This window comes from Myripristis murdjan, chromosome 13, assembly GCF_902150065.1.
Source record: "Myripristis murdjan chromosome 13, fMyrMur1.1, whole genome shotgun sequence".
In the NCBI taxonomy this organism is placed as follows: Eukaryota; Metazoa; Chordata; class Actinopteri; order Holocentriformes; family Holocentridae; genus Myripristis; species Myripristis murdjan.
In genome coordinates, this window is record NC_043992.1 from 28886740 (window position 1) to 28942729 (window position 55990).

The following is a 55990-nucleotide window of genomic DNA, read 5'->3' on the forward strand; positions in this document are numbered from 1 at the left end:
GGAATGAATCAATCAATGAATGAGTGAAGAATGTTCTACAACCCTTGGGTTTATGAAACCTTTTAAACAATGCAACAAACTGAAAAATATACAGTCAGCAAGCTAAAAACATTTTTTCATTTTGGACTCTCTGGAGATACATCGTTTTCAACTGACACCAGAAAAATGTGCAGTTCTTGTCAAAGATGTTTTTCCTGTTTGTCACCTAAGATATACTGAATGATACTAGAACATTTGGGCCTTTTTGGTCTCGATTTTGCCTTCTCATGACCTCCAGGATTTAACCACCGCATAGAGACCGAAATGTGAAGTCAGATTAACTACTGTTTACTGTCTCTCTTTGAAAATCCAGTACTGAAGAGGCTCTGAGAAACGACCGGAAGATCTGATCACTTCCCATCTCTCCATGTACAGTGCAAAGCTCCTTTGATTTGTCATTTCACTGACCCTTTAAATTTAACAAAATTTGGAAGATATTTGCATGTTTCTTGCATTAAAATGGGGTCTTTCCACTGTCTTTAATAATTAGTCAACAGCCCAAGAAGTGTTTATTCTTGAACATCAGTCTATCAACTCCCTAATCAGGCTTCAGGAATCAACACAGCATAATAACAGCTGCCATTAAATGTCCAAAGTCAGTGGTTCCCAACTGTACTGGTTTCAAGTTCCCCCAAATTGACACACATACGGCTATGGACTTCATTTGGTCAGATGTAGTCTCAGGGATCCCCATCTGGTGAGATTTAATTATTCCATAACTGTCTATACTGTAGATTGGCAGATTAAGATCAAAGAGTGGGAAACCTATAAATAGTAATTCTTATAAATTCTCTCATTGGGCCAACTTATAGGCAATGAAAAAAAATTAAGATATTCCCCATTTTTCTAGGGATCCCCTGGAACCCTCTCAAGGACCCCTGGGGGATCCCGGACCTCAGGTTGAGAACCACTGTCCAAAGTGATAGCCATGCCATAGATGATAAGGGTTTTCTGTCCACATTCACAAATCCTTCACTATTTTGAAGCAAAGATTTCCCAGTATGGGAAATGCAACTCAAGCAGTGGGGAGTTTGTTGTAAACGTTTTTTTTTTTTTTTTTTTTACTTTTGTATTGTATTAATTTTATTAATAATCAATCAGTCAAATGTGAATCTACATCCGTATGCTAATGCAAACATACTGGTTACATTCATTGAGCATATTATAATTTCTTTGAACAGTACTGAAATTATTTCTGAGTTAACTTTGATAAATCAGCCAAAACATGTAATATTTTGAAGATCTGATGCTTAATGCTATTATGTTGGTCTTTCCAGTCCTCTTGCAGCAAATTTCCACTGTGATTTTAATTGTGTAAATCATATTTTGCCTGTCTACCACTGTTGTGCTTGTGTTGATGCTGCTCTCTCGCCTGAAAGAGACTGTCAGCCTTCTTAAAGCATTATAAAACCAAATTAAAGGTTTTACCCAATAAACAATACAAATGAAATGCAAAGTCTTTGTGTACAAAAAACAGACAGGTTTTAATTAAATACTGCAAAAATTCCAAAAAATTAGCAAACAATTTGTTTGTTCTCATTGTTTTAGTTTCTATTGCATCTGAATGACCATATTATCCACAGCATAAAGGCATTAAACTAAATTTTCAGTTATTTTTTTTCTTCTATCATTCACGCATGGCATTTCAAACAATAAAGTGCTTTTTTTTTTAATAACCTTCTCTTTTAACCAATCGAACACACACCGAGGCATCTGCAAACCCCATTCGAGACAGTGGACTTCGATACACACACGTGCACGCACACATCCACGTACATACAGAGCCACACACGAGCAGGCAGTAGCTTCACACTGCAGTTCTCATACAGCGTGCTCTCTCTGTGCTTAGTAAGTCGTCTTAACTGTACAAGTTGACTGAGGTTATGATTCAGTTCAGTTCTGTTTAGTACAATTTTTAAGTGTTTGCATTATGGAAATTGGATTTCTATGGTTTTTATTCACTTTTTTTTTTTAATTGGCTGTTCTTATCCATCCATCTTTTGTGTGTGTGTTTGGCCAACTGTGTAGTGAAAGGAGGAGACATGTCGAATGTGTACACAGGCATACGTATACACACACACACACACACACACACACACACACACACACACACACACACACACACACACACGCTGCAAATCCACCATCTTAACATGTCCTTTGGTCTTATTTTCAATCTTGTTTTGTTTTTGAAAATGAGTGAAAAAGAGGTAACCCCATTTGTTTCCAGTACTAATCAAGTTGCTTCAAAAAAATTTTCTTGATATTAATAACACAATCTCCCTTAGTTTAAATGCTTTTTTCCCCCCAGAAAAATCCCTGAAACAAGTGCACTGGAAAAAAGTGGGATTACCTCATCCCACTAGGGAGATTTTTCCACTTCTAAGAGAGACATGAGACTAAATGACTTGTTACGATAGACATTTTTCGCAGTACACACACACACACACACACACACACACACACACACAAACACAGTAAACACGCACACACCTACACAGAAAAAAAAAATACACTCCATTTCGTCAAACCCTGTTTTCACCCCTCTCCATGGACAACAGTATGAGCTGTGCATTCCTCTGAGTGCATTGCATACCAATCTATGTATAAGTGCTTTGTGTACTGTAGGAGCAGTCTTCAAAATCTGTTGCACACATTTAAAAAACAAACAAACAAACAACAACAACAAAAAAAAACTAAGAATCAAATGTCCATGCTGTCAAAGTATAGCAGGGTATAGCCTACGGACACTCGGATTACTCAGCCAAATGTCACACACTGACACTTTGAGGCAGTTGTGAAAGCACTTTCAGTCAAAAACAGTTTACACAGATTTTTTTTTTTTTTTAAAGTCTTAGCCAGCTATTACAACACACCGCTGGAATCCCTCTACACCTCGACTCTTTGTGCTATACAGTGGAAAACTACAGTGCACACCTGTCCCCAGGCATGGAGTACCTCCCTGTAAGGTTTATGGTTAGTGCTTGGAGGACTGACTGAATGTGCATGAGTGCCAAAGGGCAACGTTCCCCTACGTCATGGTGGACAGTCACTCATGACACGTCAAGGATCATTTCTCCTAAACCCCGCCGTCTTCACTCTGCACGCACACACTCTGCCGCTGAGTTAAGATTAGCCCACCCCACGTCACGAAGCAAGGGGAAGGCTGATTGATGGTATACACGCCTTCCGGTGGCGTATGCCAGAGCGGAGAAAAACAATGATTTCGGATTACATCACAACGTCATTGATAACTGAAAAGGCAAAACTGCAACAAAAGAAAATGAAACAGTCCTTTATTTATTTATTTATTTTTTTTAGTCAGTTGTCTTCATCGGTCTTCTTCAACCCCGCGACACTTCCAAACAAAGAGGAGGATTTCATCTTCATTATCTCCCTCTTTTCTGCCACATGAGTAATTCCCACGTTGCCGTCTCCATATAATCCAGTCCATTGTGCTCTATGTCTGCCACTTCCGCGGTCGGCGACCCAATGAGACGCCGAGAAAACGTTACATCGCAGCCCGTGAAGAGCGACTGACAGCGGACACTGAAAGAGCGGGGTGGAGCTGCAGTGTTTGACAGAGTCTGCCTTCATGGTCGTCATGTCCAATAGCAGTTCGGGAAGGCACATAATACTTTCAGAGTGCTCTCCAGTGATTAGATGAGCTTTATGTCTTGTTGTTTTGACTGACAGGCACTTGAACACCTTTCTGTCCTGTTGCTATGGACACAAGCAAAAGAGAGAAGAGGAGCATATCAGTCACATACTGATGCCATGTCTCACAGATGTGACAGTACCAGATGCAAAAACACATTGTACCACAACATTTCACTTGGAAAGAAGTAAACGATAAAACACAGCAGTCAACAATAATCCACCGCTGTCAGGAAGCTTACCCAATCGGTACTTCTCTTTAGCCTCTGCCCTCTCCTTGGCATCAAAGTACCAGACTGTGATGGCATAGCTGTAAGGCACAAAGAGAGAGAAATACCTTTAGGCAAGCTAAGACAAGAGCGAACGTTCTGTGGGTTTGTAATCCTGGTTAACTACTGAGAAACGAACGGGGACTAGAGGCAAAAATGTCCCTGAAAATCAATAAAAGGAAATAAAAACAATGAAATTTAAAATTAAACAAGGAATTAAACAAAACAAAAAGGAATTAAACAAATCTCAATGTTGAGCGGAGTGATGCTGATAAATTCAAATAGCACATTCACAGTATCTTTAAGTGAGTACATCGATTTCAATTTTCTGAGAGTACATGGATGGCTACTGGTGCTTTCATAAGATATTTACACACAAGACATTATTTATTTGGAAATGATGGTCGAGCAGGTAGAAGCATATAACAGAACAAGCAGAATAATCGACTTAGTCCAGAAAATTGCATCCCTCCACTGTAATGCAGCCTTTAAAATCAGGAGATGATAACACAAGTCTCAAATAATATCTAGGCTCATATCATGATATCAATATAAATATACTACTTAGCTCTATCCCAATGGTACAAACTGAGTGTTTGTAATGAAAATGTTTAATTTCGTGGATATTTTTGCCCCTGAAAAAGACAAAAATTGCCCCTAAAATGATGAGATCAGGGGCATAAAAACCTGTCCTCTGAAAAAGGTCATGTTTGTAATGCACTGGCATTGTCTCATCATCCTGGTCTTATTAAGTGAACAGCCAGATTGGCTAGGCTTGGAGATGTCTTGGTCAGCAGAGGGTTAATTCCTATGGTTTTGTGTCTCTCTTGTGGGGCTGCATTGTTTATTCCTGTCTCTCTTGTCTCTCCCTCTCCAGCACGAGTCCTGCAATTGAACCTTCCTCCCCTCTCCCTCCCACCAACCCCCCCAGGAAACACATACTTCCTGCCTCCGGCCCCACCTCACCCCCCAGCAGTCACACAGAGAAGAGGAGAGGAGAGGAAAAGGAGGAGGAGCAAACAATGACGAGAGTAGCATCGCTTGAACTTGAGGACTCTTAGGCATACCGTGAACTATTTACCAGCTAAAAAAGATTTAAAAAGCACTCGTGTCAGTGTTGACTTTCAGACTGTTTGATGTAGTAAGCTCCGATGCGCTGTGAGACTGTGGAGGCTCTGCAGAGAGGAAATGCATGGGAGTCTACCTTTTACTGACAGAGGATGAGCACAAGTGTGTATGTACATGATGTTATGTGTGCAAGTGTCCATTTACATGAGTGTGTCATGGTGCACTTACTGTGCATACAGTGTGCATCCTGTGTGCAAAGGCATACTAACCAGTGTGAAAAATCATCCTAACCCAGCCCTAATCTAAGTCCTAAACTAATTATTATGTCATTAGACAGTAATCAGTTAGTTAGGCAGGCAGGCTAAATGTTATCTAAAAGTGAAGGAATGAAAAAAATTTAACAAGGAAATTATTTTATTTCCTTGTCACTTGAACTGGTTTGTACTTAAAGGAAGTCAAACAAGCCAAAAAAGAGAAAAAATAGCTCTAGCTGATGTTAGGTTGACTTTAATATTTATAGTTGGGAGAGGAGAGGAGGAGAGAGAGGATAGGTGGAGCTTCATACCAAAGCACAAACAGATGCCTCTCTCACTATTGTGTGTGTGTGTGTGTGTGTGCATACAAGACCCCGCGTGTGTAAGTGTCACTAACCGAGTGGCATGAGCTGGCTTGACTTCGTGCGGGTTCCTGCGGTCAGACCAGAAGATGAGCAGCCGGTCAAACAGAGGTTCGATTTTGGCCACCACATTTTTGCCTTCGGGATAGATCTGCAGCAGCCCCCCTTGTTTCTAGAGCACACACACATGCAGAATGTTCAGCCGCTTGCTGGCATCACATATGCATACATGTGCTTATTAAAGAGTGTGGATTACGTGATCACATGGGTTGCACGGAGCATCATTTCATGCATCCTGGAGTCTGCATGAAACTAAGCATTTGAAGTAACTGAAGCACTTCACCAGTTTAAGAGGCAAAGAAAACAATTATCAATTTAAAAATCAAATAAAAAATAAGCAGGTGAGTACATCAGTTATACAGAAATGCCATAAGAGTAAATCTATTCCATTTCTTGTTGTGCAGATGTAAATATATGAGCCTATGTCAGTATGAAGTCTGTGTTTTTTATCCTGTTGACTCATGCATTTTGGAGCCATGTATATATATATATATTTTTTTAAAGCCCACTGAGCTAAACTGAGGAAGAATATATCTTATCAACGCACCTTGACATCCCAGTTCTTGTTGAGATAGTAGATGCACGTGATGCAGCGACCGTCACCGTTGGGGTTGTCAACGTGGCGGACATACCCTGTCCCGTTACCAGGGTAACAAGCCACCATGGCCTAAATAGAGAGACAGGAAATGGGAAGGTTAGCAGTGAGTTGAGATACATATTAGACCATAAATGAAGCAGAATAAACCACCGTTTTGCATATGACAAACATTCCTAAATCACACAGAATGTACATAATGCTGTTGTAATGCTGTTTATTCATCAGATCAAGGGAAAACAATACAATTAGCTGTTTTTCCTGTGCTTGCAGTATTGGAAACTGAACTGTGCCAGGTGATATTTGGAAAACAGAGATAGGACTGCGCGAGTGAAGAGTCCACCGGCTAAGGATGGACAGTCAGCCAGCAGTGAAATCGGACTCCTTGTTTTCAGGCCCTGCACGGACACAGTTGCCATGTTAGAACCAGCATTTCTCTCAGCCTCAATTCAGTCATCAGGAGGAGGAGCTACAGGCGACCAATCAGGGCTGAAGACCCTCTGTCAGCATGAGGCTGAGGTAACAGAAACCCTCGATGCCCGTCTGCTCAACCCCCTACCCTCCTCACCTCCATCTCCCTCATCATGTGCTGCGCGGTTAACTCCATTGCAACTGGAGCACTTTCCCCCCGAAAATTAAATTCCACGGCAGCATTCATGTTTGTATGCGTGCGAGAGATGAGAGAGAGAGAGAGAGAGAGGCTGAGCGAGCAGAGAAATGTCAGAGTTCAGCTGTTGTTCTGGGCTACGAAACTCTGCGCAGATAGAGTATCGATGTTAAAACAATAGTCTCGCGCTGGTATTTCCCCTGCTGGACTTGTCTGTGTTAAAGGCGATGGAGCAGGGCAACACCGCTCTCTCTGGGGACACAGAGGGAACTGTGACGTGTACGAGGGAGAGAGCGTGCTCCACGCAATGTGCATTCCTGACCAGGGCCAGGCTGCATCAAGGGCAAGACTGCTGGTTTCAGATATGTAGTGTGATAGCAAGAACATATGAATGTAAATATAAGCTAAAAGACACAAGTGATAATGCCAGCATTCTTACATAAATGAACTGAATTCAGGCCCGCGACAGCTTAACAGTCTGAACTGCAGAAATGCACATTTCAGGCAAGACTTACCCCAGTGCAAATAGTTTCCAAACAATCTCCACTGCCTGGACCAAGGTTGTGTTAGCCCCTGCAGACTTGGCTTCATTATAATGCTCAAATTCCTCACCTCTATGCACAGCTCTGTCTCAAGTCTCTACACAGAGCAGCAAAATTTACACAGGACTGCTCTAATGATTCACTGACTGACATCAACCTATGCTGGCAGAGACACATTTCAGGTGGTGATAGCTGACGGCATGTGGAGTAATAACTTCTAATATCTGTCCAGGATGACTGCAAGAGAAGATACTGTCACTGTCTGGAGTTTTATTGTTCTGCATGGAGAGCAGGAGCTACAATATCAGAGTTACTCCATCACATCAGCTCGGCTGTGGGGCGTTATCATTCAAGGCTAACAGGATGAGTTCAGCACTGCCGCAATATTGATTTAACTTGCCTTACACTATCATTTAAGCTGTAGTACTACACGGTGAGACAGTCTTAAGCCCGAGGAAATCAAACGGCACGCAGATAAATTCCCAAGACTATACGCCTACCCTTGTGTGTTTGGTAAAATACAAATAAGAAGTATTAGAACATTTTGTGTGGGAAGGGTTTAGTCAGCGCACAAACTGCCCTCTCCCGCTGGTGTTTCCCTCTGACATTCACAGCCAAGCGAAGAGGAGTTGTGTGGTGCCGCTGCGTGCGACTCTGGTCAGCCTGCCATGGTCAGCTCTCATTACTGAGCGACGCTCACAGTCAGAGCTCATTAACCTCCAGACCCCTCGCTCTGGGATCCAACTGACAAGCAGACCTGCTGCGTCTGGACACAACCTGAGGCGGACATACACACACACACGTGTGCACACAGGCTTGGTCACACACTCACACATGTGCATATACGCATGTGTGACCAGAGGAAGAAGCACACACACACACAAAGATCATTAGAAACATTACTGTAATCTGAAGGTGATTTAGTGTAATTAGACCTTGTCTGTGTGTGTTGTGTGTGACAAACTCACTGCATTAAAACCTGTGTTAGAAATTAATAAGAGGAGTTAAGAGGAGCAGCCTGTGTCAGTAATTCCTTTTATGTTTTTTCTGTTGAACTGTTAACAGTCACTTGGTCTCATCTCCCTGTGGCCAGTTTGTGCTGGTCAGTGTGCGTGTTCATCACACTACAGCCACAGTTTTGGATAGTTTCTGAGGGGTCTGAGTGATCCCCTGCCGAGTGAGATTTCTCAAGATTTGACGAAGTAGTGAGATATCCCCTGCTGCTCCTACTTCCTGCCATGGCATCACATGTGCGTCAGGGAAAAAAAGTGCAGACAACAGTCTGCTTTCAGTGCTTTGTTGTGAATGGGCAATGCTGCTATTTGACCTAGAGCTGATCCTCAAATTCTTCTAACAGATTTAAGCACAAGCTAGAAGTGCTGTCAGCACTCAGAGCTGTGATCGTACAAAAAGCTATTTAAGCTGGGTGGACATGTTATTTTCTAAAATGGAAGGCAGTTTTTATACTTGTTATTAAATATTACAAAAGTTGTAACACTATAAAATTACATAAAAAGAGACATCATCATTGTCCATCAAACAGCAAGCAAAAAATAATCAACATTTTTACCTACGCGAAATTTTGAAACAAAACTCATATTGTGGTGTTTTAGTCATGTCATCATTCTGGTTAGATTCTGGGATAAATTCAAACAGAAAAATATCAGAATAACTCATCTTGAACAGACACATTTGGGCTTGGCTCTGACTCAGATTAAGATGGAAATTAGTTCCCTGTTATTTACTCTGCTGTGCTGCTTAGCAATACAGTACTGGGACAGAAAAATGCAGATGAACATTCATATTGTTGACAGGGCCTTAAAAGGAGCAATTCAGCAAATTTTCGAGGCTCCAGCCAGGACGTCCTTGAGCAAACTCTGAGGTCAGTCCTCCCTGACACGCGCAGCGCCGCTTCATGTTTAATGCACAACAAAAGAAAATATTAGCACGCGATTACCTCACATTTTTTGGACAACTTCATCAACCCTAAAAGCAGCTACATGTTTGTTTGTTTATTTTGTATTTCAATATTGTTTTTAGGGAAATTCGCTGCTTGTTTGGAGGCAGAGTATCTCAAACAAAAAAAAAAAAAAAATGAATTTTGTGGATGCTGATGGTTTTTTATCAATCGGACACAAATGACATGTGACAAAATGTTACATATTGAGTTCAGGGATGTATTTTCTCATCACAGAGATATGTATACTGGACATGCACACCAGGAAGTGTGTATTCTTGGCCAGAGAACACTTTGCAAACTGGCACAGTCTTAACTACTTTAATCAACCACAATTAACATGTAGCATGCCACACCAGAGACTGCTCAGCCCTAGCCTGCAGCATAAACATTATACACACACACACACACACACACACACACACAAACACACACGCACACAGGCACGAGACAGCGACGTCATCAAAGCTCAAATGACACAGGTATGCTGTCTAAGCTTAAGAAATGGGTGGAAAATAATATCTTACATTATGTTACTGCTCTGTAAACAAATACTGGTTATAATGTGAATCTATACACATCAAAGTCTACACTGCCATCAGAGAACTCAATGGCAAAAAAAAAAAAAAAAAAAATAGATGTGAATCAACCAGACATCAACACCAACATAAACCTGTATTTCAGCCAACTTCACATACTGTACATCCATCCCAGTCCTGTCCTGTCTATAGCATAAACACACACTCACACACACACACACACACACTCAACCTCAGGAGAGTCAGTCAAACAGCGTGACACAACATGTCGCGATCCTATCTGTCATTTCTGCCTTCCCTTGTTCCGGCATCTCTGCTAAGATCTGTGCTCACACAGAGTTGCCCACAGTGTCTGTCTAATTGGCACCAACTACCAGTCTGCCAACCAACAGCATTAATGGTCTAATAGCAGCGCTGGGTAGATACCCGGGCTGCCAAGGTGATGGCCAGGCGGGCAGAACAGGCTGTTCTGAACAAGAACGAAAATAAACGCCAACGCTGCACGCAAATTGTGATAAGAGGCATGGTGGAGACAGGGGCGAGGAGGAGAGAGGGGCGAGATAAGGCTGAACAAATACAGGCCTACTGCTTGTCAAGGAGAAAGACAGAGAGTGTGTGTGTATGTGTGAGCGTGTGTGTGTGTATAAACATATATATATGCATGAGTATTTATGTATGAGTGTGCGTGAGTGTGTGTCATGGCGGGTATTTATAACTACTGTAATTGCAATTCTAATTATTTTTTGGGGATGACTCAGTAAAAACTCTACTGATTTGAACTCTATTGATTTGTATTCATGTTCTCTAGCTATGGGGCTATCTTCCAGGGGTGTGGGGCTGCCACAGCGAAACAAATGTCAAGAAAACACAGACCGGTGAGCTAATTTGGCTGTCAAGTGTGGCCCTTGAACATTGGCCTGGAATCAGTGCAGCTATCTGGTAACAACATTCAGATTCCCTGATGGAGACAAAGGCAGTGTGGGCTTTCTGCTGAGCCGAGCTCTCCCCTGCTGCGGTGCGCGGGGGCAGCGCTCCATTTTGAAAAGAACCTCAACATACCAAAATAGTCAAGATGTGCTCTACTGGGCTGGACTGAAGTGAGCTAAACTGCCCACCCTGTTTGTACAGCTGACTCAGTGAATAGCAGGGTAGACCCACTGGGCAGAGCAGAAAGTTGCTGTAATGTTGGCAAACTAGGAATTTAAAGTGATTTCACTTTATGTGAGCGGATAAGAGAATCGTGGACGAGAGAACCCCTACATGGACTGGCAGGATGAAAGAGTCAGAGTGAAAATGCAAATGCAGGCAGAAATAAAAAGGAGAAACACTGCTCACTGAGCACTAGTCATTTCAGTGTTGCATCTATGTGTTTCATCTCTCATCTGGCCCAGGTGCTTTTTGACTACGTACAGCCCAGTTTTAGACTAGACAGTAAATAAACTGTTTCATATTTCATACTGGTCATGCATGACCAGCTGTTAACATCAAGCATGCACGCCAGAGAGGTTCATATGTACAGGATAACATTTAGGCCTAATCCTTTCTGTCACATCTCAGAGGACGTACTCTAAGATACAGAGATTCACTAAATTTTTCACTTTTAAACCCCATGCACCTCAGTTTTATCCTCGACATCTAGAACTGAAAGGTTTTTTTAAACATCTGCTCAATGTAAAATGGGTGTGGAACATGTCTCAGTGTCTCTACTGATAATAATACATCGGTGTCACCTCAGTATTGTGATATGAGGCTAGATATCGTCTGAGATTTTGGTTACCGTAATTGTGATATGGTGTTAAGTAGTGTCTTTTCCTGGTTTTAAAGGATGCATTAGTAAAGAGAAGCAATTTTCTGAACTTTTTAGACCATTGTTGTTGTTATTTGCCATCATACCCACATCACTAATGACTGTCTCTAAAATCTCATGTCTAAATATGTTATCAAAGCAACAATAATCATTCCTACAATACTGTCACGCAATTAACAGAAAGGTTTTTCGTCAAAGATACCGGCATATTTGATTTTGTCCATTTTGTCCAGCCCTACATGATGGGATAGCATCCTAAGCTCCACGGGGCAGGTCTCTCCAGGGGATCTAGCTGACAGACGACATCACTAACTCGCAGGCGGCACCACCGCCCCGCTGCAGCTCTACAGCTGATAAGTGACTAGCAGGCTGGATGACACAGGATATGATATGAATCCGGGTCAGCCACTATTAATCATTTCTACCCAATTGAATTTGAGGACACTGGAGAGATAAAAAGTCTGGGTGGACGTAATTGAATTACAGTGAACTTATTTGTCACCCACAGCTTATATTTCCACTTGCCTTCCTGGTTCCCGTCACAGTCCATTATTCAGCTGGATTCACTTAACTACTTGCTGGCTTACTGGCTTTTCTATACGCTAGATAGTGGTTTAGGTGCCTTGTGGACTAGACTGTACCTTCACTTGTTTGTGTGTGTGTGTGTGTGTGTGTGTGCGTACAGACCGAAAGGGAAAGTGGGAAAATGTGCTCAGCCCTGATGAGTCAATCCTGCTATGATCCCAGTGGTACCAATTATGCATGAGTCACCATTGAACCATAAGGCTGAACAAAACTGCATGTGGGCGTGTGTGTTTGTGTGTGTGTGTGTGTTTGCACACATGCGAGAAACAATTTGTCTACTCTGCACTTTTCATAACAAGTTAGTCATTATTCCCAATTCAGTCCTTGAGATGTTCTCTAATGTAAGATATTACGTGACGCAGATGTTTGACGCACGTCTACCGGCCAAACACAACAAAGCAGAAATGAATATTAAAGCAAAGGGAACATGATGGACACTTTGAGGCGATACAAATAACATGAGCAATGCAGCAATGCAGCACAACAACATACATTAACCAAGACTCAAAAAGGGCAAAGGTTTAAAGGTGTACTATGCTGGATTTTACTACTGAAATTATTTTAAAATCTATAAAAACACTCCTTTGTTGTGCTTGGGACATTTCTGGGTGGTAACCTTTTTCTGTCATTCTGCATGGGGGCTGTGGTGCATTCAAGACTTAAGATACTTTTTTTTTTTCTTTTTTTTTTCGCTCTTACCATGAGCACTAATTATTAATAATTATTGCAAGTTAGAGGGCACATGGAGGGCGGCTCAAAGGGACTTTCATCTGTCGGGAAGTAGAAAGTTTCCCAGTCCTTTTGAATGTGGCAGAGCTCATGTCGCTGCGGCTACCTAACACTGAATTTTATTAGAAAATCTTTGCAGCTCGCTCTTCCAGACAACGGTGAATATATGGAAAAGTGACGCCAAGAGTGCTGCAGACACCTGAAGAAGGATTACAATAAAAGAAGGGGATGAAGTGTGATGGCCTTCATAGGTTCAAAAGCTCATCTATTCCTGCTGTTATCAGCCTTGTAAATGACACCTTGTTTTGTGTAATTTGTGGTTGAATTTGTTGTATTTATTGCTTTGTTTGTTATATATTTTTTTACTGCTGGCTGTGAACCAAACTGCCCCTTGGGAATAATAAAGTTACCTTGGATCTTGAACCTTTTGATTAAACTAGTAAATACCATTAATTAATAAAATTTATTATGACGTTCTCTTTAAGTTATGTTTTCTCCAAGCCCATACAACATGAGTCCCTTGTGGCTTTCTGCAGAGGTTTTTTTTTTTTTTTTTTTTTTTTTTTTTTTTTTTTTGGGAGGGTGCAGAGAATCTGCAACAATTATAATGAACACACAGGCATGAAGGGATGAAGGAGAACCCTGCATAGCGTGCTTTTAACCTCTAGCTTGCTTCTAATTCTGTGCAGATCTGGCCCTAAGTGAAAAAAATCTGAGCTCAGTGCATTATTATTAGTAGTAGTATTATTATTATTATTATCATCATCATCATCATCATTATGGCATGCGGTGTTTGGCAGAGATGTGCTGTCTGTGTGTGTGTGTGTGTGTGTGTGTTTGTGTGTGTGTGCCCTCTCGATAGGTGATGTCACCAAAACCATGCAGAGAGCAAAGCCCAAAAAGCCCTCAGAAATGAGCCAAATGCCAGGCCCACACCCTCTCTACACCAGCAGGTCACCAGGGATCAAACCAAAACGCTGAAATAAAACATTATCTGTGAAATGTCTAAGTTTCGAACAAACTACCTCGCCCACTACAGCAGTGCCAAAATTTGGCATCTATCCTAAGTCAGACAATAAGACAATAAGGACAATAAGAGGGCGTCCTGATGCCTCAGCTGGCTGGTGCGCTCACACTGTCTACAACACGACATTGTTTTTCAGCCAGGCCACTACCTCTGCAAAAACCCTTAAAATGCAACACATAAATATTTCTGCTTTCACAAACAGCATGAATTATTTGCCTTTCCCAGTCTTCCCTCTTCAAACTGTATTACCTGCTGAACCAACGGAGCTAATAAATTCCATTAAGACACCTCATTATAGCATTTTATATATAAGAAGTAATATACCACCGAATACATGTGCTTTATTTTTGTTCTGCTGAGAGCTTGTTTCATGTGTGATCTACTGAGCTGCTCATGTGACTGCACTGCACTGTCAGCTTTGAACACTCATACAAGATACTTGAAGAAGTTGCCCCTTTGGTAGGAGGTGTGCAGTTGCTCTGTGTTTGTGTGTGTGTGTGTGTTTGTGACTTTTGATTCCTACCCACATGGCAGCAATGCTGAGTTTTAGGAGGGGCATCTGAGGACACACTGCAGCAGACATTTTCATTATGCTACAGCTTCTGCTGCATCGCCCCTTCTCACTTGCTCAACACTATCCTCTCACTCCTCGCTGTGTGCCTCTGCCTCCCTCTCCCCCACCACCTAACACCAAACCTCCTCCTTCTGCACACTCACTTCCAGTCTATCCCCTCCCCCTTCACGTGTCTCGATCCCTGCAATGAGTTATTCCTCTTTCTCCCCCTATATCAAAGACTTTCTCACCACCGTCCCACACTATATCGCAGCATTCATCCTCACGTTCCCTCTGTTAACTCGATTATCCTACCTATGCCTCACAAGCAGCAAAAGCTGGATCCTGGAGGCAAAAGGAGACAGGGTGGAGAGATAAAACCCAGTGCTGCTGAGGCATTATTTTGGGCACTGCCAGTCCCTCTCTTTCGCTCTCCGTCTCTCCCATACACAATGCGGAGCTCTACTCTGTATGGGCCTGTTACCAAGGAAACGGCGGGGAAATATTTTGTCCGAGGAGCAAGCGAGGGACTGATAAGATGAAAGAGAAAGGGAGTGAAGTAAAGGGTAAGAGAGGGGAAAGTGAAATGGTCAGAAAAGAAGGACAAGGAGAAAGTGAACAAACAGAGGAATAGTTTTAAAAAAAAATGTGGCGGGGTGGAGGATAATTGTTTCTGGACTGATAGCGGAGAGGAGAAGGAGGGAGAAAGACGCAGTGACCTTCTGTCTGGCTGCACTCCTCCCTCACTCCTCCTCGGTTCCTTTCCTCTCGCTCCCTCTCTCCCATCCGCACTCCATCTCTCTATCAACTCCTACTCTGTCTCCCACACTTCAGCACACCGCTCGACAGAACACCCAGGTAGGACATTTTGTGCCCGTGCGGTGCAGCACGGACTTCCCTGTGATGTGCCAGTGGCAAAGGAAGAGAATCGGCCAGAGAATTGCTGACAATCTAACAATTACCTGGCAGTCGCTCAATTTTGCAAGTCAAAGGTGTGACAAAAAAATACAAGCAATACAGCGAATATTTAGCGACTGAGCATTAAAGCTTTGCACCACTTGCACTGACACATTACGTCACTATACATCTGTCAGACATGGGCAAAAACAGAGAAGTCTGACAAAACTGGCAACTCTTCTTATCCTCGAGGCTCTTCCTTCCCCAGATGACTTCTTAACTGCATGTACACATTTGAGATCTCACCTCCTGGAGGTTCACCATTACCAGCTTTCAAACCTCATATACCACAATTGATCATGTATGCTAGCTCATATTAACCTATGCAAAACAATGACAGGTGCACTAATTACATTTTATATTTATTACCTTTTTGCCCCAAACAATGCAGTCCTCAAATAAAAGACAGTTAATAATAATTGAAGTGATCATTATTATGGAATACTTTGTTTTCTTTTCTTTTTTTTAATTTCTGCATTATTGGATCGTGACAGCAGAGATGTACAGGGGCGAGAGGGGGCATGCAGCAGGAAAGGGATTCTACTGTAAGAGCACAAGTGATCTTTGACCTGCAAGCAACGCAGTCAGCTCTGTCCCAAGCTGCTGATGTGAGCTAGGACCTACTCTGCCCATCCTGCCTGTCTCTCTGGAACGTAACAAGCCAGAGAAGGCAAGGTGCTATGCCTGTTTTTACAGAGATGGGGTCAATGAGGCTGCAGGGCCTGTACTTTAGAAAGAGAGGGAGAAACAGATGATCAGTACAACAAATACACACGCGGACAGACACCGAGACACAACCTTTCACCCATAAACATCCGTGCATCCTCTGAGCCATGCACTCACGAGCACACACACACACACATACACATACACACAGACCAAACCTTGTGTCTGAAGAGTTTTATTCTTTTGTAATGATCACCTGAGAAAGGGTCTGCGCTCTCTGTACCCATCACACGCCCCTCCCTGACCAACTATGTAGCCTGAATCTACCCTGACAGCTCGTGCACTTTGCACTGAGCCACAAAACTGTCCTAAATATCTGACCATGGAGGAAGACTAAAGACAAAATCTGACATGCATTTCCCATCATTCACTGATATATTCCCCATGGGAATCATTAAAATTCTCTCTAATTTCAATCTATTTACATATATATGACAAGAAAATTCCACAAAGGTAATTCAATATGTGCAAGATGATCCTCCTGGACCTCTTCTTCCACATCGGTGAAACCAACCTTTCCGGAAAGCCAGAAAGCTGAAGTTTGACCCGTAATTGTTTGTTCTGGTAGAGCAACAAGATCAAGCCAGCATTAAATGTTCAATACTAATCAAAATTAATCATCTATCAATCCAGAGTCGTGGCGATTTTTGCAAGGACATTAGAAGCTACTAAAAAGTGATACTGACAAAATGTTTCAACCAGTATCAGCATGTACGGTCTGGATCTTTTAGATTTTGAATCTTGAGTCTACGCCGCAGCTGCTGGAACACTGAGATGTGTTTAGTAAAAAGTCTAGACAGTCCTGTAATGGTTAACTCGCTGCTGATACAAAAACAGGCCGTGATACCAGACCCTAAACACACCATCATAGTCACTAAATACAGAGCAGCTGATGGGGGGAGGGAGAGAGTGACAGGCAACTCACTCGAGCCTAGTGTTTTTCACTTTCTTCTGTTTTTCCATGTTACGGGGAAAAATACTCAGGAAGATGGAAGCACAGAGAGGGTGTGTAGAAATAGATTGAGGGTGGAGAACGAGCAAGACCTCAAAGAGAGCAGGCCAGTGACATAACCTGGGTCAGATAACACAGGCCTGCGTCACTAGCAGGGGTCACTTTACCAGCACCACAATTTCTCTGCCCTGCATGCTGTCTCACTTGAGTGTGTGTGCACTAACCGACTACACATTAAAGCTCTGCATGCCAAGCGAACTGTGGTCTATGACTGCCTGTGGCGTGTTGCATTAACTGTATGCGCCATAATCATGGAAAAGAGAAACAAAGCCATGTACTACAGTCGCACCAAATGCATGGCTGTCATGGGCAAACAGGTATGAGAAAAGCGAACAAACACACCATTCCCAAACACTAGCCAAGGAGTGATAAAGTCTCCTACCTAACTAACTCCAAGAATGCCTTGTTTGGGTATGGGTGAAAGATCGAGATTGAAAAAGTTGTCTTCAAAGCCAGAGAGACACTGATGGAGGAGGAAGATACAGCCGCAGAGGGTTTTTTCTCTCTGTGTGCCAGTGGTATGGGGGCAGGGACAGGGGCAGACCTAGGCAGGCCTGGAGAGCTGGCAGGAGGACTGAGCCCACAGCCCCCCCCCCATTCAGCTTCTGATGCAAGCTCATCCTACCTGACGCTCAACTCCCTCTCGCACTCTCATTATCGTGTGTGTGTGTGTGTGTGTCGGCCTACTTGTGTGTCAGCATTAGAGAAGCAAGGAGAGAACGGAGCAGACATGACACAACAGATTTCTTGCTCAACAATTCATGATGTCATCAGACTGAGGCACACTGACACTCCAATATCAGCTTGCAAGGTAATATACCTGCCAGATGCCCTCTAACAATGCCTCACAGCCCTCACCCCTTGCACCCATCATCTCATACGCCCCACCCACAACCACCACCACCTGTCTCCACGGTGCCCCCCTCACCTTAGTGCGTCCGTTGATGACACAGTCCCCCAGCTGTCCATTGGCAGCACTGTACATGACGGCCTCATCAATGTGAGCCATCAGCGCCCCGATGCTCTCGCACCCCGGCTCCCGCCCCTCCACCCAGGCGATCTGGTCGCCCCGGATGCTCCGAGAGGGAATATTCTTCTGGCTGACCAGCTGGCCTCCCCGAAACTTTCCACTGTGGTTCAGAGCCTCCACTTCCTCCAGGACCCTATCACCCAGCTGAGGGCCCAGGAAGTTATTCTTCACACAGATGCCGTAGTACTTCATACAGGGGACGATGTAATGCTGGGCGATGCGCTCCGCCGACCAGCCAGCCCCTGCAGGCATCGGCAAGGCTGGGATACCATTGGCCTCCACTGGGGAGGTCTGGCCCGGTGCAGCCGGTGGGACCAAGGATGCTACCTTGTGCCCCTTGTGCTGGAGGCTGGCGTGGGAGGCGGGAGGGGAGAGAGGAGGCTGCGGAGCGGCACAGTGCATGTGATTGCTGTGGTTCATTTGGTTGCTATGGACACCGTTGCTGCCATTGACTGCGACCGTAAGCGGAGCAACCACCCGGGTCGCTCGGGAGGCCTCTGAGGATTTGTGAACAATATTTCCCTCTTGCAACCTCCTCCTTTTGAAATCCGGCGTAACCGAGTCAGCCGGCGCAAACAGCGGGTCCGCAGAGCTTCCTGACCCTTGCCCTGGAGGGCCCATAGGACCACTGACACCCACCGACCCCATGTCCCGGTTCTCCCCACCCCTCCGTTTCTGCTGCTGCACCTGTCTGGCCCGAAAGTCACCGTTGACTCTCTTCATCGCCAGAGGGCATTTCTCGTGAGCCGCCCTGTCCCCCATCTCCACCAGGCAGGCTCTGCTGGACAGGGGGTATGTCGGGCCAGCCTGTACCTCCACCAGCCCCTTCATTTGTGGAGGGTAACCATTTGGGGTCTGTGCCAAAACACCACTGTGGCTCCCCTCGACTGTGGCGGATGGAGAGACCACCCCGCCGTTATAGAGCGGCACTCCGGTTTTAGACTGCTTCTTTAGGGTTGTGATCCCAGGGGAGACAGTTTGAGAAGCCAAACCCGCCAACAGCTCCGCGGCCGTCGGGCTCTCGGCCGGCGCCGCGCAGAAGCCGTTGAGCCCCATGTCGGCTCGGTAAGGATGGTGAAGCTCAGCCGGTGCAAAGACGAGCTGCTGGCCTGTTGTCCTTCTCTCCTGCGAGGATGAAACACTGACGGATCCGTGGGAAGAGCTTGGATTTAAAAGGTCCGTGTGTCCCAAGCTCTCCATTTAATCTCGGCTGCTGCTGGATGCGCACGTAGCTCACGTCCTCGCTTCATTTTTTACCCGAGCCTCTGCTTTCTCTGACGGAGGGGAGCTGTGCTGCAGCCGCGGGAAGTTTCATGTCCAAGTCGACTTCCTTTTGTTTTTATTTCGTCCATTATTCTGAAATATTATTCTGAATCTGTGTGTTTGTTTGCGTCTGCCTCGCAATCATTTGGAGCCTATGAAATATCTGTAGAGGGGTACAAAAAAAAAAAAAAAAAAAAAACGATAGACATTAGGCCTATTAATAGCACAGGGCAGCGGTACTTCTCACACTGTTATGAGTTGCACAAATAAATCTATTTTGCGTTTGATGCAAAAGCGTCAAATTAGCTGTTTTCTAATGGAAAATAAAGTAGGGCAGAGAACATCGCCATGTACAGACAGACCACTTGTAGTGAGAGGATTTAACTACACTGTCACTAATTACCAAAATCCTGCATACATTGCCAAAATATAATATTTATCACAGCTTTATATTCAACCGAGAGGAAAGATAATCGTAAATAAAATACTAGAGGTCCGCTGGACAAGATGAGTTAATTACACTCAAATTCAGTGCGCAATACAAATACAGCCGATTTAATTTTTTTCTATTTTAAATTATGTTATAAGTCATAATGTAGGAATATAGCCATAAAACGCTCATTTAGATGACTTAGCTGGACTTAACTATTGATTAACAACTTAGTAGGTTAGTAGTTAAAGTCCTGGTCCCTCCAAAACAATGAAACATGACACAGGCATAAAAATTCAGCTCAGTCTAAATAAACCTACCAGTATATATGAAAAAAGCATAATAAAAGTACCAATACGTCCGAAGACAAGTAGAAAATTGACTGGGATCAGAGCCCACTGCTTACCTACGGCAGGCTACAGCAATGCAAAGCCTCAGTGAGCGTACGTGACCGGCTGAGAGTACGCATGTTATTTCCGGGATTGTCTTGCCTCCGCGCGTCCCATCCAATTTATGCTCCCTCGGTTATAAATAATATCCAGGACTGGCGGTAACCATCGCCGTCTGGCACATTAGACCCAGTGGAGGTGCAGGGGGGGTCCAGATCTGCTCGGAGCCGCGGAGGGTCCCCTCAGTCACCAGAAAGTCCTCTCCGTTGTGTCGGTGACTCCCCCTCAGTCTCTGTCTGTCTACCCTTCCTTCTCCTCCTCCTCCTCCTCTCTCTCTCAGTCACTCCACTCCCTCCTCTGTCACTTACATGCTCACAGGCCATGTGACAGCTGGCTGCTAAGCGAGATCACCGAAAATAATAAACAAATATCATGAATTTAAAGATATGATATGCTAAACCCGCCCTCTAAAACATAAGTTTCTTCAATCCGCCTTAATATAAACGTAGCCTTGATAGTGCTTCTTGTTATGCTTAGTGGTGAGTTGACAGTGATCTTATTTTACTTTGTGTTATTTTTAATGTCCTTTCGTATTATCACGATGGTCTTGTGATAGGCCTATGCTTAGTGGGATTTTTAAAATATATTAATTAATTAACTGCTTCTTTTAACTTAACTTGTTTATTTTATTTTATTTATTTTAATAATTATTTAAATAATTTCTTTCTTTCTTTCTTTCTTTCTTTCTTTCTTCATATTTTTAATTTTGTATTTATTTTTTATCTTTCGTGTCATATGTGCATAGCATCCTTCTAACGTTTACTATAGCATTACTATTATTTATTCTGAGTGAATTCACTTTGATACAGACGTTTACACTACTTAGAAGAAAGGGAATATCTGTCAGATTACATTTTTAAGCATTATAAGCTTAAAAGATTATAGCTGCACAATTTATGAGATATATCAACAATTAACATTGCATTTTTTATTTTATTTTATTTTATTTTGTTTATTTGTGCAGTCGGCTTACTGGTTATTATATCAAAATGTGCTGAGCATTTGGATGACATTGACAGTAACCATAGTTACTTGCCTTTTTACAGCAACTTTGCGCATGAGTGTTGACCTGTCAGTTCCAATCTACTGGCAGTTCATTGTAAAGCCCATATCCAGACATAGTCAGGCCTCAACACATGACCCTATAGTCATGTCTCCCTCTACTTACATTCTACACAGTGTCCACCTATATATTTGTTTAGCTGGAGGAAGTGAGGTAATGTGCTGTGATAAAGCCAGAGCTGGGGTTAGGATGGTGGATTAGTGCCCCACCCTGGGGGATTAGAGACAGGGGGAGGTGTTTTGACACAACATTGGCACACCACACTCATCCGTCCCCTCCAGTTCTGCCCCATCTCAGCCTAGACAGATGAGAGTGGACAGCAGCCATGTGGAGTGACTGCATCAGCAGGGGCCTCTTGCACCTCAGCAGGCACACATACATGTAGTACTGCCCATGTGGATGCTGACACACACATACACATACACATGCACATACACATACACATGCACATGCACATGCACATACACACAACGGCACATTAATTGACATCTATCTCATTAGATCTTCTCATTAGAAATGTCATTAATTGTCATTTGTCAGGTTATGAAAGTAGAGAAATACAACTGTAGTCCCCACTCAGGGCCCCAACACACACACACACACACACACACGCACACACACGCACACACACACACACACACACACACACACACACACACACACACACACACACACATAAAGATGCACATACATACACAACCATGAAAAGTTGTGATCCAATATAAACAGCAACCAACAAGGAGGCTTTTAGAGTGCTTAATGCACTATAAACATGCAGGGAGGCCATTCTTGGCTGACCAAGGCATACTTCCAGAGGGATTTACATAAATTTACTAAAATGTTAATATATATATATATAAATATATATTCAGCACTAATCATTACTGATCTGGGGAATGAAAAGTAGAATAAGAACTGATGAGAGGCAGCAAAGCTGACGACAAGTTGAGCAATAGGTAGAAGACATAAATATGTTGAGGTTCAGCACATGCCCACAAATTAGGCTCAAGACTCATTGTGATATGTTTGTATGGTAGTTGAGCCATGTAAATATACTGATTAACTGGCAATAGGAGATTAAAAAATTAATTAATTAATTAATTAAATTAATTAAAAAAAAAAAAAAAAACTTGCTCAAGATGTTAATATAGAGTAAAGGGTTTCACCTCAAGGTGACAGGATCAGCCTTTTGGTCCAAATATTGGTAATAAATGTAGCCCATGATATGATATTAATTGCTTTTTCATTTAACCCTGCATGCACAGCTCTGAAAAGCAGCAACATACAACTGCATGATTAGGTTCATGCATTCATTGATTCACTCATTAGTACCCTGTGTCCAATGTATTATCAACATGGCAAGAGATGAAAGTAAGTAAAGCAGTAAGTGAGTAAAGTAAGTGACCAAATGGAAACTCTATGTCCACCATCCAAGAGGCTCAATCACAGAGAGAAACTCAAATGACTCATCAGTTGGGAAAGTGACCTGCAGGCTGGCAGATTGCGTAAATAGTTGACAGAGCTCTGCTGTGTACTTTGGTTTGTGGCCTGTGGGTGAGTGAGAGAAAAAGGAAGAACAGATATTTGAGGATCAACATGAACAGTGACACGTAGCTTCAGGGAACAGGGAACATGTTCAGGAAATATATCGTCTTTGGTTAGTAGATCATGTTCCTGTAAATGATGTCAGCATGACAGGCACCCTGGAAAACAACAGGCTACTTTAATAAAGTTTGCACCTTATTTTACTAATTAAATGTAATGGTTGCTGTCTGAGTAAGGAGCTGATCTGAGAACAGCCTGTCAAGAAGGTAGAGCTTTTGATTTATTGTCCAAGCATACAGTATATCATTAAGCATAGAGTATATTACTTAACATGCCTCAGTGTTTGCTTTGCCTACTTGATTCATTCCAAATAAGACTATGAATTAATCTTGTATGCAGCCACCGCCCACATGAGATTGACAAGTCAGCCCTTGTTTTTGTCATTGTCACGCACCATAGAAATCAGATGTAACTTTAAGAATGATGACATTGTTTTCATAGCAGTGAGCAATGAATAATTCGTTATTTCTTAGCAGAACAGAACTGGCACCAACAGAGTCCTTATTGCACTACACAGTCAAGAATACTGTTTGAACTACCCACACAATAAGAAAAGCCTGGCATCAAGGTTCAAGTTGATTACAGCAGACGTCAGTAGTGATATAACACACCCAGGCGGACATATGCACAAGCCATTAGCACATTGGTTCCCATGACGTCACTGACGTGTGAGTTGTGGATAAAATAAACAAATCACCTCAAAATAAAATCAGGGCTCTCATGTTTGAAGAGATCAAAAGGAAAGCCCGGCCATAATTAAAGGAAAAAACAAGCTTGGAAAATCACACATTCACACACCTGCAGCATTAAATAACCCTCCCCGACAGCTTCCCATCCTGTATCCTGTAGAGTGGCACACCATGGTGTGTTCAGTCCACAATAACCTACAATACTGTACACACAATGAAATCTGGCAGCATAACATAAATTAACATCACCCTAAAAACACAAGTACAGTGGCCATTCAAGTTAGAATGCACAATGGAGGCCTTTTAGGCCTCTACTGTGATTTGTTTTTGTATATCTCCTCAATACATACATCTCACTACTTGATGTCTTATTAATAATTTACTTTTAGATGAAAAAATAGGTTTTGGTATTTCTACCCCAAGTTTCTATAATGGGGTCCTAAAAAGCCCCCCATTAAATTTCTACGAGAATTCCACTGGAATCATCGTTTTTTCTGCCATTGTCAGAAACACATTTACTTTGAAACAAAAACCAACACAAACCCTACACTCTAAATTTATATCTTGAGCACCCCAGCCAGACAGACCAATGGTGAACACAGAAGACAATTTTCAAACGACAGTGAGTGTGGATTGCATTTGCAGAAAGGCCGTAAGAATGAGGAGAGTCTAAAGATCCACCAGGATCCACACACAAGGCCAAGCCTGGAGCATTTGCGTTTCCACTATTGTGCACATCCAGGCAAGTGAATGGGAAGTAGGAAGTGACTGGTAAAGTCTGCACACCTGGCACCAACTAACTACTACAGAACTACGTACCATGGGATTTTTTCCTTTTGGATGCCACTTTGTGTGCTATGTGCTTTTACTGCCTTGTACTGAGACCTCAGGTTTTTCAGATTTCCACGGACCTGTGCCATTGTGTGTCAGATCCCCACTGCTGCCAGCTGTCTCACTGTATTTTGCAAAACGTCCTCATTTCAGCAAACACCCTTGATTTGACGTTGGACATTATCCTCTACCCAGACAGTCAGCAGAGGCCTAATGTCCTCAATTGGCCAGTACTGCCGGTTGTTCTCCATTTTTTTCCTATATTATTTTTCTGCTACAAAGGCGAGCTGCTGCACTGAAATCTGTACTTATCAGCTGCACCCGTCTCCCCATATATGACCTTTAAATCCGCCTCAGACCTCAGTTAGCCCTGTCTGGCTCAGGGGCATTTGGTGGGTCATTAGCACCTAGAAACTGGCCTGGAAATCAAAGACCAGAAGTGCCAAGACACACTGAGTAACCAATTATCTCACATTTTCTCTACAAACACATTCAGATATTAACAATTTTACTGTTAAGCATCCTAACACAAATTATAGCAATTATATTATTATAGCATTAAACAATTCAAAAGGCGATTAAAATAGCATTTCAAATTATCCCAAAGAAACAGCCCTCCAACTCTAGCTCATTTGGCACATTCCCGCATGAACCCCTTTACAAAAGCCAGTCGCACACTCCTGACTGGTTTGGCAGTTCTGGGTCTGAACAGAAGAATGAGCAGAGCAGGGGAGAACAGGTGACAAACAATTGTTTTCTGGATGAATACAATAAATAGAAATGCTTTGCACAAATCCAGTCTCTGTGTGTTATTTAAAGTGCATTTTGTGTGCTTTGTTAGCCTGTGACCCATGATAGAAAAAAATATTAGTTTTGTCAGTGCGCCTCCCAACATTAACAAACAAGAGTAATGACGTGGACTCGTGTTTCGCTAACACTACTACACAGACACTTCCAAGCCAGCTTGATTTAATTATTGATGGAAGTGGCTGTGTGGTGTGTGTGCATGCAAGTGTGCATCTTTCTTTAGAGGGCATAGTCTAACCCCCGTGACAGAGGCACACTGAAGGGTGTGGATACCCAAGGAGGAGAGGTCTGAGGACATCAGTCAATTCCAGATGATCTCCTTGCTGATCTTCTTCAGCATTTTTTACAAGTGACTTTTTGACTTTTTGCTGAAACATGCCTATATCGAAATGTCTGTGCAGAACGGAGGCGTACCAGATGTCCCTAGTTGCCTGGAGTACACAGATGTGGTCACTCAGCTCATCAGGAGGGCAAGGGGAATCTGATTGTGCTGTGGCTTGATCTTAGCAATGCCTATGGCTTGATACCCCACAAACTGGTCAAAATAGAAATAGAGAAACACCATGTACCCAAGAAGGTAAAAGATCTCATGTTGGACTACAGCAGCAGTTTCATTTTGAGGGTTTCATCTGGCTCAGTGTCATCGGGCATCAGGTAGAAATGAGCATCATTACCACTTTGTAACCTTTTTACCCTGGTGAGGTAGGTGGTGAACAGGTGGTGAAGTCAGTGGAGAAAGAATGCCAGGGCCCGCTGAGCAAGTCCAGAGCAAGTAGCCACCAATCAGAGCCTTTATGGACAACTTCATAGTGATGACAACATCAGTGTCAGGAGCCAGGTTGCAAACCTGCAAAGTCCCGGTCCCTGGTTCTCAAGGGAAGGTCATGGGCAAGTTCCATTTCAAGGTGGGTGGAAAGCAGATACCGCCCATCATGGAGAAACCAATTAAGACCCTGGGGTCTGCAACTGCAGCCTGAAGGATGGAGATTCCATCAAGGCAACATGTGCCATTCTGAGTGAAAGGTCAGCAGTCGCCTCCAGAGGCGGCTAGGATTGCAGCACAGCTTGAGCTGTGTTACACTGTATTGGAACTGCAACAAGTTCAAGCTTTCTTTTACCTCCTTCAAGGAGTTAAATGTGATGAGAGCCAGAGAACACCTGCAGAACACCAGGTCGCCCAAAACCAAAGTGGCCAGATCTGGCATCACAGTGAAAACGAGAAGGAAGTGGAGAGCACTTCAGCTGCAGCATAAGGTGCTTGTGGGAAGACTGGTTCAAAGCAGGATTGGACTTGAGAGTGGATAAGCCCATTACGACACTGCTAGCAGGAAGGAGAGAAGGAAGTTGGTGTACGAGGAGATTTGAGCTACAGTGGAGGAGGGGAAAACCACCATGAAGCACCAAGGAGCATGCAAGAAGAGGGAACAGGAAAGTCATCGAGCAGGACATTTGGGGTTGAAATCCCCAAAGGATCAATTTTTAAATAAGAGAGTTTATGATGTCCTCTGAACCCAACCAACCTGTCTTATGGGGCATAATTTAAACACATGCCCCCTGTGTTCCTAGCCAGGGAACACATCCTGAGCTTTTGCTCCAAGACACTGAGCAATGGGTGCTATCACTAGTGGCACGACAAAATCCTCAAGTGCATCGTTATCAGCAGGGGTATTGTTGACAGCAGGCATGTGCAACCCACTGCACAAGCTATTTTGTTCATCAAGGAGGGAGAGCGGCTGAAGCAGATGCACAAGCACTTCTCTGTTTGCTTTCTTCAGCACGACGCTGCGTGATGACAGTTTACCTGGAAAGGCAATTGAAGATTCTGCCACTTATTATCATGACCTTACTGTGGTCAGACATCTCCCTGATGTCAGAAGACATGAAAGAAATCCTACTGGAGCTTACTGTGCCCTGGGAGGAGATGATGGAAGAGGCGCAGGAGAGGAAAAGACAAAGGAATGCAGAGCTGATGGAGGACTGCCGCAAGCAAGGGAGGAGGACCCGGTGCATACTGGTACAGGTGGGCTGCAGGGGTTTTTGGGCCAGGCCCTTGATCAGCAAGGCCTATGATACTTGGGCAGCACCTGGCTGAGCAGGAGAAGAGCCATCGGTTCCAACAAAGAAGAACTGAGAAAACCTTGAGATCACTCTGGCTGAAGAGAGGACAGCAGTGAGGGAAGCGGCATGCTGCTTGGACACAGGCCAGGACTTGATCAACCCTGGTTGGGTTGCCTGAACGAGACTGTGATGTACAAAAAACCCGAAATACCTAATGACTCCAGGTAACATCACTCATGATGTGTCCAGGTTTGTGTATCTTCTGATGCACAAACCTGTTTTCTTCAGCTCCTGGCTAATGACATGAAGGTTAATGTTTCTTTGCCATAATAAACAAACGGGTAGATGGAAATCATAACATAATACAAACATATACTATAATAATATGTAGAGAAATTGTTAGATTATGTATGCTACATGGCTAGCCTATGTTGACAACAAAACTAGCTAAGAGAAACATACGTTTTCAAGGTGGTTAGCTTGCTACAAAACCATCACGATCAGTGACACTTTAAATTACATTACTTTTTTTTACTATGTAACTGCATTGGTAATGTTGTGTGAGAAAAATATCCTGCAAAAATAACAGCCAACTTAGAGATTTTGTTACAGTGTACGGCAGCGATGTCATGGGTGAATATTTTTAATCAGTTTTATAACAGCATGAAATAATCAGTGAACCACATTGACATCCTGAACACATAAATGTTTTGTGAGATAGATAAGATTGAAATAATTTTAATATATGACATCTAAACAATTTAATTCTTAACACAAACCGATGTGTCTTTTCATATCAGTCCCTGCAGTAACACCACTTCAAATGGGACTCTGCAGCTTACTGAAAGCCAGGAAGGGGGTCCGAAACATGTAAGAGATTGAAAACCCCTGCATTTGCACACATACACCTTTTGTTTTTGTGTGTGTGTGTGTGTGTGTGTGTGTGTGTCTGTATGATTGTATTCATGCAATGCACCAAGGCGTCATGCAAATTACATTTTGTCTGTCCCATAATAAATGATACTATGTCATTTGTCTGCTGACCAGTTGACACTTTTATCTTTAACACTTGTTTGTTCCAGGGACTGAAAAACAGTGTAGTCACTGCCAAGGTCAGTGCTCCCAATGCAGCTGGGCTGGACTCCCCCAGCCTACACAACATAGCCTAGTGCAGCTCTGCACGTACGCACATCTCCACCTCCTCTCTATCCGTCTCTTCTTTCTCTATCTCTCTCTCTCTCCCCTCTCTGTTGACACCCTGAAAACAAGCTGAGAGGAAAACAAATAGTTAAAGGAAGCATGATGTACAGAAATAGACTCGCTTACTGTGCCTTTTGTGGCCCCTTCCAATAATTTGAAAGGTCAAAACAGCTTATAACTATTTGACAATGCTGTTTTAAAATACAATATGGCTATTATTGTACACACAAAATGTGGGAAACATTTTAGGCCACAAATTGGATGTGTGCGTGCAAGTGTATTACCCCACGTGTGTAGCAGGCTTACATATTCAGGTCACGTTCTATAAGTAGGACATGCTGCATCTGTGTAGAGATTTGTACATGTCACTTGTCCTGGCTGGCAGCGGTGGGTACAGGGCGGGCATGACATGCATACTGTCGCTGGATGTGTGACAACACAAAATGACTAAGGTTATGCCAGTCAGATGACCATTTTATAAATAGACAGCACTACTAGGGTGTCATGGGCAATATGTGTCTTCATCTATTTATTTTGGAAGCGATGGGGAGAAGAGGACAGGGGAGAAAGAGATGGTGAGCAAAGGGGGTTAAAAAGAGGACAGCTGCTGAAAAATGGAGAGGAAAAAGGTGGGGTTAGCACAAGGGTGTCTGTAAAATATGTGAAGGAACTGAGAAAATAATGGGGAGTATAAGCCAGTAATGGGGGAGATTAAAGCAAAAGATTTATGAGAGGAAAAATGCAGTTAAAAAGGAAATGTGAGATTGAAATTTGAATTTTATCCTCTTTGATGCTCAGCAAAAAACATTCCAAACTGGAATTGCATCATCATGCCTGTCTGCCATAAAAATCAATACAGGAAAGGGAGTTATAGAGTGCAAATAAATCAAAAAGTGTGAGACAGAGCCCGATCATCCTGGACTGCGCAATGCACAACTGAAGAGGAGACGGGGGGAGAGGGTATGTCAAGTGAGGAAATAAGAGCAAAGGGAAAAAAGAGGCAGTGAGGGCCAAGCAGGAAAGAGTGATACGGGTTAGTGAAGTGGTAAGGCAAGGGAATTTGAGGATCAACTGTGCCGATAGCCTTCCCTAAAATAGCTCAGAGAGATATAAAGGAATTTTCTGTGTGCTGAGAGAATGGGTAGGCTGTTTATTCTTTAAGGTGCTTGACTCAGCTATCAACAATGACTCCGAAATAAGCCCCTACAACAGCAGAGGAATCATAAACCCTATTTATTATCACTTGAGGCAGCATTAGTATCCCAAAGAAGAGCAGAAATGCCCACAAATGTCGAGCTGCTTTAGGAATCTGTGGTTGCACAACAGGCAAAGAGCCAAGTAACCCTGATTCAAAATGGGATTGTGTTGGTCTGAATCTATCCTGTTCCTAACCTCCTCCTAATAATGTGATTTACAGCGGACAGTTTGGATTTAGCACAGCGAGGTTACTGTTGTTTGGGCATTGAAGGATTGCAAAGCCCAGACCAAAGCTGATAGAGACAGAGGGAGTCTCTCAATTGAAAGTTTGCATGCTGGTATTCCCTTCCGGGCGGATGTCATGCATGAACATTATTGTAATCTTGCTAGCATCTGGTGAGTGAGAGGTAGCACTGGCCATGGTGGTAAAAGTACTCAAAATTACTTAATGACAAGCTGCAACAACATTATGGAAAAACACAATTTTTTTTCCATGCAAGACCTTTAAAAGTAAAGGTCTTGCATGGAAAAGCTGGTTCTGCAAAGTAGCCAGTTACAGTTGCTGAAATGAAGCAAAATGGACATTTCCCCATGAAATTTGGTGCAGTAGTATAAGAATAAAAAAAAATCACAAAATAGAAATCCTCAAGTAACATGTCAGTGCATCAAAACTGTACTTCAGTTGCTCTTAAGAGTAAATTTTCTTCTATCAGGTGAGTTAATTAACACGACAAACATGACAATTTTGGACCTTTGTAATGACTCAAAATTAACCTGAGGGACTGAGAATATGCCAATCCTTCAATGCAGGTGTTTTATTTTGAAATGAGAAAGGTCACATATGAGCAATGTATTATTCTGAGTTGCACTGGATTCAAATCAGTGCTTTGAATGAATCTGTTTTCATAGCAGGGAATAACAGCTCATGTTTGAAATGTTTACAGCAGCACAATATGTTATAGGCTCCGACCACATCACTCCCTGCAGCTATGATTACATATAGATATTGGAGAGAGATGAGCAACCCCCCTAACACACACACACCACCCCACCCCACCCCCCATTCACGTTCAGCGGTTCAACAGTTCAGCTGAAGTTGACTGCCTGAACTGGCTCATAGGCGTCACTCCATTAAAATAAAACACCGCAGCCATTTTTAACGTTCTAATCTTTTGACTATATGATTGCCTGTGCGTGAGTGCAGACATACGCCCATCGGTGCAGGAATAGGTGGGATAAGATGCTTGTGCACTGCACACACACACACACACACACACACACACACACACATACACATTCGTGCACATATGGTATAAAAGTAGTGGATAAAGTCCCAATAGACAAGGAAGCGTTATCAATAGCAGGAAGAGAACTTCCCAGCACTCAAATTCCACCAACACGCTCACAGTTGTCATTCCACACCTAAACACACACACACATGCACACACACTTACACACATATACACAGACACAGTCTTTTAAATATACCTCATCCTAGGCCTTTACTCTGTCAGGAAATACAATTTGTGCTGGACAGCATCCTGGGAACCTTGTCTGTCTGGACCACACCCAATAAGTGTGTGTGTGTGTGTGTGTGTGTGTGTGTGGTGGTGGTGGGGTGGGGGTGGGGTGGAAGGGGGGGGGGGTCTTGCAGGGTTGGTGTAAGTTTTACATATATTGGCTTTACAGTAATCTTATCACTACAAAATGATAATAATAATCCTTTGGTGAATTGAAAAAGTGGTAAAAAAAATCATGACAGTCAATTTGAACTGCTTACTGATTTACTGATAAATACTTCTGAGTAGGTTTGAGGTTGTGGGTATAAACATCATTCCTCGCAAAATTACATAATGGTTGATGATCATTGCATATGAAAAAAACACTGTAAGCACAGAGCTTGAGAAATCTGACTGTTCATTATTTTCAACAGATGTTGGAGGAAAAGTTATCCAGAGGTCACTGGAAATAATCACATTATTACAGGCAGGGAATTAGTTATCTCTTACCCAATCCGGCGTTTTTTGTGTTTTGTGCGTGTGTGTGTGTGTGTGTGTGTGTGTGTGTGTGTGTGTGTGTGTGTGTGTGTGTTTGTCTGCCATTGTGTTGGGGACAGTGGCGTGAGAGAGCGACCACTGGGTCAGCTGCTCATCACATCAAAGATTTGGCCCTCAGCAAAAGACCCCTATGTCGACACACACACACACACAAAGGGACACACAAGGACACACACAGCCAAATACAAATACAAACACACTTCTGAGGCTCCTGTCCAGCTCTCCATGCTCCTCACACTAAACAATCAGGTATGACAGGCGTGGTCTTCCTGGGTCCCAGAGGGCCACAGGAAGACAAAACACCCTCTGCACACTGACAGCAGCAGGAAGAGGCCCTCCACTTATCCTCACCGAGGACACGCGAAAATAAATCCTGACACCCTCTCTTTCTTACACACACTCACACACACACTCACACGCACGCACACATGCACACAGTTATTGTACTTAAGCGCTTATGAGCATCCAACATTGTCTACATCCATTCCCTCATAACTAGAGTCTGAACAAAATAACATAATTTAGACGATATTGGCTCATCCAACCCAGTTGCCAGAATAAAAATATTAAATATTGCCATTTTAAGTTTCTGCAAACCAATATACACTTTAGCCACTTGCTTTGTTAGCTTCATTAGCTACCAGAACTACTTGGTTAAGGTTAGGAAAATGTTTGCTGCCATGGTTAAGGTCAGAAAAAGGTCATGGTTATGGTTAGGAAAATGATTGTCGGTTTGGTTAAGATTGGGAAAAGGTCATGGTTAACATTCTGAAATGTCTGCTAATGGTCTCTATTAGCTAGTGAACAGTAGTTAAAACCAAACGCAGCTCTCACTCGACACAGGACATGAACCCCAGTCTGCAGAGGCAAAGTCCTGTTGATTGTGGCTTCCCCCACCTGCCTGTTGTCTCACAGTATTTTTCACTCATTTTACACTATGTCATGAAACGCAACATACATTTCAACATATCCTTAGTTTGCAGGAAACCATGCCATACAACCAAATGCTAATTATTTCTTGGTGACAGAGCTGACTTGGCACAGAAACATGGATATCAGTGTATATGCAGGCAAGGAGAGACTTGCACATACTGCACAAATCTGCAGGCAAGGAGAGACTTGCACATGCTGCACAAATCAAAAGCATTTAAAAGGTACTCCAATCAAACAGTTTGCCCGGTAGACTCCACTGTTTCCAATAGTTTGTATCGCACCTGAGACAGTGGAGCAGCATCTCACACATGAGCAGGTGGTGGTATGGACTGTGGTAAGAAGTTTATTGTTCAATGTACAGTAGTACACCTCCAGAACATACGTTATTACCAAATTTGATGATTCCTGGCTGGAAGTAAATATTTAAGTTTTAGTCTAAACCTAATCCTAACTCTAACCTTAAAGGTGCAATAGGTAGTTAAGATTTCTTCCGCCTTATCTAATGGTATGATTGTAGTATTTTTACCAGTGTTTGAAAGAGTTGTTAATCAGTACCAATGACTGGTTTCTTGGCCAGGTTTTTGTCAGATTTTTGTCTTCCACAACTCCTCATTCTGTAGAAGTCATCCCAGTCTCTAGTAAATCAAATGACAAACCACTGGTACAAATACAATATTTTTGCATTGTGATATAGTCGATTACACCACATGTTTCTGTTATATTTCAGCTCAGATTAGCTGTCTTAGTCATCTCTATTGTGAAAATGTGAAAATGTTACTCCATTTATGTCAGTTAGGCTGTAATGTGATGAGTCATGTAGATCAACTCTTTTATATTTTTGAACCTCAAGCTGACTTTCATTGTTTCAGATCATTGTTTCAGAAGTGCTTTTGCACCAGAGACACTGACATGAAAATATATTTCAGTTTGTGTTGAGTTGTTTAGATGTCAGGCTTGAACACTGACAAATAGATTGAAAGCAGTGAGATTTGATCACTCCTAAATGTTTCTTGTGTCATAACAGTTATAGTGAATTAAATTATAGTCTAATTAAATTATTTCTCATTTTGGTGAGCTCCTGGGAGACCCTCAAGGACCCCTGGGCCCCACTTTGAATACCACTGCCACAGCTGTTGCTATAATTCTCCAGTAAGATTAAATCCTGTTCACACTTTTTTATATGTTGAACCTCTAAGCTGACTTTCATTAAGCAACAAACACCAATTTGAGGTGATTTTTCCCCAGGGACCCTGAATGAAGAGATATTTTGGCTTGTGTTAAGTATTAAATTGTTCTCTCATGTTTGTAGATCCTTGAACAGTGAGAAATAGATTCAAAGTGGTGAGATTAAAACCAATTTTTTGTATCTGAAATCACATAAAAACATATTTCCTCATTCCTCATTTTTCTGAGGACCATATAAAAGCCGCTCAAGGTTACCCCTGGGGGACCCTCTTTGAAAACCACTGCCCTAACCCTAACCTAAAGTTATTCCAACATTTTAATTATAAACGCAAGTCTTAATCTTAAAATGGCTCCATGAAAACTGAGCTCACCAAATTATCTCACTTGACATAATCTCATTCTGCTGGTCTAAAATTCAGGACTTTGAGTTGGTTATCATCAGGCAGAATCTTTAATCTGGTGCTCTAGCGCCCCGAGGCGGCTCAAACATGCAATCACAGGCTGTGCCTCAGAAAAGTGAGAGGGACAATGCTGCTGCATATGCAAACATGATTTCCAGAAGTTAGAACAAAACTAAAAAAGAAACTAATCAATGTGTAGTTTTAAAAACCTGGACAAATCACATCACTGTTGTGCTTATTTGTCAGCGGTCGCAGGATGGCGCTGCTCTTATCTCCCTGCCTTTCCACCGCGGTGTGCCTCGCAGTAGCCCCGCCCTCTTCCGGGTTGTCGTTGGCCATGCGAAAGTTCACAGGGCAACCGGAGGTCGTGTTGTGTTTTTGCTTTCAGTAGTGATGTGATGGCTTCCCTGAGTCTGTTTATGAGAAGGCAGCTGCCGCAGGTCGTGTCGCAGTTTGCCCGGGTAGTGAGGCTCGTCCCGGCCGACGGCTGCCGAGTCCCGGTGCGGAGGCTGCACGGCTCGGCTCGGCTCCGGGCCGGCGACAAGGGACCGTGGGGCAAGGGCCGGCTGCCGGAGCAGCAGCAGTACCAGCTGACAGACCTGGACAAGGCGGATGCTTTGGTAGGTCTGCCATAGTGGAAAGAGCTGCCGCTAACACACATTAACCTCACAGTTCTTGCTTTCGTCTCCTTTCTCCCTTTAAATACAACCAATGTAAGGCCAGGCTGTGGTGCATTGTAGAGGAATACACCACCGATGTGTTCATCACAGCAAAATCTAAAAGGGAAGATCATCCTACATATCTTTCTGCCCTGTTAATGAAAGTACAACAACTATAAGGATATTTTGATGATATTTTGGGGTAATGACAAAACCCTTTGATTAGGAAATAAAAGCCCGTATCAGGCCATATACCAGCTGACCTAATATTTTTCTTCTCTAATGTTTGCAGATGCTGAGAAAGTCACATGAAACAGGTAATCTGAGTAAACTATATTGGGGATGTAACTGTAGCGTGGGTTGAAACCAACACATCAACATCTTTAGTTGATATTTACCTTATAATTCACTCTGGGCCAGTATCTACTGCGCACCTGTCCGGCCATGAAGGGGTCTCCTCTCCCTGTGGCCGACGGCTCTCCTCCCTGTTCCAGATGTTTTGTGTGGGGAGTGTTTCTTGCTGTTTATGAGAATTGAGTCAGGGCGTGTCCTCCAGTTTGTTGTCAATTCGTGGGCATGTAAAGCAGTTGAGACTAAACAGTGATGTCGAGCTTAAATAAACTTGATCTTGAATAATGTTGATAAACAAAATTTTAAGTGCTTAGTGACAACATACAGTGACTGCAACGGTGTGAAAAATTAGTTTTGTGTAGATTATCAAAGCTCAAAGAAACCCAAATCAAGAAGTGCAAGTAGACAAAGCCTTGGCAGTAGTAGTGCATAGAGAGGGTACAGGCCGTCATTTAGTGAAGAACGGGTGACCTGAAAGGTATTTCTTTAGTCCACAACGTTTCGGCTCACAGCAGAAGTGAAGATGAGGAGTGATTCCTGCTGTGACTGGTACAGGCCTGATCCTAGAGCAAAATGACTCAGTGCATCTGAACTCAGTGGGTGAGTGTGTGTGTGTGTGTGTGTGTGTGGGGGGGGGGGGGGGGGGGGGGGGGGGGGGGGGGGGGGCACGAGCAGCTTCAGGGCAGGCCAGCAACAGCAGTGATAAATAGTGCAGGTGTTGATGAACAGATTATAGTGGAGCACAGCTGGAAAAGTTGTTAACAGTGAATACAGCATGTTGTTCCTCTTCAGCAGCGGTTTGCCTCATGAGTCAGGGTTTGTGAAGTGAGTCTGGCCCCTCACAGTCACACACACACACACACATACAGGCTTCATGACAGATGAACTGCACTTATTCTAAACAGGCCGTTTCTATTTAGCCAAACAACACATACTCTACTAATGTAACCAGCGCACATTAAATATCACATCTGCAGGCTTCGCATTTAGAAAATGGTTCGATTGTTTTGTGTGGTCAACCTTGTTCATTAAATCACACAGTGATTATGAAAAAAAGAAAAAAAAAGTATGCACTGGTTTAGTGGACTGGGACAACTTAAAAAGATTTGAAAATTATTTATAGCCCAATTTCTTGGTGACCTAAATAATATCAAATAGGCATCATTATCACTTGTATTTTAAAAAGTACATTGGCCCATTCACCTAGTTGATAAACACAAGGCAATGGCATACATTCGACTGCGCTAACAGGAGGGCATAAATTAAAATTAATGCCAACTAATTTGACATCTTACCACCCCAAAAAGCTGCCAAGCACTCCAAAGTGGTAGGTACTTGGATCAGATTTGTTATGCACATTTCAGATATTTCCATTTGTTATGTGACAGAGGAGTGCCATTCAAGGAACATGTGAAACCACTCTGCATCAAACCAGACAGAGCAAGAAGAGTGCAGAACTCTGCCAGGCGAATCTCCCCTTTTCCAGACTATACACCACCTGTGTGCTGACCACAGCCCCCGATGAGTGTAGCTTTTTCATCTTATCTCTGTATCTGTTTCACTTTATCACACACATTATACCAGTGGTCTGGAAATTATGGCTCATGGTCCATTTTTGCCATTGGTCGCATGGCTTTTGACAGACAATGTTTCAAAAAGAGAACAAATTAAAATAGAAAAATTCTAGATTACTACTAAGGTCTTTCTCTTTTTCACTCTCTCTCTCACACACACACACACACACTCCCCTCTCTCTCTCTCTCTCACACACACACACACATGCACACACAAACTACTCGCTCAGCAATGGCTGTTTTACATGTCATTTTTTTACAGTCATGAAGCATCTCGCTGTTTAACTTATTTTAACCCCTGCTTGTTAACAGATTACATCAGCCATGAGCCAGTTCTGCTGTCTGTCTTCATCAGCAGTGTGTTTTATAAACTCACCCAAAAAAACACAACACACATCCTGGATTTTCTCACTCACAATTGAAATGAACATGGCCACAATAGAATAAAGAAATATGTGGCTGGTAGGCTCAGTAGTATCTGAAGAGAGAGAGCAGAGGTGGTTGAGTGAGCTTGAGAGAGAGTGGACGTAGCAAGAACAAATGTTTTTCCAAGGTTTTGAATCACCACAACCATGAGAGGTTCATCATTATACAGTCATAATTGCAGTAGGTCTACTAGGTGAAATTAGCTATGGACAGACACTCACACATGATCTCCTCCAGGCTGTCGCCAGGCAGAGATAATAAACAATATCACAGCTCCGGACATGTTTTTTGAAATAAAGGCCTCACTGAAATCTCACAGTGTTATCTGCGAGTCTCACCTGTAACATCCATCTTTCTTTAAAGATTCTCGTCAACATTTTAACGGATTACTGAGCACATCTTGACTTATATTTTGGTTCTCAAGTGACACCCTTTTTTTTAAATGGATTTTGATGGCAGTATCTCCACATTTCCAGTCTTGTCCTGGCTTTTCTACTGCTTGTGCATGTAGGCGTGGAGTTTGAGGAGCCACACTTAACCAGGAGTGAACGCTCAGCTGGTATGTGTCATTATTAAATGACACATTTATTGTTCAAATTTCAACTGAGGGTCCCAAATATTAAACTGGGGGTTAGAGTGAGGAGGCAGAAGAGTTGAGTTACTTACGTGACTGTCAGCTGATGATAATGATATTTTTGATTCTTTTCAGTGCTGTGTTTAATAGCTCAGTGCCCAGCATCATTAATGCAGCTCACATTTGTGCAGACGCTCTTAACTTGTTAAAGCCAGCCAGAGGAAATGAACTGTTGAAAGACTGCTTATCCATTTGTTTATGTATGTGTATTAAAATAGAAAAAAAAAAAAAAAAAAAAAAAAAAACAGATTTTTTTCCCTTATGACCCTTAACATTTAAATGGTATGGTGCTTTGTCATTCCATTTAATCTTTTCCCACAGCTAGAAATGCCTGAAAGCCTTAAAACTCAAAATTTGTTTGACTGATCCCTTTTTAAACAAGCTGGCATTTAGAAATATGAATTTGTGTGTCTTTATCACAGTCTAAGCATCCAAACAAAAGCCATTTTGAAACTGCAACTATTTTTTAAAGTACCTGCAGCCATGAGGAGTCCCAGAGGAAACCCTGTTTTACATACACAGCCTATCATTTCAATATGAATTTTAAAATGCTCCGATTCAAATAGCCAGTAGAAATTCAGCATTAGCACGCTGAGTAGAGTGTAACTTATTCAGTATTTTCTGTTTCATTGTATTGCTATCCATATCCTATTTTTGCTGCCGTAATGAGCCCATTTTGCCTCGAGGATCAATAAATTGTAATCCCTATTCTTATTATAAACAAAACGTGTGGTGCACTGCAACACTGGCTTCATAGTAGTTATTTGGAAATGCACCTGGATGTTTTGTAACTGTTGATCAGCATTTTCATAAGTTGCCACACATGAATAACATTCCTGAAAAGTGGTGATTTATCGGTGCTTGCAACTGATGTCTTTACCCAACATCTCTAAAAGCTCAGAATGGGAATGGCTGCTGGGAGGTCGGGACACACTGGGGCAGCTGTTAATGACGGGAAGGGAGTCAGCTGTTTTGGATAAGGGAGGGAAGCACCTGATGTATAAAAAATGAAATCACACTGATCAGAATTATTAGCAGGGCATTTTCAATAAGCATGTGTAATTGTGTGAATGCCAGGCTGCTGTTCACGAGTGGATGTGCCTGTATGTTGCAGGATTCCTGTCCTGGTTCAGGAACGGTCTGTTGGCAACCGGGATCGGAGTCATTGCCTTCGTCCAGAGTGAAGTGGGACGAGAAGCAGCGTATGGTACGGACTCAACACTTATGTTTAGTCGAGTCGCAAGCCAGCACATTGCATGCCTACCATACAGCAGGCTTGTGATTCAGATCCTAGTAGTCTGGCATAAAAAAAAAACAAAGGGTTCCTGCAGGTCTTGAAAATCCACGACAGTTTTGTGTTATTTGTGAAAATTAAAATCAGTTTTGATCAGATGTAGCACCCAGATTCATCCACATTACTCAGTACTCTGGACCTCTGTGTCTTGTGATGGATATTTGCTTTCCTACAGCAGTGAATATAGATTTCACCATGATTTCGTGCCTTGACAATATCATGAGTAAAAATTCAGGTCTCTGTGATGTCTAATAATTAACCCATGTTATGTCCTGCTCCAAAACGTGCCATATTTTTAATCCACATGTCGACTTTTTTCTTTTTAAAGTATCCATAATGTTTACACTTTCACACAAACAAGCTCACGTCGCCCTAAGCTGAATCCATACCAGTTTTTCATTAATTGATGTGAGGAGGTTCAGGCTTTCCATAGTAATAACATGTCAGTGTGTGTTTTTCCTCAGCCTTCTTTATCCTCGGTGGTGTGTGTGTGTCATTTGGCGGTGCCTCATACATTGGCAGTCTGTTCGCCTTGCGGAGGATCATGATGCTGTCCCTGCCAGCGCTGCTGCTCCATGGAGCCGTGGTGAGCAGCGCTGCCCTCTTCTGGCTGTGTGCGGTATCTCTCTACATCGGCCGGCTGGAGGTAGAGATCATCCACGAGGAGGAGGAGGATGACGACGAAGAGTGCCGGGAGTGCCGGGAGAGACGCGAGCACAGAGGTTACGGTGGCTCCCGCGACAGTAGGCGCCACGACAATGAGGACAGTAACAGCAAAAACAAATAGAGCTCTTCCCCTGATGGAGAGGAACGTGTGTGTGGTGTTTTCTGCTGCTTTGAATCAGGGTTTCCCAGTTTGTGTGTGCGTGAGTGCAAGCATGCTTACATGTGTCCATACTGAGGGGAGGTGTGTGTGTTTGAGTGTGTCTGAGAGAGCGTCTATGTCCATGTCTTTTGCTCTGATAAAAACCTATTGTCCATTCTTATGTTGATGTGAAGGTTACTATAAAGGATGAGAATGACTTTTGTGACTTTTTCGAAAAACTGCTTCGAGAAAATGCTGAAAATTCTTGTCAAGTTGTTGATAATCATTTGATAGAGGGACTACATTCACTTTCTGGTCAAAGAAGAAGCTGTTTTTGTAACATCTTTCATATGCGGAATTTTCAGAGCTGCTTTACTTAAAACATTTATCAAATCGTTTCTCTAAAATTGTATTTTTTATGTTTTACATTCTCACAGTCAGTACCTCCAAAGACTCACTGAGAGCATAATATTTTTGATCAAGTTTACCTTTCAGGGCACTGTGGGCAAACATTTTTATTTTATTCAGTTGACATCAGTTTTTCTATATATTTTTTTTTCCAACACAATTCACTGCGATTAATTACTTGAATCCTTCATAGAAATCTTAAAATAAATCAAGCTGGTGTTGTGCTATTTTACCTTGAAAAAATGGACATATGTGCATGTTTCCGGTCTGTGTCAAAGTGTTCAAAGTATACTTTGGATTGCAAATCCACGAGGGCTTAGACTTTATTTTTCCAGAGTTTATTCTGTAAAATAAACTTTTTTTTTTTTTTTTTTTTTAAATAGTAATAGCATTTTGGTCAGATTCTGTTTGTCCTTTGGAAACGATATTTTTCCAAAAAAAAAAAAAAAAAAGTAAGTATTTTTTTTTTCTGTGTTGCTATTTTCTCTCTGGTTTTGTGGATATATAGTGCATATACCTAATGTAACCCTGAACCTTTTTACATCTTGAATGAAGATCATTGTAATTGCTGTTTTAACGGACAGTGAGAATAGTTTAGGAACACAGTTTGGCATTTGTGTGGGTCCTTATAGGATCTTGGGTTTACTTGTTTGTGTGCATCACTTTGAGTGCACTCTGCTGTCAAGAAATAAAATCGGACGAATATATGCTGAAACACAGCTACAAAGCCAGACTGCAGCATGTTTTCTATTTTTTTTTTTTTCTATGTGTAACTGGACCATAAAGTACAGTTTGCGACATAGGTAGGCTGATGCAATATCACGTGAGACACTGTCACATTTTTGGATGATGCAAACAAGGAACAATATAATATAATGTGTTTATGTGTGAACACTGCCAATCAAATAAACAGTGATTTCCCCCTACGGTTGAAGATATGAGGCATGTTGTATACATTTAAACATCCATACATGCATATGTGCTGTGCATATATAGTTGTTCTCATGGCGTGCCCCTCTGGGAGTGTATGAATATGTGAACTGCACTCGTGAACAGCAAGTGGTGTGTGGGAGTGGTGGTGATGGGGGGGCTTTGTCTGTGATAACTATCGCTGACTGGGTGAGGGCGCAGGTCTCTGGTATCTCTCAGCCATCGACACAGTGTTGCTGTTGAGACTCACCTCAGAGTCACCCTCTCTCTCTCTCCCTCTCTCTCTCTCTCTCTCTTATGCTCTTATTCTCCTTTCCACCCGTCTCTGTCGTTGATTCCCGGGGCGTCTCAGTGCAGTTGTGTTTCACATGCAGGGTGTGTCTGGATGGGTGCTGCAGTGTGACCAGTACCCCCACACCCCCCTTGCTCCCTCCCATATCTTCCTCCCTTGCTCTCTCTCTCTCTTCAGATCCTCTTCTACCCTTTCGCCCTCAAGTCCTTTCTCTCTGGACTCCTCCTCACGTTCGCTTCTCCTCCCCTCCCTCCTCCATGGCTGCATCTGACTGCACAGGTCTGTTTGGCATGCAGGAGGCTCCTGAGGCCCGGCGCGTCTAAAGGGCAGGGCGCCCAGAGGCAGGAGACGCGCCCTCACTGACAAACACCATCTACCCCAGACCCCTCGCAGCTACAGAACCACAGCTCCGGTCTCAGACCCGGCTCCGGCCCCCCAACCCTGGCCCTCAGGTCCAGGTCCAGCAGCCGCCTCAGTCCCAGCTGAAAGTACAAGCCACAGCCTTCTGCTTATTTTGAGACCAGATTTCTCATCTGCTCTCAGGTGTTAAATGCCATGCATACGGATCAAAGAACTCCTTGAGATGTCTTTAGAAGCCCATAAGTATGGACCGGCCTCCTCGGTAAGTAGAGGAAAGGGCACATGTGGAGAGAGAAGAGAGTTGGAGAGAGTGGAGACGATGGCTGAAGGACAAGTTAAAGATTGAAAGACGAACAGCGGTGGAGGAAGGGTGTTTGGGAGGAAGACGGAGGGGTGGAAGTATACCAGGCCTTGTCTGGGAGTCTCCCTTCATCCCTCTCTCCATTATTCCTACCCGTATTTTTACTCTTTCAAACGCATTTACATGTGCTAAGGTATTTCCCCTGGGACTGCAACTCCAATTCAGGGGGCAAGATAAGCCGTCAAAGTCACTGACAGAGAGGGCGTGTGGGTGACTCAATGACAGGCGGAGTGGAAGACAGTCAGGACAGATGCCACCAGACACACACACACACACACACACACACACACATCTCAGTTGTACGAGCCACACCTTTCCTGTGTAAAAGCTATCAACAGCAGTCCGCGGGAGAGAAAAAAAATGAGATAATGACGAAACCTCGGGTTATTTTGTAGCCTCATTCCCAGCACACGGGCATGTGCACACACCCTCATACAGTACATACGGTTTCGCACGTACAATGGCATTTTCTCCCCAACAACTGCTCTTGTTTAGTATGCGCTTCCTTTGGTCTTGAGGAGGAATGATCCTCACTCTAATGAACTAGGGCCTGCCACTTGAATGTAAAACAGGATTTAACCCGTCTTCAATGTCAGAGCCCCTCCCTGGGGCTCCTTCAGAGAACACACACTCGCAAATTCATGGAGACGCACACACGAGGCGCACGGCGCACCGACGCGTGCACGCGCGCGCACACACATTGCGATGCACAGCCACATACAGTCAAGTGAGACAACCTCCATCTACGCGCACATGATACACACATGCACAACAATACACTCATGCCTTTGTCTTCATTTTCAAATCCATTTATGGCGCAGTCCGTGTTCATCCAACAGACTCTAATGGCCGGTGTCCCCCCGCATCACTTCAAGCCAGGGTCACCGCAACCCCGCACAGACCCTACTTTTTATTGTATGTCTGCATCTGCCGCCTCCTCAGCCTTTGTTCTATATTATATCCTGCGGGGAGAGAATCCACATGCAGCACAGAACTCAGACTTCTGTTAACCCACCACCTTTGTTGGGAACACATAACATTTGCAGTGGCACGGGAATATTTTTCTATATTCTAACCATTTTGCTTCTGTCTGGTTATGATGAGGTGTGCATTTATTTCAGTCACATATTTCAGATTGCTCCGTGACTGTAAAAATGCCTGAAAAGTGATGGTAGCTGGCATTAATTACACCTGTCATTGTGAATATAAATACCCTGCAAACATTTTTATGTATTCAAACTGATCTGTTTGAGTAAAATATTAATTTGAGAGTGTTTAACGAAATACTCATGCCAGTTATGTTTCACTAAGTTGCCAATTGTCAGGAGGCTGTTCACACAAAATGATTTTGATGCACTGCAAAGAAACAAAAAAAAAACAAAAAAAAAAAAAAAGAGAATCAGGGAAACGTAAAGTTGTGCTCCTCTACTGGAATATTTTATTGTTATCATCATGTATCACTGTTTTTTTCTTTTTTACATTTGTTCATTTTTATTTGAAGGTCAGAAGTGGATGGAGTATTCACAAAGATGGGAGAATACGGTTAGGTTCACAGTGATGGGCAAGGGGTTAGCTATTTATTTGAACAAAAAACAAAACAAAACAAAAAAAAAAACACAAGGCACACACACACACGCTCACACACACACACTCTCACACACGCAAACATACATACATACATACACACAACCGTGACAGCTACAGTATGGGTGTGTAGTGCACATCCAGTCCATACAATTATAAATGTTTTTTGTCAGACATCAGAACATCAGACAATTTCCCGCACCCTCAGATTGGAGAACATAAACATACATTACAGTGTATGGCATCAGACATTCAAGTCATTTTGATAACTTGTTTTTTCTTTTAACAATGTGAATTTTCCACGTATCTTGATAAAATGGCAGCTCTGTTTGAAGAGTTTCATTCCAAAATGCTGTAAAGCCACAGTATATTGGAAAATCCTGACTTTCATAATCATTAGATCAGTGTTACTATTTTGCAAGTAAGGAGTTTGAAATTGCAATAATTCTCTCACACTTTTTCAATATTGCCTTTTACTTTCATGCAAGCTGTTTTTTTTTTTTTTACACAATAGATGTCAAATTTTTCAAAAGTTTCGAAATCTCATTTTGGAATGAAACTTGTAAAATATTTAAATATTTTGAAGATCTTTTGAAACTACAACTTGCCATGTTTGTGATCTATTTCAAATCCAAATGGGAAATTAATCTGAGCAATTAAAAAAAAAACAGCAATATTTTTTTTTTAATCATATAAAAGTTTTATATTTCCTTTTTTTCAGTCCTGAGATGAAATACTCTGATTAATTATTGTAGAACAAATATTTAAAGTGTTTTATATTTCCAGTTTTCAATTTAGAACCTCCTTTCAGAATTTGACTGAACTGAATTGAAACCAATATCAGAGCAGTTCTGGAAACAGTTCATCTTTATTGACCTCTGATGGTCTTTTAATGACCACATATGGGGGGGAAAAACTCTTGTGGTCTATTTATTTACCACACACCTGGCTGTGGATGGAAAATGGGTCTTCTTCTTCTTCTTTTTTTTTTTTTTTTTGCTCTGCTACACTGTGGTCAGTCTGCGATATTAGTGACCACTCTGGTATTTTAGTCTGTTTTACAGCATCACACAGGGAGCATCAAGTGATGAAGTGCTTTCAGTTCACACCAGAACAAATTTCAGTAAGTGCTCAAACAAACATATAGGTTTTTAAACGATAATGATCACCTTTTCAACATCCTTTCCCTCCTAAAACATCTTCCAGAATTAAAAAAAAAAAGAAGAATAAAAAACATATGGTTATATTGCCTATTAGAACACACTTAAAAAAAAAAAAAAACATCCCTCTATCTCTTTCATTTGTGGTGAACAAAATCAAGAAGCAATAAAAACTTTTTTAAAAAAAATACAAAAAAAGTAATATGGCTTTCTTACACAAACACAATCGCAGCATGATACTGCATATACTATAACTAATATTCAATAAAACAAATGACATTTTTCATAATCAGAACATAAACTACAGAAACAGTGTACTGTCTGCATTGCATTTTCTTCCTCTATAGATAATGGAATGTCTGGGACTACATTAGTCATATTTTTTGTCTTCAATAGTGTGCTTTAAGTATGGCTGACTGATGAATACTTTGATTTTTTTTTTTTTTTATTATTTTAAATCTCCCATATCAGTACAAAAAAGAAGGTTGTCATTATTTTATGGGAAACCCCATGAGCAATTGCTTACTTTCAACCCAGTGTAAGAGATGATTCATATAATACTACAATAATAAAAATGTCTTTTCCAAATTTTCAGTCATTGTCATTCCTACAGACAAGTGTCCATCTCTTTCTACAGGCTTAGGGTTAATTGTTAATTGGGATGACAGTGAGGAGGATGTGAGCTGAGGGTATTTATGGTTCTGTATCTATATACAATATGGCTTCTCTGAGTGGAAGAGACACAGGAATCAACACAGTCATCTAGACAAAGACAGAGAGCAGAGTTCATTATTGTTGTAGAGAAGGAAAGTCTTGAGGGACAACCAGTCAAAAGTTTCCATGTTACATTTTCTCCGAGAGTCACTGTCACTTATCCACAACAGAAAGACACAATAATTCCCTATGGCAGGGACTTGTCACATACTTTAGATCGCAGTTATTCAACTCATTGTCCAATTAGTAGTGTCCTTAGAGGCTTAATGTCCTGCCACTTCTGTCTCTGCTGCCCTTTTCAATGTCTCTCTCTGTTCTGTCACACCGCTCCGTCTCTCATTTTTATCTTTACGGCTCTCCTCCTCCTCTCTCCCCCCTCTCTGTGAGTCTCAGTCCTCCTCAGAGCCCGCGGCGCCCCTCAGTCCATTCATACAGAAGGGCAGGCCAGAGGAGAAAGGGCTGTCAGATGGGGAGAAACCACTGAAGGGTGGCAGGCCAGCCAGCCTCTGTAGATGGGGGAAGAAGGCTGGTGGTGGTCCCTTGTGGTGGTCCGTACGTAGCTGCAGGCCATCGGTGTGTCCAGCACTGTGGTGGTGGGAGGGGGGCAGCTCAGGTGGAGCGTAGCGGATAGTGCTGGGGGCGTAGAGGCTCTGAGGGCCCTGCGGGCCAAGGGCCAAGGGGTGGAAGAGAACCCGCCCTGCTGCGCCACCTGCAGCCAGTCTCTGGAGCAGCTCAAAGTCAGGACCACTACCGCCACCTCCGCCACTTCCGCTCCGCCCGACAGAGCCCGACACCGCCCTCTCCTCGCGGGGCAGCGGGGAGGACACGGACATGGCAGGGGACAGAGCTGGGGATGGGGGCGTGAAAAGGCCCTTTGAGGGGGCCTCACTGCTGGAGGAAGAGTCGGGGATTGGGGTGGTGGGGCTGTCGCCGTTGAGGCTGCTGGACGGGGTGTGTGTATGTGACGGTTGGGGTTGGGTGGTATGGGCGGCTGCGTGCGAGGTGGGGGTCTGCGGGTGTGACACCCAGCGCCCCCCACCGGTCAGAGCGTCATGTTCAGTCTTGATGCTGGGGCTGCCGGACAGGGGAGCCGGGGTCACCACGCTCTTCAGCTGCTGGATCACAGCCCGGCCGTTGTGCACCCTGCCCCCTCTTTCCCCTCTAGTGGGCGTCTCTCCTCCCCCACCCCGTTTCACTCCACCTCCACCCTCTTCTCGTTTCACCCTCTCGCTCTCTCCCCCCTGGTCCCATTCTGTCTCCTCCTCCTCGTCTCCCTCACTTTCGCTCGCCAGGTCCGAAGAAGCCGATACACTCTCCTCAGTCTGGCGGAGCTCCTCCAGTCTGCGGCGAGTTTCAGGGGGAGCGCCCTCAGGGTCGGACCGCAGCGGGCGCTTCCTCCTCTCCTCCGACTGGACGGCAGCAGCAGGGAAAGACTCTCTGCCTTTGGAGTCAGGCTCGCTCTTACCCACCGAGCTCTTTATTGACTGGGAGCCTGAGAAAGAAAGGGAGATTCTTCCAATAAGAAGATGTATGGTCGCATGTTTCTGTTTGTTAGCGGGTGCAGTGGTGAGGAGGTCAAATGTGTCGTGTCATACCTCGGGCCTGTGGGGAGCCGTCAGTCGGGGAGGAACTAACTCGCAGCCTCTCTGCTCTCACACTTTCTGGTAGTTGCAGCAGATCTAGTGGAGTGTCAGGTAACTCCGTTCGACTAAATTTGGAAGAGAGAGGGAAGGACAGCATGATGGAGGGATGGATGGATGGATGGAGTGAAAAACAGAATGAAGGAGAAAGGGAGGGAGAAGAGGTATACATATACACAACTGAATATCTGCCACTTAAAGCCACTTACTGCTGTAAAAAACACTATTGCGGCACTGATTTGAGTGAATACTCAGAGATGGTAACAACATATAATCAGCCAGATAACAACCTTCAATAGCCAAACTCCCTCACACCCCCATAACCTCCACCTAACACACACCCAGCTCTCCACACAACAGCTCTTAGCACACATACACACAAGCACCGACTCAGACACAAGCAGAGGTAGCCAGGGATAGGCAGACCCCGCCCCCCAAGACACACACACACACACACACACACACACACACACACACACACACCCTCCACTCAGCAGCCCACCCATACATAGTTAAGCTCAGACAAGGAAGAGGCTGTTGGAGAAGTTAATGAGCTCTTGTAATTACAGCACTAATTAACTAAAACACCATTCAGCCCCAAAATTCTGACATCCATTTGTTGTAATTATATAGCTTCAGTCCAATTAGCATTGAAATTCAGCCTACTCCTCTTGTTTTTGTCTGACTCCTCTCTCGCTGTGTGCACACTTTTGTTTTACATTGTGTTGTGTTTGGGGTGTGTGTGTGTGTGTGTATGTGTGCACATAGAGTATACGTGCATGCATCTGAGTGCGTCTGCATGAGTGTCTGTGTGCATTTGTGAGTGCATGCAAGAGTGTGTGCGCGCATGTGAAATGATACAAGAGAGAAATAAAGGAAAAGCATATTTTATGCATTTTGCACTGTTGTTGTGTCTGTGTAACAAAAAAAAAAAAAAAAAAAAAAAGCTTTAGACAAAGATAATGAGGAGACCTGTTCATTTAAACAGCACATCCAATTGGAACATAAACCAAAGGTGCACAGTCTTGAATTTTTTTATTCATTATGTCTTAGCACTCTTATTTTTACACATGTCGACAAAGAGTAATATTATGGAATAGACAGAAATAGTATTGTTCAGTGCCATAAAAGTAACAGGATAAATTTATGAATAATGATGGGATGCCTGGCTGTGGGATCTTGTTTATGTAAAGGTAAAAGTTTGGTTAAGTAAACATGAACCACACAAGATCACTAGAATAAAACTGTATGGATCAATAAATAAATGCGATTTGTATAAAGCCAACCAAATACTGACTCACAACAGAACATTACCCACTGGGAAGCCTAATAATTCTCTGGGTTCATCATCCACAAGATAATTACTTAACTTATAAAAAAAAAAAAAAAAAAAAAAAAAAAACCAACTCTGCTGTGCTCTGGCTGTCATAATAATAAGCAAAACTGATAATAGTTAATTGAAAATTAATGAGCAAAATAAAAAAAAAAAAAAATTAAGTATTCATTCAACACACTACAAGCCCATTAAAAAAAATCCATAATTCCATAATTTCAAAAATGCCATAATCAACATTTTAAAAAAAATGCAGATGATTCTACTCTGAAAACGCAACATATAAAGTGTCTTAAGTGGACTCCAGATTTTAATAGTAAGTGATAAATTACTTTACTTTCATGCCAGCAAGAATTTTGTAAGTGCACTTTTCTGAAATGGTAGCTATCTTACTTTGAGATGAAACTCCGTAATCCCGTCTGCTGTTTACCATAACATTTCATCATCTGGCCCTTCAGCCCTGCTCTGCACCCAGAGTGGTGTCTGCATGTAAACCGAGCTGCACGTCAGCAGGCGTAAAGAACTGATTAAGGCGCCGATGAGGCTGCACTGACCTGAGGACGTAGTTGACCCAGATGACGTTGCGCTCGTGGGGGGCTTTGTGGTTGATGGAGACGGTGGCGCAGGACTGGATCCACAGGTAGCCGCCTCTCCTCTGGAGCCAGCGATAGTAGCCAGTCACCACCTGGCCCTTCCTCAGCACTGAGGCAGTAAGGACAGGGTGGGGCGGAGAAAGGAGGCGCAACAGGAACAAGACGGTAAAGGGAGGAAAAACAGAAGAGAGGCCCGTTATGAGAGTCGCATTTCGCGATCATGACAGCAGAGGGCGCCTATCACAATAGGACAGAGCTAGATTTCAACAGGCTTTCTCCTTGGTTCACCAAATCCTTAAGTCAAGAATTTTGTGTGAGAGTGTGAGAGACAGGGATGAATTCAGGAGATGAATGCATATCTCTGCACAAAGTGTGTGAGTGTATGTGTGTGTGTGTGTGTGTGTGTGCATGTGTGTGTGTGTGTGTTGAGATGACTCACAGTCTTCATGGCTCTGCCGGAGGTTGTCCAGATCTTCTACATGGATGAAGTGGTAGCAGGTATGGCCCACCACCTCTGCTGGGGTCAGGTCCATGTACTCTGAGATTCTGTATACGAATACATAAAAATGCAAAAATACATTGGTGTAAAGCACAGATGGCAGGTGTGCCCTCTCTAACCACCATCTGGCCGGGTGCTCTGCTAAAAATATAGACCCAAAGTAGGGCTGAGTGATACGGATAAGAAAAACAAACAAACAAACAAAAAAAAACATTGCTATTACTTTGACAGATACTGTGATTGTGATATGGTTCACAATTTTAGCAGGAATGCTGATTTTTGCAGTCTGATTTTCATTTTCACTAAAACAGCTATTAAAATAATGATGAAGACTTTTTGCTGGTGTTTGTTCCAAACAAATGTGTTTTCTTACTTTTGACGAATATGATTTGTAGGCCACGGCGCCGCCATCTGTCGCACCATGATACTTCATTGATAATGAGATTTTTTGACACGTTACCTTCTATATTAAAAAAAAAAAAAACTGCCGCTTCTGCAATTTGGATATTGTACTTGGACATTTTGTGATTTTAATGAAGTTTCAAGTCACTGTTCGGCCTTGACCCAAGGACGTGAGATCATTCCAAAATGCTCCTTTCCAAATAAGCCAGCAAAATTCAGCCTCAGTTATACACATTTAAAAAATACTTTCTGGCCAGAACAGGATTATGCACATTGGTTGAGCCACCATTCTTCCAAGTACACACACATCAACCTCACCCGTACCTGTTCTCACAGTATGTGACTTGTAGGTCCATGTTGACCCGGAAGACAAACATGTGGCTCTCCATGCGGACTTCGTTGAGCGTGGAGGGCGGAAGCGTGTGCGCCAGTGCCACCAAACCCATTGGTCTGCGCACGGAGCGGGTGGAGCCCGGAACGAGGGCAGGGCGGCAGCGGATACGTCCCGTCACATGGATCACCTGACAATTAGATGATGCCGTTAAACAACAGCAGCCTGTGTCTTAATGGAGGAGGACGCACGGCTGCTCAGAATCAGAATCAGGTAAGTAATGGGTTAATCCATCCTAACACGTAACAAGACAGCAACACAGCACAGCACAGGGATGACAAAATAACAGGAACACACACACGGTGCAGATAACACACAGGAGGCTACTCTGTCACAGTAAACTAAACACAAAAACAAGGACACGTTCAAAGTAAAAGAATCATCGCAGTGAAGCAGCACTGGCATATGGAAGCAGTGTTGGGGGGGTAGTAAGTACATGGTGCTGGTTTTTACGGTGGCAAGGTCGCAATCAAAAATAAGTGGAACAGAATAAGACCAACTTGATGGCTTGGTAGTGCTGTGAGGCATTTACGTAAGGCTCTACTTGTGCAGCTACTTCACCCTGCGTAGAACAACTGGGCTGATGAGCACCTGTTTGTTTCAACGTCATGCCCAGCTGTTTCCTCGCTCATTTGTACCTTGTATCCAGAAGACTTGACGTGCAGGCCTCGCTTGGTGAGGGTGGACTTCATGCGGATGAAGAAGCCACGGTCAGGAGGATCGTCACCAGGGGAGTGGGGACTAGACGGAGCTGCAGAGTGTGAGGGAGGAAAAGGTCAAGGAGAATAGATGAGTCAAAACACCAAACTTTTAGTAGCTGATACCAATACCAGTGAAATTCAATGACTATGTATATCTGATTCAATACCACAACAAAACTGTAAAAGCATTAATATATAAAAAGAAACGTATGTGTCTCAAGTGTTTAAGCATGCAGGCTACATTACAATAACGAGTTACCGAGTTACTGTGCAACATCGGCCTCTTGCCTAAATTAGAGGAATTGTATGAAATGTGTAAGAACAGATACAATGGTGTGATTATGTGTTCTCATCCTGTAGACATGAATGCAACTTTAACTGCTTTTTAAACATACTCACTAAGACTACACTGCGTTAACATTACAATAACAATGAGCTACAATGTGAGGTATTAAGTTGTGTCAAAAAACACAAGAACAAAGGATTAGTATCATTTTCAAAATATTGGTGTTGACTGTACCAATGACATTGTGAATATCCTCCTCAGATGCTGAATATCCATGATTTTTTTTTCTAACTTTAGTTTAATAGTGGTAACAAAATAACTGAGGGTGAACTGAACTACATCCTTCGACAATCTGACAGCATCATCAGTACCGGGTTCAGGGGTGCCAGCCAGGGAGGAGGTGGAGGCGGAGCTGGAGGCGCTCTCCGGGGCTGTGTGGCAGCCAGCCTCGGCCCGGAGGTGGGGCCTGATGCCCAGCCGCTCGGCCATCTCTACGTGATCGGCTGGGTGGATGTAGTCAAACACACTGCTGCCTGTGAGCTCCACCTACAGAGGGGCACATACACAGATGAAAAACAGAGGCAACACACATGCAAACACATGAGCAAGCAGACACTCACATGCACGCATGCATGGACAGACACACACACACACACACACACACACACACACACACACACACACACACACACACACAGACTGAGAAAAATCAATATACGTTATGGTGGGGAAATGAAAGCACTGCTTTGAGTTACAGCACAACAAGGAGTGCGGAGGTTGTCAGACACACACACACACACACATGCACATACACCTGTGCTCGTACACACACACACACACACACACACACACACACCCAAACTCATGCACATATATTTAAGTCCAGTCTCATGGGAGCAAGTGACTACAGTAATACACAAATAAAACTGGGGGAGATAAAATCAATTGTATTTGCTGATTAAAAACAGGTGAACTCCAAGTATCTCCAAAGGTCACATTACTATTCTTCTTATTCCCCCGTCTCCCTGCTCACTCCTTCATTCAGTTACAGCCAGCAGTCTGTCCCAGCCCTCTCCCAGGCAGGCATAAAGAGCAGTGCAACAGCTCATACAGCTCTATAAGATCCTATCATCATAATGCATCATAGTCGCATCTCTAATCATTTAAAGGTAATAATAGCGCTGCTCTTGCATGGCATCCATAAAAGCAGCACAATCGGAGCAGGTCTGATTCCATCTGCAGGAGTTTGAATGGATGTGTGTGTGTGAGAGTGTGTGTGTGTGTGAGAGAGAGAGAGTGAGAGAGAGAGAGAGAGAGAAACAGTGAGTGAGCATGCATGCAGACACACATGTATGCTGATTCTATTACATCTGTGAATTTCTGTGTACGTGTGTGTGTGTGTGTGTGTGTGTGTGTGTGTGTGTTTGTGCGAGCATGTGTGTGCCAATACCATTCCATCTGATAAAGCCGTGGCTGCAGCAGCCTCACACCCTTGTCTGTAGGACACAGCCATTTATTACCGGATTAGAGCCATTTACTGCAGGCTTTATGGGAGCTTCAGCAGGCCCTCAAGGACATCACAGCCGGGGAGAGAAAGAAGGGAAAAGGGAAGGAGGGAGCGGAGGAATGGGAGCGGTGGACGATGAGTGAACGGAAAAGGGGGAAAGATGGAGGAGTTTAGAAAACCCCATGGAGTGGGGAGGATACATGAGGGGATAGGAGCTCTCACATGTCCAGTGCTTTAAGTCTTAAGGAACACCCTGTTGTATGGGGGGGATTCTGCCACCTGTAATAAACATATTATTAAATCCTGAAGCCTAGCTACCATATGGAACAATTTTCTTGCATACTTTAAAAACACGGGACTGTCAGACTTTAAAAATCTCTGCAGCATTGTTAACACCCTTCAAGGCCTTACATACACATTTTAGATGCATCACCAATTCAAATAACGAATACAGGGCATGTGTGCGATATGAACGCATATCAAAATGTACAACGTTCCTTAGAAAAGCTGTTCAGTTGATTCAAAACGTTTTACAGTGATAAATCGCGGATAGTGTCATCCTCTTCGAACAATTTACACTGTTAGAAGTTACAAGCACTTCAGAGCAACACATTGGCACAAAAACGCCTTAGTAAGGGAGCTGCTAAGTTGCATTGTGTTTTAAGCTTGCTGCTCTTACGGCGATATAATGATAAAATTATTTGATTGTTTTTGTGCATCATACGGCTTTCCATCTGCTCTGTTTCATCGACTCTAACCCATTGGGGAACTATGTTTTTCCACTGTCTTCATATTTGGATTTCTAGCATCATCATCTGTCAGGCAGGCCAAAAAAAAAAAAGGCCAAAATGCTACTGCAAACTTGATTATGAAAGGAAAAAAACTCCACAAATACTTGCTTATGTACTAGTGCATACTTCAAATATAAAGATCCATGACCTTGAATGCCCTAAAAAAAAAACAGATTATCACAATGTGACATGGCAGCATCTCAGAATTTATAGGATGTTACTCTGAAACATGAGATGTAAACTCAGCAGTGTAATGATTAAGGTGCCAGATCATTCCGGCGCATTCTTTTTTTATTCTAACATCAAAACTGACTTCGATATTAATGTTTAAAATCAGGCTTTGCTTCTGAGCCTGAAGAGGCTGCTGGGATATTCGACAGGTAAAAGGATTCGGGTTGGCCTCCGAAACTCTGCTTGAGCCGGCTTGCCTAGGGCTTCTTTTGTTACTGATTACATCGAGATATTTTATCAATAATTCGTCTTCAACAGGGATTTTTTTTTTTTTTTTTTTTTTTGGGAGGGTTATGAATAAGGACTAAATTCACCTCTGCTCCAAACACTGGACCGGCCATCTGAAAGAGACACAATCCCTTGGCCCTGTGGTATTGGAAAACAAGGTAGAGAGACAAACAGGTCCTTATGGGCTTTACAGGGCTTAAGACCTATCCGAATAATATCACTCCATCACAGGCAGGAGAGAGGGATTGAAAAAAGATCAGACAGAAATGAGAAGATGAGAAAGAGACAGAGCGATTGAGAGGATGAGTCAGGCTCAGACATAAAAACAGGTATAGAATGTGGCGCGGAGAAGACGTGAGGAGAGACCGAGATCATTCAAATCTCTCTCTCTCTCTCTGTGTGTGTGTGTGTGTGTGGATGCGCACCCACGTCTGCGGGTGCATATGCATGCGCACGCACCGCTCTGCGTTTCTCTGTGTATGTGACTGGACTGTCTGTTTTTGTGTCTCCGCGCATCTTTGTGAAAATATGTTTGTGCGACTAGTTCTGTCAGTGCGTCTGCGGATGTGTGTGTGTGTGTGTGTGCGAGTGTGTGTGTGTGTGTGTTGCGCGTGGACATGCACATGCACGGATGCCTGTGCAGCGGTGAGGAGGGGGAGGAGGGCAGCGAGCAGGGGAAGGAGAGACATGATATAAATAATAGCAGGGGGCTTTAATATGTATGAGGCATCCGGGCAGTGGTCCACAACACACTCTCAGCCCTCAGCCCTCACTGACTGATGGGAGAGGAGAGAGGGAGGGAGGGGGGAGCGGGGGCTGCATACTAACCATTCCCAGATCAATTCCCTCCTCCCTCAATCTACCATCCTTCCTCCCTCCTCCTTACCCCATTTATCCCTTTTTCTCCAGCCAGCCTCTGCTGCCCTATTCTTACCTCCTTCGCTTTGCCCTTTCTCCATCCTTCGATCGCCCCCCCACCACCACCACCACCACCACCACCCCGACGCTTCATTTTCTCTGGCCTTTTGTCTATCCTTCCTCCTTCTTCTCCCCCCCCTCTACGTCACTTCTCTTCAAGCCTCAGTCTCCTCTCCTCGCCTTCAGCGGCTGTGTGTGTGTGTGTGTGTGTGTGTGTGTGTGGGTTTATCCCTGCGCTTCCGGCCCAGAGACCCGGTGAGAAGGAAATTATACCTGCAGGCACCAGGGGAGTGGGCGGCCGGCTGTGCCCTTGGTCAAGGTGCCTGACCTGGGTTAAGCCGGCTAAGCAACCCCTCTGTCTGGGGAGGAGGCCCA

At 43.3% G+C, this 55990-nt stretch overlaps 3 protein-coding genes across 4 annotated transcripts in view; 1 reads left to right on the plus strand and 2 right to left on the minus strand.

Annotated features, from left to right (window-relative positions):
* Positions 1-1652: 1652 nt before the first annotated feature.
* Positions 1653-20762, minus strand: egln2 (egl-9 family hypoxia-inducible factor 2). Of its 2 annotated transcripts, none has more exons than XM_030066986.1 (6): positions 20479-20762; positions 18274-19801; positions 6257-6376; positions 5685-5821; positions 3939-4006; positions 1653-3762 (listed from the first exon to the last, which is right to left on the minus strand). In XM_030066986.1, exons 2-6 carry the CDS (start codon positions 19573-19575, stop codon positions 3710-3712), a joined length of 1680 nt encoding a protein of 559 aa, XP_029922846.1. In that variant the 5' UTR covers positions 19576-19801; positions 20479-20762; the 3' UTR covers positions 1653-3709. The 2 variants fall into 2 exon arrangements, with proteins under 2 accessions (XP_029922846.1, XP_029922845.1); XM_030066985.1 differs by having other exon boundaries at positions 20475-20762.
* A 14092-nt stretch (positions 20763-34854) lies between these two features.
* On the plus strand, positions 34855-41620 carry tmem160 (transmembrane protein 160). The gene is made up of 4 exons (XM_030067741.1): positions 34855-35163; positions 35495-35519; positions 39302-39394; positions 39946-41620. The coding sequence occupies exons 1-4, from the start codon at positions 34942-34944 to the stop codon at positions 40266-40268; spliced, it is 663 nt and encodes a 220-aa protein (XP_029923601.1). The 5' UTR covers positions 34855-34941; the 3' UTR covers positions 40269-41620.
* Positions 41621-46484: 4864 nt separating this feature from the next.
* npas1 (neuronal PAS domain protein 1) overlaps positions 46485-55990 on the minus strand; it is a 24632-nt gene continuing 15126 nt past the window's right edge. The window contains exons 5-11 of the mRNA XM_030067246.1: positions 52312-52486; positions 51592-51704; positions 50887-51083; positions 50101-50207; positions 49623-49770; positions 47691-47803; positions 46485-47587 (exon numbers count right to left, since the gene is read on the minus strand). Of these exons, the coding sequence (XP_029923106.1) occupies positions 46485-47587; positions 47691-47803; positions 49623-49770; positions 50101-50207; positions 50887-51083; positions 51592-51704; positions 52312-52486 (1956 nt within the window). The remainder of the gene's footprint in view (positions 47588-47690; positions 47804-49622; positions 49771-50100; positions 50208-50886; positions 51084-51591; positions 51705-52311; positions 52487-55990) is intronic.

What these genes read in the sequence shown, in the direction of transcription:
- egln2 (XM_030066986.1), bottom strand. Translation starts at nt 19,575, where the DNA reads ATGGAGAGCTTGGGACACACGGACCTTTTAAATCCAAGCTCTTCCCAC. An exon ending in TCATCAACGGACGCACTAAG is followed by an intron (nt 6,377 to 18,273) that starts GTGAGGGGGGCA and finishes CTCTCTATTTAG; the next exon opens with GCCATGGTGGCTTGTTACCC. An exon ending in TAAAGAGAAGTACCGATTGG is followed by an intron (nt 3,763 to 3,938) that starts GTAAGCTTCCTG and finishes TTGTGTCCATAG; the next exon opens with CAACAGGACAGAAAGGTGTT.
- tmem160 (XM_030067741.1), top strand. Translation starts at nt 34,942, where the DNA reads ATGGCTTCCCTGAGTCTGTTTATGAGAAGGCAGCTGCCGCAGGTCGTG. An exon ending in TGGACAAGGCGGATGCTTTG is followed by an intron (nt 35,164 to 35,494) that starts GTAGGTCTGCCA and finishes TAATGTTTGCAG; the next exon opens with ATGCTGAGAAAGTCACATGA. An exon ending in GAGAAAGTCACATGAAACAG is followed by an intron (nt 35,520 to 39,301) that starts GTAATCTGAGTA and finishes TGTATGTTGCAG; the next exon opens with GATTCCTGTCCTGGTTCAGG.